Here is a 71,941-nt window from a genome sequence, read left to right on the forward strand (position 1 = left end):
ATGCACCATACACATCATTTTGCAATGTGTTATTATTTGCAATGCTTTTCCAAAAACAGAACGTATTTACAATTTATTATTATTATTTTACTATAAACATTACTAAACAGTTTGTTTCAGCTTAGTCCGATTTTGTAGTAAAAATGTATTTTCATTATATTTTAAGGTGACAATGTTTTATTGTGGTTGCATCAAATTAAGATTTATTTGCAACTATTATATACAGAATAACAATAATAATAGGAAACACTATTAATAACTGAGCACTAAATCTGCATATTAAATAATTTCTGAAGGATCATTTGACGCTGAAGACTGGATTAATGATGCAAAAATTTTGCTTTGGAATAAATTACATTTTATAATATATTCGAATAGAAAACAGTTATTTTAAATAGTAATAATATTTCACAATGTTTCATATTTTACTGTATTGTTTAATTGATTAAATGCAGTCTTAGTGATGATGACTTCTTTCAAAAACATCTTCTACAAATCAACTTCTGATTGATTGTCTCTTGTTTCAGTTTCTACTTTTAAAACATTACCTAACTGAAATCGAAATGCAACAGTGTAAAACCCGACAAAATTAAATTGTTTTTTTTTTTTTTGTTTTTTTTTTTTGAGTGTGTGTGTGTGTGTGTGTTACTTGCACCTGCTGTCACTCTGATACACAAAAGAAACAATCTCTCTATGAAAAACTGTCCCTTTCATCCGGAAACATCCCTTTATTGGCATCCTCTCCTCTCACCTTACAGACCTGTGACCCTTTTGTGTGCTGCGCTTAGGGACGATGTCATCACCATAGGCCTCAGAGATGGAAAAATGACAGGGCTATGCAGGGGGTCGAGAGTTCCTGGCTGTAACGTGACCCTGCTGATGCTTCAGTCATGCCTGCTATGAGAGGCCTCTGTTTGGGCCACAGCCCCCTCCTCCGGGGTCTGGATGGCCCGTCCACCACTGCCGGGGTTTTGCTGGAGGACGTGGGATGGCCGAACAACACAGAGGTGAGTTTTAACCTCTGGCAGACCATCACAGTGCTCTGTGTGTGTGTGTGTGTGTGTGTGTGTGTGTGTTTGTGTGTGTGTGTTTGTGTCGGGTAAAATTGGCCTGATCTCATATGTCATATGAAATGCTCTTGAGAGAGAAGATGGTGAAAGAGTACCAGAGAGGGACAGAAATAGGGGGAAAGAGAGAGAGGGAATGTGTATAGATGTCAGTGAGGTTACTGTCACACAGCAGCAGAAAACACATACTACAACTACGAGTAAACTTAGGGAGTCATAGCCTAATATTAAGAGCTTTTTTAAGAGTATTAGCTGTATGAACAAAACTATGTTTTCCATTAGAAAAATATTTAAACACCATAAATAGATTTGCTATTGTTTTAAGCATTAACTCACTTAATTTTGATCGATTTTCAGAAAACATAATGTTTAGTAATTTTCCTTCAAGAATGTATCTTGATTTAAGAATTTTAGATATTTGTAGACAAAAGTATTAAGAATATCTTTGTAGTGTAAAAAAGCTTATTTCTTTTACCTAGTGATATATATATATATATATTTTTTTTTAATTTTTAATTAATTTTATACATGTTTCAGAAAACATAGTTTATATCTTCAGTAAATTTCCTTCAAGATCTTGATTTAAGATTTTGTAGATATTTGTAATAAAAAACTGGACAAAAAAACTAAGTAAATCGTTTTTTGTAGTACACAGTCAATTATAGTAAATATAATTAAAATATAATTAAACATAATTATAGCTTGAAACTATGTATTCTTTGCTGTCAATCATGAGCTGTCAACCTCCCTCAGGTTATGAAAATTGGCAGGAACTGTTTGAGAAAATGAAAAGAGCCTGAACTAGTTTAAAATAAAAAATATAATCCTTAAAGATTTTTTTACTATCATTATCTGTCACTTTGCTTTGGCATTGCATGTGAGTTAGAGAAGAGAAATGACTTGTGCTCCTGTAAGTTGTGTTGTGAACGGGATGACATGTACATGCTTTCTGCATTGTTTTAGCACCCGACTCTAAATATATCACATAAATAGCATGTAAATCAGCTATTTAAAAATAAAAAATTGCACTTGAATAAACCTCATATCCCTATACAGTATTGTTCAAAATAATAGCAGTACAATGTGACTAACCAGAATAATCAAGGTTTTTAGGCCTGTGGCCCTTGGACCAAAAAGAACAATTTTACTCTCATCAGTCCACAAAATGTTCCTCCATTTCTCTTTAGGCCAGTTGATGTGTTCTTTGGCAAATTGTAACCTCTTCTGCACATGCCTTTTTTTAACAGAGGACTTTGCGGGGGATTCTTGAAAATAGATTAGCTTCACAAGACGTCTTCTAACTGTCACAGTACTTACAGGTAACTCCAGACTGTCTTTGATCATCCTGGAGGTGATCATGGCTGAGCCTTTGCCATTCTGGTTATTCTTCTATCCATTTTGATGGTTGTCTTCCGTTTTCTTCCACGTCTCTCTGGTTTTGCTTCTCCATTTTAAGGCATTGGAGATCATTTTAGCTGAACAGCCTATCATTTTTTGCACCTCTTTATAGGTTTCCCCTCTCTAATCAACTTTTTAATCAAAGTACGCTGTTCTCTGAACAATGTCTTGAACGACCCTTTTCCTCAGCTTTCAAATGCATGTTCAACAAGTGTGACTTCATCCTTAAATAGGGGCCACCTGATTCACACCTGTTTCTTCACAAAATTTATGACCTCAGTGATTGAATGCCACACTGCTATTTTTTGAACACACCCCTTTCAACTAATTCAACTAATTGCCCAATTGCACAGCCTTGAAGAGCGTGCATATCATGAATGCTGGGTCTCATTTGTTTTCTGAGAATCTACTGAACCTACTGGTAACTTGTTTGCCACGTAGCAATAAAAAATATACTAAAAACCTTGATTATTCTGGTTAGTCACATTGTACTGCTATTATTTTGAACAATACTGTATATGCCTTGTCCAGGTTTGTTACATGATGAAGCATAACTATGCCACTTTTATTCAGGCTCAAAGGGAAACTCACAAAAAATTCATCAACATTCATCCTGATCAAATTCAGCACATGCACCTTCCTTTATGTGTGCATTTACTATTAGATATTGTTACATTCAGTTTTTTTTTTTTTGGACAGCCTGCAGATTTTGTGTGAGCGATCAGTTGGACTCTGTGGAGGGACTCCCTCTCTCATTCTCTCATGGTTTCTCCATGGCCTTACAGACCTGATTGTCCATTTATAGCTACGGCGTCTCCACAAAGTGGAGTGTCAGTGTCCTTCTTGCAAATACTCTGACATTTAAACCCAACCACAGACCAACACTGACTTACAGCATTGTACATGCTGCTTCACGCACACTTGTCACTCTCGTTCACATTCAGTGTTTTCATCCTGAAATATTTTATATTTAATATTAAATATTTAACATGAGCTATTTGTTTCACTTTTGCTCAGACATAGAACTAACGATTTAAACAAACTCTAACCATAATAATTAAACTTTTGCATCCCAAGCACATTGGACAAATTAGTTTTTAAAATGATATTATGTTGCTTCTTGCACGTTTTGCAGCAATTTCAAAGTGAGATGTCCAGTGAATGGTGGTATAATCCTCTGAATCTGTTAATTGCCGTGATTGTGGCAATGGATTTTTATGTTGGGTATCATGGCAGTTTGGAAATGAAATATCTAAAAGGTAGCACTAAAAGTTCAAACGGATAGTGATAACAAAAGGAAACTTGAGATAAACTGCATTTTCTGAAACAACCATGCACTTTTAGCTTGCTTCTAATAAACTCTTGTATCATGCCAGGTGCATTACCAAGCAAGTTTATTATGATTGAAAAGCCATATATATGGAGCATTCCTTATGTGATGCTAACATCAAAATGTATTATTTTACAAATCACACACTATATTGTTTTAAGGTTATAACATATATAGTATTGTGCAAGAAAGCATGCAAAAAATAAATCTGTTAATTTATAATTCATAATTTTTGTGAAAAGTAATAAAAGTGGTTTTTTCTACTGCCAGTAGTGTTTATTTCAGCTGGAAACTACAGGTGAATTGTATGCTTTTGGAGATTTGCACCAGTTTTGGAGTCTATGAACCAGTAAGCAACCACCTTACTACCACATAGCTTCACCCTTTCAACCGAACAGCAGCTTTCTAATAATCATTCAGAAAACCCTGCGACACGGTAGTGGGTTGTGTCATGCAGTCCATCCAGAAGTAATTTTTTCAGTACATTTTTCAGTAAATTTCAAAATCTGAAAATGAATAATTCAAACTCTGAACTTGACTCCAAAAATGCTTCTCTGTATTGTTGCATCATCTTTGGTTTTGGCTTTGCCATCATGATGTAGCAAAGAGGGTGTGTGTGTGTGTGTGTGTGTGTGTAGACTTCAGGCCAAAGGTATCCAAAATCAGCAGTTTGCCCACTGACAGATAGAACAAAAAGACCAAATGAAGGCGTTCTTTGAAAAACTGCAATTTCCCTGGTTAGTTTAAAGGAGTTTGTGTTGTGTCTTCCTGAGGAAAAGCTTTCCCTATGCATACAAATGTCCTTTGCTGTCCCTAAATAGAAGTATATGTAATTGTAGCTGTCACAGAGATGAAATATTCTCCACTGTTCCAAAGGGTTCCTGAGAATCTATCATCTACTGACCAAGAGACTGTCTTTGAATATTTTTTCTACATGATAGATAAAGAATTATACTGTAATGCGTTGGCTTTTACAGAGCACTGAAGAAATTGAGATTGTAGAGGATTGTAAAGTGTTTTTGTTGGATGAGGTGCATTAAAAATCCCAAATAACTCAACGACCCTACATAAATCTACATTACGTTCATCCTTACCGATATAGACATTACATTTTTTTAGATGTCATGTGATTTAGATGAACACAGTTTGTTTAATTTTTTTTCTTTTTGTTTCATTACTGCACAAACCATTAACTAATTGCACAAATAGCCTTTTAGCAGTTTTGATGGACGAGAGCAAATGCAAGGTTTGACACAAACTGAGCCATTTAGCTTGAAAAAGACGCCAACTTAAATCTTAATGTTGTAAGTTTTCTGGATACTTAAAGGTGTTTGAAATGATATATCGTATTTTTCTTGGTCTCCCACTCAAGACCACAGCAGAGAATCATGTGAAGTGAGCGGCAATGCCTCCCTCAGAAACATCACTTCCAGAAAGCCTTGGGTCAAACGTCTAAAAAAATAATGAGTTGGTTTTGTAGGCCAAATATTAATTAGACAGAACCATTAATGGCTGTTTGTTGAAACCCAGAAAGCCAGGACAAAATCTGGAACATTTCCCGACTCTCCGATGCAACACATTGACATATTTGGAAGGGAAACTAAAGGGTAACTGCACATGTGTCAGGATGTCCCTGGTCACCATGAGGTTTCCACATGACGGAGATGATATACTGGTATTACTGTCTACAAGACTGTCTGAGCACTTGCTCAAGAGCTCACAGTTCACAATTGGCCCATTATTTGGAGTGAAACTTCAAATTAAATTGCATAAGTATGTCTGCCTCCACCATCCCAAATCTAGACTTCAATTTAACAGGTGCTAGAAACAGCATACCTGAGAATAGTTGGAGAGAAAGTCAGATCGCGTAGTTATTAGACTCGTGCACATCAAGGCCGTGTGTTCAGCATAATGGCAGTAATGGATCGCAAACATACCGCATTGTCCACGTTTGTAAGAAAAACACTGAGCCATTAAGGCCAGAGGGCCTGGCACAGTAAATATTTGGCCATGGATGAAGGCAGGGGTCATGTGATTGGTTTTATGGCACTCAGATTTTCCACAAGTAACAATTACTTCAGAGCAGCATGTCACGCGGACCTACTCCTCCAAATTAAGCACTCTGCAAAGGCCAAGCACGTTAATATCGAAACCTTTTGTGACTGTGCACATAATTAAAAGAGTGTGTTTCCCATATTTGCACGTGATGTGAAATTTGATAATGAAAATGAGCTGAGTTTAAATAGTCATTATTGCAGAATTCAGCAAACATTGCATAACCTAAAAATCTTTATGCTAATCTATGGCTAATCAAAAGCACAGTTATTATAGGCTTCTATCCAAACATATTAATGTCAAAGCTGTTGTATAAAACTATAATGAGAAAATTAAAGCTGGTTAGTGCACATGTTAAGAAATGTTTCTAAGTGCCTCTTATGAGGACATCACAAATTCAAACCTGGCTTGTAACATTTTCCCATCTGCAAACAAGAAAATAAACTTTAAAAATGTCTGCAGATTAGATCCAATAATTTGTAAAAAAATATCAAAAGTATGGGAATTTTGGTCCATCACCCAAAAGGCAATCCCAAGTTGTAATGCATAAAAAAAAAGAGGAAAAGAAAAAATATATATTTAAAAGCTGTAAATAAAACAAACATTATTGGAGTAAGTTTTTAATGATGAAAAAAAAAACTAATATTTGTTTTTCACTTTTAACTCAGTTTGTCACGAGTCATTTCCATGTAATTATTTGTGAAATGTATTAGCATTTTTTTTTCAGTGGTGCATGGCTGTCTTCTGTTTTTGTAATTTTTTATAAAAATAACAAAATTCCATTTATTTATTCCAAAATAAAAAACATTCCATTTTATTGTTTTTGAAAATATTGCTTTTGCGTTCTCAACATGTTAGACGAACATCCAGCAAAATGTATGCAATGTATAAATAATGCATTTGTGTTTACTTTTTTTTTTCATTATTAAAGACCAGATAACTCTGAAAGAATTATCAATTTCTGCAAGAATGTTTTACAATAACTTGGGGAGAACCTTGCCAGAACCAGTTCTGTCCAAAGCATAAACGTCTTGTAGTTTGAACAATAGTGATGCTGATGTTTGCCTTAGCAAATATTAATAAATGTTATGCTTCATATACACTGGCAATGATTGGACAGCATGGCATTCGACTCCCGATTGGCTGGGGTGTTTGGCAAGGGTAGCCAAGTATGATAACATATCTTCCTGATGTCACGTAAACGTATGTCCCATTTTAACAAACCCTCCCCCTACGGTTGATGACCTGTTGGAGCCTAAACATAGTAAGGATGATGGACAGAAGCACCCCTGAAATTTCTAGGAACCATGTGTTACTATCTTAAAATCAATAGAGTAATGTGATAATGTGGTAACACACTACTGAGTGGAAATCCTGCATAGATATAACTGCAGTTTGAGTTTGCATTTAGCGTTTAACGCTAAGAGACAACCCAACCGTGCTGATAAGACCTGGTCAGATGCAGTTGAGCAGTGGAAGTGACTCTTATCCTGCTCTGTTCACATCTGTTAAGCTGACTCATGCGGTTGTGCTCAACGCTCTGGCACAAAGACTAGGAAACATTCATCAAGGATTTGAGAAGGCATGTCCCGCTGTCTCTAGGGATGGGTCTCTGTCAAAGTAACATCGCCCTCCTGTGGCAAGTTGCCAAAAAATGGCCTCATAAAACCCCAAATTTGCACTTTTGCTTATTCTGATTTGCGGGTTTTCCGCGGAAACATCCTGGGAACTGGTTAGGAGAATGTTTGAGGTTTGCTTATACTGTAAAATAAACAGATGTCATTGAGTTTATCATAAAGATTAGTTTTGACTTGTCCCTTAGTTTGAAAGAAAATGTAACCTTTTTTCTTTGTAGAAAAGCATTTATAATGGAAGTCTAAAAGCCATGGATTTTCAGAGTCGGAATGTTTGGTTCGGAATGTTCTTTTAGATGTTTACGAAAGAAGCTTCTTATGATCAACAAGGCTGCATTTATTTGATCAAAAATACAGTAGAAAAAAATGGTAATAGTGTAATTGTAATATTTTTACAATTTAAAATAATTGTTTTAATATATTTGAAAATGTAATTTATTCCTGTGATGCAAAGCTGATTTTTTAACAGCCATTTATCCAGTCTTCTCCAGTGTCACATGATCGTTCAGGAATCATTCAAGTATGCTGATTTGCTGCTCAAGAAACATTTCTCATTCATGTTGAAAACAGTTGTCCTTCTTAATTTTTTGGTAAAAACGGTGAGACTTTAAGGTCTTGTCAAGATTTTTTGATGCACATAAAGTCAAAATGATTGGAAACTGAATCCTTGTAGCCTTATAAATGTATTTTCTGTCACTTTTGATCTATTCAATGCAATCTTAAAAAAAATCTTACTAACCTCAAACTTTTGAACAATGGATTTTTATTCAGGTAAAAAGCCACTGTACACATAATGCGACATTTGTATCATGTGACACACATGACAGGAGTTGAAAAACTGAATATAGGACTAACTTTATGATTGATTAGGGTTAGTAGGTTAGTAAACAATTTTATCACAAGTTAACACACATAATGTTTAGTTTGGCTGTACCTTCACAACAGTGTATATTTGAACATTTCTCCTAGTGCAATGTCATGCTTCATAGACTTCCATTATAAATCCATTACTAGAAACAGATTTTTACAAACTGACAGGAAGATTCAAAAGGGTTTTTTTTTTGTTGTTGTTTTTGCAGTAACTAACAGCTCACACGCTATAGATAGACCTGAGCTTGTATTAAACCTCAAAACACCCCCAACATTGACAAAAGTTGTTTTGGTAACACGAGTTCAAAACTGCTTTTTGCGCAGAAAGTTATTAATTCCTGAGGCCGTGTGGTCCCAGGTGCATCAGCCGGACCGGTCAGACAAAATTGTCCCCTGTGCAGATGTCCTCTATAAAGCAGGAAGGATGCTGGGTACACACTAATGTCACGGGACACACCGTCAGCAGAATTACATGGACTGCACACGTTGGAAATTTACACTAAACTCCACCTGGAAGTTATTTACCATTTCAAAAATATATTAGCTGTTAAATCTGACTTTGCCACACTAACTCTCGGGACAACTCATGTGGAATGAGACGGCCGATCGCCTTGCTCTCCCTGACAGAAACCAGATGTCCTACAGTCTGGATGTTCAATAGAAGAGAAGAGCGATGTGAAGCGAAATAGGTAATACATGAACCTCTGACTAGCTCAGTTACATGCACGTCCGTGTGTAACAGCTCTCTCTCTCGCTAGTTAATATTTAGCGTGTTTTCCCACTGCTGTTGTCCCTCCCTGAGGCTGAAGGTTGACATGGAGGATCTGTTCAATCTCCTGTGATTTTGGACCTCCACTGAGTCTAAACAATGTCTGGTTCAAAGTCACCTTGCTTATTCAAGTATGGACATGAAAATGGATTAGCGAGAAACGTCAAAGGATTTTTTTTAACCACAGAATTTACTATCAACAATCAGCCACCTGAAGGCTCGGCATGTGAGCATTTAAAACATGTTGAGAAACTGAAGCTTAAGCAAGCAGTCTCTCTCTTTCTCCAGTGTACACATTCACTTTTAGAGTTATGCATATATAATATGCAGATTGAATTTGTATGTAGGAAACAGCATGTGTGTGTTTACTTACCTCCACCAGAAGTTCTCTGGAACAACAGTGATAAATATAACGGATAGCGTTTTTTTTTTTTTGCCAAAGTAGCATTTCTAATTTTTGTTTATTTGAGTTTTCATCCAATATTTCTATTATATTTAATAGTGTCAGCTTTAACTAGAAGTTAATAATAACCTTGCTAGAGAAACACATATTTAAAACATAATTAACAGTCTCAATAATTTCATTTAGTTGATGAGGTACCATTTCTACTTTTTGTTTAGTTAAAGTTTTTCATCTGATATTTTAAGTTTTTTAAAACGTTACCATTTTTTTTTTAAACACTTTCGGTTTTAGTTATACGTTTACAATAACAGAAACACCTACTAGAAATGACGTAAAAATGGCCTTGGGAAAGTTACAACTTTTAGAACTTGACAGGTTTACACGTACAGAAACAGACGTGAAGAGTCGCACGCTGTCACTCTCTGCAACCTTGACCTGCACATCCCTGAGCGATTAGAGTGCAGAATACCTCTGCTGTAGACCGTGTGCTTGAGTTCGACAGGTGTGTGTCATCTGGTGAGGTCACAGCGACAAGTGAGAGTGCTGTGTCAAAAGACAAAATTGTGGAGGACATAGTGGACAGTGGGCTATTTAAAGAGCAGCCAGACCAGTCAGCAGATACTGGCCTTTATAGAACATCCTTTCACCTTCACAGTTCACATATTACAGGGGATAGAAATGATCACTGGCTGTCTGAGCGGCATTGAAATCTCAGATTTATAGGAGAAACACACCCTCACATCACCTCCCGGACTATTCTGGCTTAGCATCAGAGAAGATTTCTCTCCCTCTTTCTCACGTGGCCATGGTAGCCAACATTGGGCAAATACTTCATATTTACAATAGGTTTAGGCAAGACAGGGCCTGAAAGAGTTGAGTATAAACATTTATAAGATTAATGCAGTTAACCACTCCCTTCTGTGGCAGGTTTTCCTGGCACTAGGAGATCCTCGGCAGATTCTCCCATTTTCCAACATAAACGTTTATATTAAACAAGCAAACAAGCCTAAAGCTGTCATCCCAGCGTGGGTGTTGACACATGCACGTTTGCAGAAGAAAAAGAAGGCTGGGTTTCCTAGTTCTAAAACTTCTGAAGTCTAAGCGAAGGAGTGGTAGATCCACATTGTTCACTGTTATAAGCCTTAATATAGTGCAACTGTGATGACTTACAGTCTGACAGCGGCTATTAATCAAATGCCTGAGTCACACACATACACTCCGACTGCATGCATATAATGGAATTAGTATATTTGAGTAACAGATGTGGGATGATGGGATTTCCAAGGGATTCAGACAGAATATTTCAGAGTTAGTGGGTATAGGAAGTCTTTTAACCAGCTTCATTTCACCAGTGAAATCTCATCTTCACCCCTTTGTTGCAGGGTCTCCGTCTTGTTTAAGTGTATATTTTAGGGAAAAAAACATTTCCACAAACTGTTCCAAACCTGTATGGATTTCCTTGTGATGCTGAACATAAAAGAAGATAGTTTGAAGAATGTTGGTAACCAAACAGTTTCTGGTACCTATTGACCATGACACATTTGACCGTGTTTGAATCCAATAACTTCAACATAGAAATATGCTAAGCATTTCCAACCTTCCTATTTGAATGTCAGCTGTGCTGAAACTGTGAAAAAAGTGTGAATCGGCAAACTTATAGATATAGATAAAGGGTAGCTGATGCATAATGTGACTATGAACTCAAGATTTTAGGTTTATATATATTTATATATATATATTGCACATTGCACAGGACAGTCATTATGGTCCCACTGGATCTGCTAATGTTGAATAAAAATACTGTCATTCTGTGCATTGTATGAAATCTGACTCTCTCTTTCTCCACACCCTTTCAATGTCTCCCTCACAGTTTCTTTCTTTCAATTTAACTCCAATTCTTCTTTTTGGCCTCAGACTACATAACACGTCCTTACAAAGTCCTTCGTTCACTCTCTCTCTCTTTCCCACTCAGCCACTTTACAATCTCAGCCAGATCCTTTCATAGACTGACTCTCTCTCTCTCGCTCGCTCGCTCTAGTCAGCTGACAGTCTGGCCCTCTGCCTCAGTGGCTGGCTGAGATGAGCGCTGTGGCAACGTGCAGCTTGCCATGTCTGCAGTCGCTACAGGAACCGGCTGCAGCGAGAAACATAGCAAAGCTGGGTCAACACAGCCTGCAGATTCATTCAGAAAATCTTCTGTCTGTGAGAAATTTAATACTGAAGGTGTGTAGCTTACTGTAAACAGAGTTTCTCACAGTTTCTGTACGCAGGTGATAATTAAATCCTCAGAATTCAGTGACATGACCTCATATCAGGTTTATCAAACACTGGATGTGGTAAACAGTGGTTAGGGAATAAAGCTGCATGTTATATCTCAAATCAAAGTGCAATACTTAGGACAATTTGTTAATTTAATAAATGTTATGGGATTTTTTTTTTTTTAATTATAATTTTTTCACATTTATAAATATATTTTGAATATACTCTATAGGTCAAAAGTTAATAATTAAGATTATTATTATTTATTTTATTTTTTGTAGCTAAACTTAGGCTGCATATTTCGTAAAATAAAAAAAATAAAAAAACATTAAAAAAACGTAAAAATTTTAAATATTATTAAAAGCTAAAATAATTGGTCTCTGTGGGTCTCTGTTTTAATATAGTTTAAAATATCATTTATAAAAAAAATATCTTTAAAAAAAATTACCATTATATTTGAATTGTGGTGTATCATGGTATATATATATATATATATATATATATATATATATATATATATATATATATATATATGTATGAATTTTTGCATATTTGAAGTGGATCACAAAAGTTAATCAACGTTGTCCTAAGACAAGAACGCATTTTGGATTAAGGTTTTAGGACAACTTTGATGAAAGGTTTTGACTACTGTATATAATATCATATGACTCTGAAGGAGTAAATGCTGAAAATTCAGCTTTGCGTTTAAAGGAATTAATTGCATTTTAAAATATATTTACAAGGAAGCAGTTATTTTAGATTGTATTGTAATATTATTACACAAAATATATTCTTTATTCTTTTCTGGTTTTAGAAGAAACCCTAAAAAATCTTTTTTAAGGAGTGAAAGGTTCAGATTCATGATGTGTACAGTCAATTACAGGTGTATGAATGAATCATCTCTTCTCACAGAGACCGCTGATCTTTTGAGACAATGTGTAATCAGATGCCCTACTGTTGTAAGAGCCTATCAATGTCACAATCACCGGCTCCCAGACAGCCAGCTGGCATCACCAGCTGCCAGCATGATGTTAGACGGCTCTCCTTAGGAAACCTTGAAATTACGACCCATGCAAGCTAAAAATAGTCTTCTCGTTGAATCGGTGCATGCTTGCAAATATCAGAAGTTTCAGCTGCTGCTAAATTAGATTTTGTTTATCCAGTTAGCAGGTGTTCTAACAATGCTTGATCACTAGTGAGTGAGAACTTTCTCAGCCATCTTTGTGTTTTTTTTTTCCAGACTTCTGTGTATTAGATATATGGTGGCATTAGACTATTGCAGTGTGCTGATGGGTGATGACCTGTAAATTTAACCTGTTTATCATACACTGTAACAATGATTTTAAGTTTGAATTAAAGATTATTGGATCATTCTATCCTATAGCAAGTTTGTGAAAGAAAATTCTATGACAAATTATTTTTAAAGTGTCTGAACCGATTAAATATCTTCACAAGACTTGGATTGAACCGCTTGATTCATATGAACTCATCTTAATGGTGCCTTTATGTACTTTTTTGGATGTTCTAAGTTTGGTGACCTTGACTTTCAGTGGAGGGACAGAAACTTTTCAGGTTTTATAAAAAAAAAAATAAAAAAAATGTAAATCTTAATTTGGGTTTTGAAGATTAAACAATGGTGTTTGGAACAACATGAGTGAATAAATGACAAAATGTTCACTTTTTTGAGAACTATCCCTTTGACTCAAATCTTTGTTCATTCTGTGGCCAAATATTTTTGTATAATGACCCCTAAACCATATAAACGGACAGCTTTTATAAATTTATGTCTCTAATAATACTCTCATAATTTGTTTTATACATTACTTAATAGTTGAACAAATAAGCACTCTCGAGACGGGCTGATGCCATATAAGACACCGCTCTAAATGTATGTGTGTCATAGATGTCTATTCTCAGCTGGTGTGTATATTCACTCCACCATAAAAAGCAGCAGATGTCAGCCACACACACTTGCATATGTTGGTTGTAAAGTTAGTGTGGTGCCACCCAGACAATCGGCTAATTTAAACAGCTTTGCCTTCAAATAAAAGGCCACTTTCTCTCTCTCACACACGGAGTCATTTTGAACGCCGGGAGTGTGACAGAGGGGCGAAGGGAGGTACTGGGATCAGAAAGACTCTGCAGCTGTGGGTCTACGTGAGTTCTGGCAGGGACACACTCTCCCTCTCTCTATATCGCTCTCTGCTTCCACCCTCCCCGGCATCTATTGCTTTATTCTTCTCTAATTTTTCTGTTTCTTCCCACTTTCTCTTTCTAACACCTCCCCCCGATCCCCCATGAGACCTTGACAATGAGAAATGTTTCACTTTTAGCTCGATATCTGAGACGTGTGAAAGACAAGCAGAGGCATGGTAACCAAACTGAAAGAGCAGAATTTAATTAAGCACAAAAGGACTAAGCTCTAGACAGATCTCGCCACAGAAGGCCAGAATTGCCTCATTTGGGAAACATTTGTAATATTGGATGAAAATATGTAAAATAATAATGTAATAAAGCTGATGCTCCTGTTCATAATACATCCAGTCAAACGGTTTAGTCTTAGTGAATGTATGTTTGTGTGGAAATCTGCTTTTTTTTTTCAGCCGGATATACAGTGGCCATGAACCGGCCCAATCTATCCCACCCTCCACCTGCTAGACATACATCACCAAGACCATCTGCAGCAATTCTGCAACCTGCTTCCTCAACTGGACACAATAACACACTGGAGCTGTTAGTTTGTGTCCTCAGCTCATGTGAGCTAAATTTTAAGTTCCTGCCAAGGTCAGTTTAAAAGACTCAAAGCAGGGAGCAGAGAGTGAAAAAATAAGAAAGTAAAGCCCAAAAGAGCATCTGAATAAAATGATTCCAGTACATTGTGCAATGCTTTAGTAGTTTTAGGTCACGTGTTGTGTGACTTGCTTTGAGTGCAAACTTGGTCTGTGCTGCCACTTTGTGGTTATAGGTGTAATTTGTTAGAAATTTTCTGCTCTGACTCCAATGTGAAATGTTTTTAATTTTACATTTACTTTCTTTACCCTTATGAAACATTTCCATATACAGGAAACTAGTGCTTATATTTTTCAGTATGAGATGCATGTATTATTTTAGTGTATTGTAAAAAAATGCTTGAGCATTTATGAACAAATTAATGCTCTTTCCTGCAATTCTTCAATCAGTGCCGAGTTCTCCGGATCTACGGCAGAAACAAATTAGGTAAGTTTTGATTGCATGACCTGCTACATGAGATTGAAGAACTGGAACATTCAACAGATTTGGATTTTTTGCTGTGGAGATTCTGTGTTTGATTATGGTGGTGTATTAGGTTACTACTTAATTTTTTAGATTAAAGTGAGAGAAATTGCCATGAGACTGTACTGTTGTTACTGGTACCATAACATTTCAGAATTTTATGAGTTAGACTGAATTTTATTTTTGTTTGCTTCCAGGAACACAGTTGGTCAGCACTGCTCTTAACAAGCCTATTGACCCCATGGGTAAGAGACCATAATCCATCTGATAATGTCAGCCACATGACTGCTGCACTCCCATATATTTTTTATATGAGGCACCAAGTCTGGCAGACACCCTTGGTCTGTCAAGTAGGAACAAAAAAAAAAAAAAAAAAAAAACTCCATGTGCACACCATTGGACTTCTTCCAGTTAAGTATTACAAATCATGTTGACAAAACTCATTAACTACTTCACTATTGTCACTTTGCTGAACAAATAAAACTACAATGACACCCACAGAGCCCCCCCCCCCCCCCCCCAAAAAAAAATTAAGACCCTTGCAAGTGTACTGACCCCAAATCCCACTAATGGCTTTAATGTACTTTGACACGCATATACATTTGTGGTCTCAGACCAACTGAATTTTATTAAATAATTGGGCCAAAAATAGTGACACTTCAACCTTGTGTTTTTTTTTTCAGATTTGCATTTTGAGGGCATCTCCGGGAGTCTCAGCATTGTACAATACTGCAATACTTGTACTTCCAGCGCCGGTCTCTGAAAACATTAAAACAGACCTCAGTACTGAACTAAAAAAAATAAAGCCCCAGCCATTACTCCACTTACAGAATTACTGCTTAAATAATTTGGAGAACTGTACTTACTCTTTCTCGGAGTAGCTTTCAGCACCCACCAGGTACTTTTGGTCTGGTACATTGAAGAACTCAAATCCATTCACATTGGTAATCCACTCACACTTATCAGTACAGCGGCTGTTGCTTCTACAGCAGAAGAACTGCCAGCTGGGTGAAAAATATAAAAAGTAAAAACGCCCTGTATTCACTTCAGATGAACTTGCATCAAACAGTCCAAAGTCAGAGCTCACCGCCGGTCCTCAAGCTTGGTGCTGTAGTAGCTGCTCATTCCTGAGAGGACATGGTGTGGTGGACACTCGTAGGCAAATGTTTGGTTAGATTCATTGACTTGTGGTGACGAGACACAGTCTGCACCAGAAGCAAAGGTGTCTTTACAGCCAAACTCCCATGTCAGATCCTTATGATTGATATCCAGTTGGCTTGGTTTATGCAGAGAAACGGTAAGAAATTGAATCAATCTTGATGTTCTGAATGAATTCCATTAATATAGTAATATTTGAGAAAGACAAAAAAAAAAAAAAAAAAAAGGAATTCCTTTGAAAATGGAATATGGCCTCAACATGCATGTTTTATTGCCAATCACCTTTCATTTTATTGTAAACTGCATCCTTTTTGTATACAACGTTGACTTATGACATTTTAACAATAAATTTACAGAAGTAAACACTGCCTTTTACTCACATCTTTATGAGGGATATCGACTGTCCTGCATGGCACTTAAACTTTAGAGACTGGTTGTTTTCCCAGTGCAACTCTGTGGGATTTTATTCAGACTTAACAAGCACTTCCATCAATTGATAAACACAAATAGTTTTTCATGAAGTTTCCTACCTTGTCCGTTACACAAGATACCCGTCAGCAGCAGAAATAAAGCAATTCTCCTCATGGTGTTGTATAAAGATCCAAGGCAACCTGCGTTTTTATAAAGACCTCAGTCCTTATGGTCACATACTAAGGTAAGGTCAATCTGTTGCTTAACAACTGTGATCTAATCATGTATGAACAGGTGGAACTGATTTCTACCATCCAGTAGGGCTGCATGATTAATCGGACTTGATTGTCACATGCATGCCGTCATTGGTTCTGTGATTAGTAGTAAATCTCCAGCACATGTGTTCAGGAGGAAAAGCATTTATTTTTATAAACAATTACACGCAACATATTTCATATTAATCTAAGCAGTGATAAAGGCTGTATCGATTAGCATTGCATTTTTATTATTATTTAGTTTATTATAATAAAAATTATAAGATGACGAACTTAGATAAACCATATTTTGTCATAGTCCTGTGTTTATTAGTCACGTTTAATTAATAATTCAGTTAATGTTTATTAATCATTTCCTGGGTTTCTTCTCCGAGGCATATTTGGAGTTTCAGCGCGAGAGCGCCCTCTGGCCTTCGAATGGAGATTTACTGCTTCTAACAGAACCTTGCTTCACTGAAAGATGCGCATGATTCGCGATTTATAGCCTTTGCGATTTTAATTTTGTTTAATCGTGCAGCCCTACCCTCCAGGCGATTTCTCTGGAACAGACCTGTTCTAAAAAATGTTTTTAGTTGCCAACAGGGCCGTTTTATTGATATAAAGCACAAAGCTCGCTGCCATTTATAGTCAAAAAATATTTGATACCTATATATATATATATATATATATATATATATATATATATATATATATATATATATATATATATATATAAACATACTCTTAATTACTGCATTTCTTAAATCTGCAGTCTGTAACTTTTTTTGCAGTCAATTTGTTTATTTATTTATTTTGGTTAAAAATGATCTGAAATCAATATTTGAGCAAGAACATGCAGTCATTGTTCAAAATTATTATCTGAATTTAACCTGATTCACATTGTTATCTTATAATAGTGTTTTGTTGATAGTTTTTATTTTTATTTATTTTTTTGATTGGTACTGGTAGGAGTTTTTGATAAACCAATTCAAGCATGCCGATGCATTATTACATCAGGTCTGTAAACATACAGAAGTTGTCCAGGGTACTATGGCTAAGGAAGGCGGCAGATCGTTTGTAGCCTTTTTTTCACTGGAAAAACTGAATTTATCATTTTGATTGTAATCCAGAAAGGATTATGTGTTTATGTAACATGTGACTGAAATAAAATTTTATTCCAGTTTTAAATATGCATCTGATTACAGATAGCATACGTGGAATTACACAATATTTGTATTTTAAACAGAACCAGTTTGAAGGAAGAATAATTTTTCCCTTTGGGGTAAAATAATTTATTAATATGAAATCTGAATGGTATGACAATTAATAGATTAGACTGTACAGAAATTGAAATCTACACGCTAATACACACTTTACCAATAATTACACAATGCTGATGTTGTTGACATTAACAATTTGAGAAAAAAAGTATAATAATTTAATCACCATTGGTGGCAGGAGTTATTGCAATGCTTTTTTCTCAATTGGTCAGAGCAAAAGTGGTAGACTTGTTACTTGTTCAGATGACAATATCCGGTGAAAGTTATTTTTTGGGTCATATATTTCAAGACCTAAAATAGAATCTGTGATTCTGAAGTACAGTATCGACACCGGTGTGGTGACAGCCACACATTTACCTCAAAACATTAGATTCATCCGCGCTGGCGCTGTGCCGGTGCACAACCAATGCAAGGAACATAATGCGCAAATAACTGCAATTGCAGGTTTTCAAACAGAGATGGCGGCAAAGAGGCAAAACTTACGGTCTGCAGCTTTAAGGATGCCATTCTACATTAAGTGACCTGCTCATCTACACAGATTTATTTTTTGCTGTTTGTTTTTTCAGCCTTTATTTTGCATCTGTATCATCTTTGGAAAATAGTGCAACTAGTGCAACAGGTGCAACTTTAGCAGTAATTAAGCATGTTATTGTTTTATTTTTGTGTTGGGTGCTTGGTTTTTAAAGCTAATCTTATGCCAGGTGAGTTATGTAGTCTTACTCAGGAAAAGCTAATAGTTGTTGAAAAGTTATCAGATTACTTTAGGCAAAATCTCAAATAATTATAAACTTTTTTTTAAAGATAAGAAATAATAAAACAAATGCTATTTCAAAAAGAAAATGCTATTTCAGTGTTTTTCTTCAATATATTACATTTAAATCAATGTACTTGCTGTTTCTTTGAAATTATTTATTAAATTTACTAGCAATTTCTCATTAAGATGGTTTTATTCATTAATAAAAAAAAGAGGTGTGGTGTCAAATGTGCTAACCATGGCACATGCTGTATAACTATTGTGTTAATAAATTAAATAAGAACTCATCAGTAAAGTACATAAAACATAAGCCTACTGGCATGCTGAAATAAAGACTAGCATTCAAATAAAATGGTTTTGGTTGCAGTTAAAACATGGATTTTAAGTCATCTAGTTAAAGAGAATTCACATAACTGTACAATAATCGGTAAACTTATAACTGAACAACGTGACAATTTCTTACATTTACTTACAAAGTCATATAGTTTACATTCATTTCATTTTCTTTTCACATAAATTTATGCATATGACATGTATTTCTGCGTTCACTCAGAGGGATGTTTCTTTGGGGTCTCTGATTTCTGTAATGGGTGGCTGGAATGACAGGATCTCTGTAAAAGTGTGTCCTGCAAAGTAAGAGACAGAAATGACAATGAATCAGAACTATGGAATCTCCATGTGTTTCTCATCTCTCTCCAACATTATTCATTCTTTACCTCAAGCCATATAATAAAACCTAGCAATTCTCTTTATTTTATAATTTAACTACTGTATTTTTCGGACTATAAGTTGCACCTGAGTATAAGTCGCATCAGTCCAAAAATACGTATTTAAGTCGCACTGGACTATAAGTTGCATTTATTTAGAACCAACAATCAAGAGAAAACATTACCGTCTCCAGCCGCGAGAGGGCGCTCTATGTCTTCAGTGTAGACTACAGGAGCACAGAGCAGCATAGAGCGCCCTCTCTCGTTCATTTCTCTTGGTTCATGTCAAATTAATTTTGATAAATCAGTCGTACCTGACTATAAGTTGCAGGACCAGCCAAACTATGAAAAAAAAACTTATAGCCCGGAAAATACGGTATTAAGATGTTATCTCATACGTTTCCATTGATCGAGAGGCATTTCTGTGTTGTCCATAGAGTGATCATAAGGCAGGGCCTCCGTCTCTTCCTCAGGTTCTCTGAACTCTGTAAACAGCGGGAGCTCAAGCGCCTCTGCAGCACTCACGCGCTTTTCTGGATCCAGAACCAGCATCCTCTCCAGAGCACTCACAGCTGGAAAAAAAGACACTCTTTAGACACAAATAACTTTTACAATTGACTCTAGCAGTGTAGCAAAAGAAAAATGGCTTACCTTCAGGACTGGCTTTAAGGAAAATAGTGTTTAAGTCTTTTTTTGGGACTTTAGGTAGACCTCTGATGTAGTTTTTGGCCTGTTTGGGTGGATGAAGAAAACACACATGCATCAGTTATGCAATTGCATGTCTGTATGTGTGTGCATGCAATTAATTCATCTTCCCAATGTTTCTTATTATCTGTAATACACTCACATCTTGGCTCTGTAGCTTCATGATGAAATCTGGTGCTGGCGTTCCTGTGATTTTCATGATCTCTCTTAGCTGGTCCAAATCTATAAGTCTATGTCAAGGACTCAGTGATACAATAGAGGCAGTACAGTTAACACAGACGTCATCTGTTAAATCTCTACTCTGGATTGTAGTAAAGTCAGTACAGTTGATCGATTTTCAAATGTGCAGAGATAGCTAAAGTTAAATACTCAAGCAAAGAACAACATATTATTTTTCCATTCAATTAAATCAGTTAACTAATCATCATAGTCACCGGAACATGTCAAAGCAGGCCCCATGAAATTCAGTGTCATTGCACAAAAAGATACGGTCATTTCCTTTAAAAAGTGGCCTTCCAAGTAACATCTCTGCCATGATGCAGCCAACTGACCAGATATCAACTAAAACAGAAAATACAAATCACATAATAATTAGTATTCATTTCAGTTGTTGAACCATATGTTCTTTCTTAAATTGGAATGTAGGGAAGTTGGAAATTTCACACTAGAGGCTTAGTAACTATTACATAGTCTGTAGCTAACTTGGCAAATTTGGTTGCACCATTTGTTCTTAAGGCAGAATGTAGTAATGCATAGTTGCCTAATATGACATTAACCCTCAGTGATCCGATAGCAGCCTTAAAATTGGAAAGCAGAAGTTGTTGAAATGCTGTGAATTTCAGTTTTTCATTGATTGTAACTTCTTTTATCTCTCAAAACTAATGGTAAAAATACATTTCTGTTAAAAAAATAATACTCCTTAACCATGAATAACATGATAGGTATGTTAAAAGGATCAGTAAACATAGATGCATAATTTTTTTTTTATTTATTATGGTTGATTTTATTTGACATGCAAAACACAGACCGATGCATGTCAGGTAAAACAGACTTCAATGCTTGATATAAGTTTATTTATTTATTTATTTTTTAAGTTTATTGATGCAATTTATTCAATCTGCGATGGATTTTATTTAAAACCATACTTCTGGTAAGAGGCTTCCATAAATGTTTAGTTTATTTGTAGAGCTATGTTACAAATGCAAAAATATGGTGTGAAGCAAAAATATTTAGTAGTGTGTGTGTTGTAACTTGGTGTCCCTTTACGTCCTATGACCTAGAGGGACATCTAGTGGTTAGGCGATGTAACAGCTACATTTATTTGCACGCGTCTCTATTGGTAGTGTATCTCACCAGTTTGTGAGTAGTGCATCCAGTTGAGGATAACCTCCGGTGCTCTGTACCAGCGGGTCACAACGTAACCTGTCATCTCTGAATCTGCCTGACGTGCAAGTCCAAAATCCAAGATCTGCGCACAAAATTTATCATTTTTACACTTGTCAAGATTTTTGAAACTCCAGCTATTTAAGAAAGTTGATGTAGCCATTCATTTAAATTCCCCTACAGACCAAGTTGGTTTAATACCTTCAACTCACAGTCCTGGTTCACTGCCAGATTTCCTGGTTTGAGATCCTAAAGAAAGACAACCAAAGTAGACATTTAGTGTAAACACAACTAATACATAAAAATGCTCATACATATCATATATATAGCCTGTTTTTAAAGAAACATTAATGCACGCCTCCATGCATTTTCTCAGAAATTATAAAAGAGAAGAGATGGTCAGAGAATGAATGAACGTCGGGGCTGAATGAAGTGGTCACCCAACCCCCTCTGTGCATCTGTTTAAACTCTCCGAGGTCACTAACCCTGTGAATGATTCCGGATGAATGAATGTACTGTGGAAAAAGAGCAAGAGAGAGAGATTTATAGATACCACAAAGCTATAAAGAAGGACATAATGTTTCACAAATGTGATTGTTTGTTTATCTGTGCCTAACCTTCAGACCCCTCAGTATCTGATAGACCAAATACTGCACCCTGTCCTCCGATAATCTCTCCATCTTCATCAGCTTTCCAAGATCAGTGCCCATAAATGGCATCACCAGGTAACTGAGAGAAAAAAAAAGACATTAACTGATGTTTCATTGCTGATCTGACAGAACTTTGAACAATCGCTAATGATCTGAATTACATAATGATAGTTAAGTTAATATTTTTAATGGTAGTTTATGTGTCGACAACAAAATCTAGCTTTTTAGCTTTTTAATAGCATTAGAACTGAAAGAATTGACTCACAAATCCTGAAATCTGTCCAATAAGATTTCCGAGGTAAAGACGTCCAGCAGTCCAATAACCTGCACAGTTGGTTAGGATTAGATGTAAGGGTGCATGAAAAACATTAACAAAGTAGATACATGCCAGACTTCTTGAGGTGAACAAGGGGGGAAATAAACAACCTGATGAGATTATTAATTAATGACACACAGTTCTTTAATAATGTAAATGGTAAATGTAGATGTTGGTAACATACATTCTCGTGTTTCATGTGTTTGAGCAGTCGCAGCTCTCTGTAAGCGCGTTTGGCGAACAGTCTCGACTGGAACGGACGGTGGAGCTTCTTGATGGCCACCCGCACTCCTGTCTTATGGTCAATGGCTGAACTTTGGATATATTGAGAAGAGTAAGATCAATGCTCGACAATTGTCTTTATAACCACCTAAAAGACCATCACATGGTTGAAGTCCACCATCCTTGGAAACTGCATAGTCACTGCATGTTGATTGCATTTTTCTACCTCTACGTCTGGACATGAAGATGTGGTTAAGAAAGAGGTCATGGACGTAGCTTAATGTGCAATAGGTTCATTACTCAATCTGAAACTTCAGCATTTTGGACAAGTGAAAAATCTATTTAAGTGGAAAGCTTGCCGAAGACCAACATAATCTCTTTAATGTTAAATGTCTTCTGCTTGTTAAAAGCAGACAATGGCATCAGCAGGGAGGCTTTGTTGTGTGAGCGCTTGTCTTGCAAAGAAAGAAAAGTTTACAGAGGTTTCACAGTTTCACCCAGATAAGCTAGGATGGAAGTGAATGGTGCAATTTAAAAAAAGAAGGCCAATCTAAAACAGCGTTCACTGCGCATTGCACAGCTTCATTGAGAAATATCCTCCTGTATACTGACGTCACAGAGCCAGTAGAGTGATGCTTTGTCTCATCATGCAAACTTATTTTAACTGAATTCAGCTTATTTTAACAAAAGCTGAAGCAGTTGGAATGATTTGAATACAACGTTTCAGTAGCCACAAAAGTTAACTTTGCAAGTTAGCTGAAGTGCACTAAATAAACTTAGTGTTCAACTCTCTGCACTCAATTCCGAAAACTACAGAACAGAAACTGTTTTTTAAAATTAGATCCACTAAAAGTAGGCTAAGTAATTAATTGGGAAACGCTAAAGAGTTATGAACTTTAAAAACTAATAATGTACTTACCAGACCGTTCCGTATGCTCCGGTTCCTATCTGAATAAGGTCTCTGTATCTCTCCGGTACATCCCAAACGGTTCTGTTTATCTCCTGACGACAAAAACCTGCCCTGGTTCGGACTGACATCCTCAGAGGCTGTTGAAAGTAATGTCTCTCAAATGTGAAACTCTCCTTTTTACGTTCTCATTTTTCATCTGATATTTTGATAAAGAAACTCTCAGAGAACGAGCGCAGACGTAGCGCAACTTGGAGAGAGCGCCGGTAGAATTTGGGGGCGGTTCGAAGTTTCCAGTTACGCACGCGAGACTCGCTGGAATAAACATTTGATCATCCTAAAACAGACTTTTCAGAATGTTATCGGATCTGTAAATGGGGTTTAATTGACTCCTTCTAGTTTTAAAATACTTAACACGTTGATGGGTTTCAGGAAAAGGGTTGATTTTATTAAAAGATATATGGTGAGGGGGTCGTGGATATGCTAAGTGGACTGGCTGACTCACAAAAGGAGAAAGACCTATCCACTCCCACCGAAACAGCTGAAGGCAGTTTTTATCTTTGTTAAAAATGCATGCAAAAGCCCAGAAGGAGGGTGAAGATACTACATAAGGGCAAAGTGCTAAGGCAACATAACCAGTAGAACAACATCAGAGAAGTCACAGCTGGTTTGTAGCAAGTGGTCAGTAGGCTATATTTTTACATTTTACTGAACTGAAAGCAGTGCAGTTGTTGATAACGTTAATTTACATAAAGTGTAAATGTGAGAAACCAAACCCATTTACCCCATTCAACTTCAGAGGATGCGTACTAGTTTTGTGACATCAAAAGTTGTCATTCGGGATCTTCCAAAACTATTATACTGAGAAATAATTGAGACACTGCCACTTCCTGAAATGCAGTTTCACTCACTCACATTCATTCTGCTGCTGTTCCCCAAATACATTTTACATGTTGTGTAATTCATTTTACTAGACAGAAGAAACATTCAGAAGACTGAATTTATATTGCTTTCTCAAAAGACAACATATACATATATATACATAAATTCTTATTTTCTTATATTCCTAAAATCATACATACAGTATTTGGCACTTGTATAAATTAAAGGCAGCAGTACGACGAATATATAATTACTCAATCACTCACTTATTTATTATTATTGTTGTTATTTATTTATTTGCATTTTATCATAATGGAAATTGAGAGAAAGTATCTTAATTGTAATGAAAATTGAAAAATAATGTCACAATACAAACAATCATAATGGTCCTAAAAGTATATATTCTTTAATGCAAGATACATTTATTTACTTACTTACTTGAATTTTAGGGTGAATTGTGACCCAGATTTACTTAACATGTTTTGTGATAGATAAGGATACAGGTTTTGTGATAGATAAGGATATTAACAAATGAAAACTGACTTGTACTATAGAAATGGACTTTTATGTATTACAATATATGACATCAAACCACATACTGGTCCCTTAAATAACCTGAGAAAAGAAAAACATCCAGCATATGCTGAATTATACGGGCACTGTTGTAGTGCAGCGTAAACTAACAGTTAACCTTTATTTCAACGTTTTGTGAAGAAAAGACTATTTGTGGCTGGGATGAGTTCTTTCACCACCATCTGTTTTCTGTAACTAAACAACTATTAATCACTTCATTTTCATCTGAGGTGTTATTCCATGCAAACACACATGATGCATTTGAGGTATGTTATATTCAGACAGCCTTGCAGATGCAAAACAAGTAAAGACCGATTATGTAACTGATTCAGTTTTATGCAGACCTTTGTACATTGATGCATATATAAACGTTTTAAGAAACACATCCCACTCCATGTCCAACACTGTAAACATATTTTTCTCCTCCTCCTATTTAGTTTGTTTTGGTCTCGTATGAAAGACACCATACCCTGCTTCACCTGTCTCACATCAAATATAAAAAACCACTCAAAACACACAACTCTGCATACATACACACACAACATGCACCTGGTGATATTAATACATTGTGTCTATGTTCAAACAATACTGGTCGTGTTTTGCTCTTAATTAAGTGTGTATGAACAATGTTCATTGAACATACACCCACATACAGGAAGGGCATCATGCCTTGGAAATATATAGTCATTGTCTCTGGTTGGACTGCAAGCTGTTCATAAAGTGTCCACCAGTCCTGTAGTTTGAAAGACAGACAGGGGCGAGGGCGGCATCTTCCTGGATTGTAGTTATGCTCAGTTTTATTGTTCAGCCTGAAGACTTTCAGGCTTATTGGGAGGGTCTTTAAAATTGCTTACTTCCTCAAACACCAGCTCTGGAGAGGGAGAAAGAGAGAGTGAGTTTCCACAATCACTGTACAATTTCAAAATATTAGTTAATAAAGTTAAATATAAGTCAATAAAGACAGTACATTTTATAATACAGTTAATAAATTTGCCAGATTATGTTCATGATGATTTTCTGAATGAACAAAAATAGCTTTAGCATGGTGGTGTTTTAGGATAAGTAGTACTCTCTCTCACCCTTCCACTCCTCCAGTGTGCGATCCTTGCTCTCGGGGGTCTGATCATACGGAGGCGCCTCCGGTTCATCTTCAGGATCGTGGTATTGGGAAAAGTATGGATGGCACAGAGCTTCACTGGCTGAAATCCTCCCATCACAGTCTAATACTAGCATTTTTTTTAACAGATCAACCGCTAAAGTCAAAGAGGGAGTATGGGGTTAGGAACAAGTTGAAAAAAAGTTTTTTTTTTTTTTGACTACGTTTTTATTGTATATCATTTTTTTCCATATTATTTGATGTTGATAATCACTTGTAGAGCAAGGATGATAACAATAACGATAACTATAGAGATAAAGTTTTACAAATCATTCCACATCTAGAGCAATAACGATACATCGTTGGAACTTTTAGAACATTTTTTTTTTCTGCCGATGAACGTTAAAAACACTGACAGCCAATCAGAATACACCAGACTTTAAAGAGCTTGAGCATTCAAAGCGGCAGGTGGCATAAATGTAGCTTGCGTTAATATACCGTGTGGGTGCTAATATAATTATCGCTGTTAATGTGAGCAGGCCTTCTTACCCAGTGGATTTGCTCCTCTAAATATCTTTGCCAAGTCCTGCTGAGGCATGTGTGGAAGAGACTGTATGTACTTCTGAGCCTGGATGCATATTAAAAACAAACATAAACTATGGTTTGAATTTCAGCCAGTCTATCATCCATGAATCCATCATCCATCTAGCATCCATTAATGTTAGTATTTATTAGCATGCACTATTGTAGTATAGTAACATTGTTAGAATTAATATATTAAACCAATAACTAAACAGTTGGTATATTCTCACATGTTCAGAGGATATCTTCTTCAAAACATCAGGCGTGGGAGTGCCTACAACCTCCATGATTCTCTTTAGCTGATCTATATCTGAACAAATTATGTTAAAGATTATACAGATCCCCTCAAGAGAGCTCCGAGTATAAAGCTGAAGGTATAAGACGGTCTGGCGTATAGAGAGATAGCCATCTGATGCCTCCATCTTTGGAAACTGATTTCTAGTTCCTTACTTTCAGTAACTATAATTTAATTCAAACCATTTAGGCTGTGCTTTCATCACCTGTCTTACAGGAAGCAAGGCTCACTCAAAAACCACACATAAGCACACTAAGAGCAGGTGTAAGTGGCTTTTATGAAGAAAGGATACAATCGTTGCCAGGAAACAAAACCTTCCCCTTCAGAAGTTCACCCATGATGCATCCAACAGACCAGATATCCACTGTAAAACAGATTTAATTGTATTTGATCAACCAATTGCACAGAACATAAAGACTGCTGATCTATCTAAAAACACAAGAATTTTTGGTGCATGTTGAGATTGAAGGCTTTTTAGGTGAAGCTTGTTTTACCTGTCTGGTTGTAATGCATCCAGTTGAGCATGATCTCGGGGGCTCGGTACCAACGAGTTGCTACATATCCCGTCATCTCATCGTCTGTCTGCCTGGCTAATCCAAAATCCAGGATCCTGAGTTCACAATCTTCATTCACTGCAACATTGCTTGGCTTTAAATCCTGCATTTTATGATGTAGCAAAGTGTTAAAACTAGGTAAAAGCAACTTTTTTTCAATCAGAACGGTGTCATTCTTTTGTAAAGAGGGATGAGAGGAAAAAGACTCTTGTGGCCTGTGAACACTAAACAAAAACTGAGAAGGAGCACTCACTCTGTGGATCAGCCCAGCTGAATGGATGTACTGTTTGTAAAATAAAAAAAATTAAGCCATGAAAAAAATTGTAGGACAGAGTAAAAGAGACAGAGACACTAAATACAGCTTGCATCTGTTTGTGTCCATTTGTATGTGTCTGTAAAAAAAAAACAGAACTGAAAATGTACCTTAAGGCCCCGGAGAAGCTGATAAATGAGGAATTGCACATGCTCATCTGAAAGTCTCTGAAATTTGACAATGTTGTTGAGATCTGCTCCCATCAGGTTGGTCACAAGATATCTAGAGAGACAGACACAGTCTTAGCTTATATCCGATCTAGTGCTTTTAAATCATCACACACTTGCAAATAAAAACAAATACTGTTTGATAATTGGTCGAATGCAAGTGCAGATGGGTTTAATCAAACCAAAAGTGCCATTTTAGTTTGACAGACATCTGTAAAGCTATTTGAAGCACTCTCAAACGAAGATGCAGTCACTGGGCAGACACTCACACCTCATTGAATTCTTCAAGAGAAACCGCCGGAGTGAAAACGTCCAGCAGTCCGATAACCTGGATTACAGAAAAAATAACCCTAGTGACTTAAGTGGCTGTAGATTTTTTTGTTTGAGCAGATCTAACAATCTCAGTACAGATGATTGATGATTGTCTAACAGTTGTATGAGTTATTTAGGTGCAGGACTGGACATTTGGGATTTGTTTGCTCCCTTGCATCGATGTGTTTGCATGTGTTTTTGGGGGACTTACATTCTCATGTTTCATGTGTTTGAGGAGTCTCAGTTCTCTGTACGTTCTTCTGCTGTGGATGAGGGACTGGAAAGGCCTGGAGAGCTTCTTGACGGCCACTTTCTGACGAAGGCGCACATCATATGCTGAGCTAAAGAGGGAAACACAGAAACGCTTGGAATTTTTTTGATCCAACTCAAAACTGAAGTTTTTGCTGACATTGACACTACAGACATTTGCCATGATTACAGGACTGGTATGTTCCTGTTCAGTTTGACCTTCCGTTCAAAATGGTATCACTTCCTCACAGCAGTGGACCGTGTTTAACATTGGGGCAGCTGTGGCCTATTGGTTAGAGCGTTGGGCTTGTAACCCGAAGGTCGCAGGTTTGAGTCTAGTAGTTGTAGATGGAGGGGGAGTGAATGAACTGTCCTCTCTTCCACCATCAATACCTTTTAAAAACTTTATTCATTCTTTAATCAAGAAGCTGTCCTGGAGTTTTTTACACCTCATCATGCAATATCAGTCATGCAATAGGAAATGATGCATGCATTTTATTTTGCTATTTCATTTATATATATAATGATATATTAATAATTCATATAATATATTTTGCTCATAAAAATATAATATTTTTCAACACTGAAGTGTCGATTAAAGACGAGAGCACCCAGCCCCCATCTGGGATGCTCCCATTCCTTGTTTCAACCCCTCCACACCCCAGGTTTGCCCTGCCCCCTTCCTTTAAGCTAAATCAGCTCTGCTGTGAAGAAGTCAAATAATCACACAATAGAGAAGGGCTTAACTTGAACAATGCAAATTCACAGCTCATTTGAGTAAGAAAGTGTTTGTGGGAGTGTGTGTGAGAGAGAGATTCCTTGAGAATAAAATGACAGACATTAACAGGGTCTGAATAAAGATAGTTAATTCTTCTAGTTGTGGTTGTGCTTTAATTCTGAATAATTATGACGATCTGAATATCTAAATTAAAACTGTGATCACTCATAAGGCTTAATTTGAATTAGGACATTGTGACTAAATGACTATTGCCTTGTTTGGCATGCTTTATTAAAGCATTATGGGACCAGGCCTATTATTAAAACAAAAGATAACAATTGCTTAATCAGGTCTCTCGTGTCAGATGATACACAGCAATGTCTCTATAATCATATCCCCAGGCTGTTACAAATAGTTGAACCTATTCAACTCGACATGGGATCCAGTCAGTTGCAATTAAATCTCCAGTGTAAATCCATTGTTAGTGCTGTGCATCTTTTAATACAGATAATGAAATAATTAGGTCTCAGGTGGTCTCAAGATGTTGTGGGGCATCTGCATCACTGACAATGAAATGAGCTGCATCGCATTATTTTTCAGAGCTGGCAAGTACCCCAAACAAATATGAAGAAACACTGGTAATAACTTCCAAAACAGGACACTGATGCCCTCAATCAGTGCTGGTGGTTTAAAACTTTTTTTTTTACCCCAAATGCCTTTGGGTTTGTGATATTTGTTAGTTAGCTTTTATTTAGCATTGTCAGAGTAGGATTGTACAGTATTTAGTTTCTGAATCACTACTTTGGTTGGAGACAAATAATTTCATGCTCATTGCCTTCAATGAAAATTATGTATTTTGTTGTACTGATTATTATTAATATGTAAAATATTAATTATATTATAGAGAATTGAACTTCTGGCTGAAAATTTACTCACCCTCAGCCAGGACATCCAAGATATAGATAAGAAGTTTAGCATTACATCACTTGCTCACCGATGGATCATCTGCAGTGAATGGGTGCCGTCAGAATGAGAGTCTAAACAGCTGATAAAACATCACAATAATCCACAAGTAATCCACACCACTCCACTCCATCAACTTTTGTATTGTGTAGAGAAAAGCTGCATGTTTCAATGACATAAATCCTTAGAGACGTTTTTTACTTCAAACCGTTTCCTCCAACTAAAATGTGAGTCCTCTATCCATAATATTGGTTTATCTGAATTAGGAGAGGAGTATGCACGCATCAAGCTCCGTTTACATGCAAAAAACAGTTAAAAATAGTTCTAAACAAATATGTGGTTGGATTTTAATGTGAGATGAAAACAAGGGCTGGAAGAAATATTATAAATTATGGACACATATTTTAGTCAGAATAAATTATTTATTGTTAAACACCTTAATAATGTGATTTGTTTCTTATAAACACACAGCTTTTTGCTTCACAAGAAGTTAACTGATGGACTGAAGTGGTGTGGATTGTGAAGTTTTATCAGCTGTTTGGACCCTCATTCTGATGGCACCCATTCACTGCAGAGGATCCATTGGTGAACAAGTGATGTAATTCTACATTTCTTTAAATCCGTTCTAATGAAAAAAAAAACTCACGTTCTTCTTGGATGGCCTTACGTTGAATAAATGTTTGCAAATTTAAATTGTTGGGTGAACTATTTCTTTAAGGCATTGTATGTTTCCATTCGGTTAATAACTAATGGAGATTATATTTATACCATCATGAGTCAGACTGATTTTGACTGGGCTCTCTTAGACAAAGCTGTCAGAACAGTAGCTTGCAGTGCGCAAACAGTAATGCCTGATTACACAACAATTGTGAAACATGGTAAAAAAACAAAGTTGGGAAGAGGAAGAGAAATATGTTTACTTGCAAACTTAATTTAGCATATCATCTGGATAATTATGCAACTTCTCCTGGTCCATCAAAATGATGTGATGCAGTTATATATAAACTGATTGACATCTTCAGAATATTTGCAAATTAATATGGTGAAAATAGGAAGATGCTGAAGCCAGAAGCTCTGTCACCATGGCAACTGTTTCAGTCAGTCATAGCACAAGGGAGACTAGAGGCTTTCTAATGTTGTAGCTGAGATGCTACAGTGTGCAGTGCAATGTTACTCTCAGAATGAGAGTGCATTACAGCAGGATGAAATATCTGGACGATTTCCCATGCAGATGGACGTCAGTTGGGGGGTGTGGCACGGGTAAAACTGGAAGACTGTCTAACTGTAAGGCCGGAACTGAATAGGCCTAGCATGTTGTCCACTAGAGCAATATTGTGGTAGCAGATGGGCATGTTGGAAGGTTCTTTATACAACCCAACTAAACACATATATAGTATCAGAAGCCTTAGTATGTGGTAGTTCGGTATAAAAACATAAATGTCGTGACTACCTGTGATATACATGGAAATCCCTTTGTTTTCCTTTAAATACTGCCTTCGTGTTCTTGACAGATTGCCAAATGCATACAGTAAAGCTTTCAGTTCAGCATCATTCAGATGAAGGGGATCTTATTGAATTAACGGACATGCCAAATTAGGTCATACAGACATTGTTGCTAAAGGAATGATTGACACATGTCAGTAAACAAAAGAAGCAGCAGAATTTGTCACAATATAAACACATTTAAACAGCAAAGCCAACAACTATAATTTTCTGTGTGAAATGATAGTTCTATTTTGTTAATTAGATGATTTTCCTGCTAGTGGTTGATTATCTCTTTGGAAAAAGTAAGATAATTTTTTTTCTCGGGATGTTGTTTTGTCAGGCTTTATTCCTGCCTCACCCTCTCCTCCTTTTGCATGCTAAATTACGAATCTTACTACAGCGAAGGCTCAGCTAATGAATATTAATTTGTTCATGCTGATGTTGCTTAGTAACCTTCCTGGTACTTCCATTGTAATATTCATGAGCCACGCCTTCAGTTAAGAATTTGATAGCGGTCTGGAGCAGAGCGTCAGCGCTTTAGCCAATCATCGGTTACGTCGTTAATATTCATAAGCCAAACCTTCCTCATAGTAGTATTCGTAAACTCGCCTGCTAGACTCACCATACTGAGCCATATGCCCCCGATCCAACCGGTGTGAGATTCTGGTATCGTTCTGGCACCTCCCAGACAGTCTTGTTTAGTTCTTGCCGGTAGAATCCCGGTCTTGTCGACATCTCTTCCGTTTAAAAAGACGCTCTTTATTACTAAGCTGTCAGTAAATCATTAACGCATCCGCCAGAGAGATGTGCTTATGTGTGGAGGCAGCCGGCTTTAGTCCCTCTATATTTGCCAGAAATGGGAGGAACCGTCTCTGTGATGAGTGTGTGTGTGTGTGTGCGTGCGTAATAGAGAGAGAGAGAAATATGGGGGATGGGACATGCAAGTGATTCATGTTATAAAGATAAAAAATAATAACAACAACAATAATATCTGTTTTTATTATAATTATTATAATTATTATGTTAGTGTTGTTGTAATAACAATAATAATAGTAGAAGCTGTATATTACTATTACCATGAAAAATATAAAATAACCTATTATACTTCCACAAGATATATCACTTTAATAATAATAATAATAACAATATAAAAAATAACCTAGAATACAATACATAAAGCAAACTGTCAAACGTTTACTAGCTTTATTTGCTAATCATCTCGGTATAAACCCACATAGACAGAGTGCTGAAAAACACCATGAAATTGTATAAAAATATTAAACCATATTAAATGTGAAAAACGCTATATGAAACAAAAATATAATGTGGATTTAAAACAGCAACTGATGCAAATTACACTTTGTAATACATCTAATTTATCTATTTCAAGCAAAATGCTACCAATCTAAACGTTTAGAGAAGGTTTTCCATACTTGAATTAATTACTAGTTATGTATTATGCATGATACTCAAATGTGACTGCAGTTAAATACATTTGTAAAATAAATTGGCTATAAAAAAATAATGAAAATGATTAAACAAGAAAATCAATCATTATTTATAAGCCTCAAACCATTCACATAGAAGTACAGAAATAACATTTAATTTAAGTATTGGCCATATTGGACATCTCAGTATAAACTAAAAAAGAAAGAAAGAAGATTGACATTTTCATGTGAAATATAAAATGTATTTCATGTATAGACAGCGTTCAGCTGTACAATTCAAACAAGAAAATCTTGTATAAAACAATTGGATTTTGAAGATTTAAGAGCTGATATGTATATTTGCAATGCAAATAACAGCATCTGTATAAGGCCACACCACTAAACATATTACTTTAGAAACAAAGTGAAAAATGTTTATCATGGTATCTGGGCCGTTTCTAGCCCATTTGACGCCCCAGGCGAAATCCCTATTGGCGCTCCCCAGTGACAAGCAATTTGAATGTAACAAGAAACTGGTCTTTTCAGATACCAGTTTCTTGTCACATTGAAATTGTTTGAAATTGAGATTTAGCCCATTGTGAGTTCCACATATCTGAATGCATTATTTGTAATTTGACTCTTAATATAAACATTTTGCACAGTTTATTAGCTGTAATATCGTGGCGTTGCCACTAGATGCCTCAACAGCCCTTTGTAACAATCCTAGTAACTAAGACATTGCACATAATTTACACATAAGTCACACATCAATTAATTGTATTGCATTTGGATTTGGATACATGTCTAGATATTATCAATGGCTACTTTTTTGCTTTTATCTGTTTTTTTTTTCAATTTTTGTTGTTGTTTCTTGAAACATTGATTTAAACTTTAAACTCACACTTAAAATGTAAAAGTGTCAGTTATTGTATTATTATTTCAGTCAAACCTATGAAACCATTTGTTACCCCAAACTTCATATAAAAGCCTGGTCAGTCACAAATCTTGCAACATGACTTATCAACTGCCACAAATAATGCCTAATTTATTTACTGTACCAATATTTCAAATTGTCATTTGAACTTAGCTTTATTGCATGCAAACATCAGTCAGCAAATGACAGCAATTTGATCCAATGGAATACAGGCATCGTAAGACAGTAGCCTACTCTAGCCCAATAATGTTGGGGGATCCAATGTGGGGCGGCAGTCATATTTCAGGGTGACTGTGCACACTCTTTAACACAACCCTGCTAAATGTAGCAATGAATGTAGTGTCAGACACAGGCGCAATGCCTAGAAAGCGCACTTCATGGTATCATAACCCTTCTGTGAAGACCAGCAACCGACTCAAACTTGTATACAGCTCCATCTAGTGTTTTATCCATGATATGACATGGTAAAAGATAATTATTTTAGGCTCTATGATTTTTAAAGGCACTTGCAGACTTTAAACAGTATTGAACATTGAACGTCAAACATGCACAACAGCTCTTTTCATTAAACTAGGACAAGCAACTAACCTGACAGGTGAAAGGCAGGCGCTCATGGCAGTAAGTGTCCATCCATCCAAACCTGTTCTGTACTTCCTTAAAAAGTTTCAGACAAAGCATTCTTCCTGGTTCCTTTGAAATCTCTTGATGCCTGGTTGCATATACATACGGCCCACCGGTCCACAGCCGGGGTGGGCTGACGAAAGGAGGAGCATACTCTGTTAAAGGCAGATCCACACTCTATTACTTGTGCGCCATGGCATTTAAAATGTGTGCTAGTCTCTGGTGGCAGTATTCTATAGTGTAGTCCCAGCTTTGATTTGAATTGTTGATATAGGTATAGCTGTCTGAAATAAACATTACACAAAATTATGTTATTTTACTCTGATATTATTAATAGGTAATGATGAAAGTTACTTTAGTCCAAGGTATAAATCCATTGGATCTATCATTTTTGTATTCTATGGCACCTTTAACTTTGAAGCAGTTTTAAATTTGAAATAAGTAACATTTGAAACATACCACCTGTATTTTCAAGTCAACAAAAGTGCATCATGCAAATGTGCACAAGAAAACATTTATGATATATGCTAATGTTTTTAAGGTAATACCTGACTTAGATGGTTGTCTAGAAAATTGAAGAAGTCTTTAACTCTGGACGTGTGACAGTAATATATGTTTTCCTCTTGTGCATCCTTGACCACAGCCACTATACAGCCTGAACACTGTGCAAACTAATTTATATCAGTGTGAATTTACACGTAGGAGTTTTTATCTGTCAAGTAAATAACACTGACATCCGCATTTGATAAACAAAACATCATGTTTTGCTGGATTCTACTGCGCTGCACATAATCAAATGACTACTTCCCATTCTAAATCCCTTCAGGGAGATTCTGCATAATGTAATTTGTTTGCAGGGACATAAAATGAGCTTATAGGTGGTTAGTCACAACAAGCTTATCTCCACCTCATCAATGATTGATCATAAATATATGAGCTTTATGACTCTCTGTGTGAATGTTTTGTTAACCAAATATATTTAGACAAAGTACTGAACTGGAACTTTCCAAATGTGAAGGAACTGTTTTTATTGCATCTCATATGTATAAGCTTAACTTTGAGATGTAATAAAAACAGTTTTTTCACATTTTGGTTATGGAAAATTCCAATTCCTCACTCGCGTGTTGTGTTGGCAAGTGTGTCCATGTAAACACAAACAAATCTAGAGTTCTAGCGTTCATGAATGTTGACATTTTGTTTCCATGTAGTTTACATGCCTTTACACATTTGTAAAGTAAGTTTCATGAAACTGGCCCACTCAAAGTGATGCCATCAATATATTTTGATATTTGAATACTGACAGATCTCCTCTTCACAGCTATATGAGCATAGGGTATATGAAAGCATTCCCACAATTAATTTGTATGGATTTGCATTGAAATTGAATCACGTCATAAAAACATACATTGAATGACATTCAGACCTCCAGTGGTGTGTCCAACAATGTACTGCAGATGGAAAATTAATTCCTGGTTTCATGGCTGTTTTAGCAAGCACTTTCTGAGAATTTAATAGGTTTATATTCTGAAAGATGGACTACTTGATAGTAAGAGTTAATTTCTAATGTTGATCATTGTCTTGTCAGGAAATCGGAGGGGAGGAGCTAAGACCTCAACTGATTCTACAACTAAATGAAATCACCTTGAAACCTCCTTTACTTGATCTTACGTCCTCACAGAGACAAAGACGCTTCTGAAGGGACTGGCATATTAACAGGTTAAAGAAATCTAATAATGAATCATTTTCATTTTACAGATTTGTTATATACTGTATTTTATTAGAAACTGACAACATTAATGATTATTTCTGGTGCAGCTGATTTTGTTTGCTTATCCAAAATCGTGTATTTTCCCTTTTTCGCTCTTTCTGTTAATTAATTGTGTAATTTGTAGTTACCAAAGTATACACAATAATAATAGGGTTCCTGGTTGGAAAAAATTAATGTGGAGATATTTTGTGTCTGAAATGTGCAAAACCCTCTTTTAAACAATAAAAACATTAAAGTAGCATTTTTCTGATTTGTAACTTAAGTCAAAGTCAGAGAGTGAAAGTAATAATTTTGTTTTTCTTTCAGGGCACAATGTTTAATTCGTTGTGGCTCATTCTCATATTGGGTATGAAGAAGATTTTAAATGATTTTAGTATTTTATTGAAGTTTAAGATGTATATTATAGATGCCCATATTGTGTTTTATAATTCATTCAGATTTTGGAAATGTACCTCCAGTCGAATCGTTTCTGAGGTTGATGAATGGTATTGGTTTTTGTTCTGGGCGAGTGGAGGTTCTTTATAATGGAACATGGGGAACAGTGTGTGGTGATTACTGAAATCAATCACATGCTGCAGTGGTGTGTAGAGAGATGGGCTGTGGGGATGTGATAGAGGCAATGCCTGAAGCTTATTTTGGAGAAGGTTCAGGACAAATATGGATGGATGATGTAAATTGCACTGGCACAGAGTCTTCACTGATGGACTGTGAGACACTTGGATGGGGAATACATGATTGTGAGCATTCAGAAGACGCTGGAGTCATATGTGAAGGTGGATGAAAGCTATGTAAATATTGAATACACTAAATATAACCAAGCTTTTCTAATCCCTTACTTTTTATGTCAGACTTTATTAGGTTGATAAATGGTCCTGACTCTTGTTCTGGACGAGTGGAGGTTCTTCATGATGGTCAGTGGGGAACAGTGTGTGATGATGGATGGGATCAAACCGATGCTGCAGTGGTGTGTAAAGAACTTAATTGTGGGAATGTGATTGAGGCAAAGAGTGCTGCTTATTTTGGACCAGGTGTAGGACCAGTATGGATGGGTGATGTACAGTGTACTGGGACTGAGGCTTCACTTGTGAACTGTACATCAACAACATGGGGAATACAGAACTGTGAACATTTAAAAGATGCTGGAGTCACCTGTAACAGTGAGTTAAAATATCTGGCATTTTGCATGTTTTGTTTTTTTTATTATGTCACTTATTATTTACTCATGCCATTCCAAACCATATGAGGTTTCTTCTGTATGTAAATTATAAACAAATATTTTCTAACCACAGATCAAAATCAGAGAGGGGCCAAAAAGTTTGGCAGACGCTTTTTGTCTAAAGCAATTATTGATAACACAAAATGATAAGGTTACATTAACGACCACTGCTGTAGTGCTGTCTGCCAACACAAGAAGCTCCCTAGAGCACGCTGAACTTGTCACACACAAAGCAGTTTGGTAGGAGCAGAACAATGTTGTCTCTCGGCTCCAAAGCGAAAACCTGGTATGCTTTGCACCTGCTGCCTTTTAATGCTCATGCTCTGATCAGCAGCAGCTGTATATTGTATATTGGTTCACTTAGTTTACACTTGAAGTAGATTGGTCTCTCTAAGCTAAATCCCAATTCGTTGTCACCAACGTGCTTTAGCATAACTGCCTAAAAACCCTTTTGGGATGTTTATTTGTAAGAGTGTTGCATTTCAACTTACTTTTTCATAATAATTATTAATTCATGATTAATAAATATGAATTTTTTTTTTACATTTAATTTATATTTGTCAACACACTAACTAACGTCATATAATGGGATCTTATGATGCTTTTCCACTGCAATGTGCGGTACGGTACAGTTAGGTACGGTTCACTTTTCAAGGGTTTTCCACTGGGTACAGTACCTCGTACCTAGTACTTTTTTAGTACCACTTTGGTTGAGATTCCAAGTGAACCATACTGTTACCAAAACATGGCATGTAAACTCTGCTGATCGCTGATTGCCCGAAGAGAAACGGTTAATCACGAGTCGCGGCAGTACAGGCAGCACAACTATAACGACATATGAATAATCCCGCCCACTCTAAAGTGGTACTAAATTGCAGTGGAAACACAAACCAAGCCGAGTCGAGCAGTGCCGTACCGTACTGAAGCCAAGCCAAGTCATACTATGCAGTGGAAAAGTGCCATTACTGTTACCATTGCATTCAAGATGTAGCTTAAACTAGCTAAATTTGCATTTTGCTGAACTATTGCTTTAAGTCAGTAAACTTTGGTTTAGCCAAAAACACTAAAATTTACATGTATACAAATCCAAAATTGATAATTGTGGTGGGTTTTGATATTGCTGTGTACCAAATAATAATAAAGCCCATGCATCAAGATGGTCCTCACTGCAGAACACACGATCCAGGGGGTGTGGTTGGATCCAGATCCAATACCTCCCACATTACATATACCTAAACCTACCCATCTCCACCTCCTGATCCCTAAATCCACCCATTTCCACCCCTAAACCTACCAAGCCCTAGATGTGGATCCAACAATGCCCCCTGGATCTTGTGTTCTGCAGTGAGGGGCTACTGCATGCATCACTTATTATGGGTGTGGGTATCAGATTGCACTTCCCTCCATTCTTTGGGACAACAGCCAAGGACTTTCACCTTGACAATAAAGATTTAGAATTATAATAATTCGGAGGGAGTTTACCATCTGACTAATCTGATGAGTAAGTGATATACTGGTGAGCTTGTAGAGCATCTAATTAATCAATACAAGAATGACACAGTTGCAATAAATATGAATTTATTAAAAAGATATACAAGAGTAAAATATCAATACTACAAAGAAACTGACTAAATTACAAAGGGAATATGACTAAACTACTAAGGGAATTTAATCGATTTCAAACAGAAGCTACAGACTATTACACAAATGGGTGTTAATTGAATTAATCCCAAGTAAATGAGCAACAGATTGGATGACGCATTGAATGGGTAGTTAGCAGTTTATGGGTAATTCAGTTGTGTTCACTGTGGATGCTGGTATGAAATAGTAAATAAGCATAATGTATCTATCTGTATAAACTGACCCTGGAAAAACAGTGTCTACACAAATAGCAATCCCATATAGCAACAACCTAATGCAAAGGGAAAGGTTTGGTTAGCTTATAATTACATTCCACACTCTGATTCTTAGAAAATCAATTGCATTCATGAGGTTTTGTCTGGTCTCCCTTTCAACCATCTGATGGTCACAGATGAGTCTCGAAGAGTGAAAATGTTAACATGTAAAACTCTTTCCACAGACGTGAAGCTGGTCGATGGTTCCAGTGAGTGTGATGGAAGAGTTCAGATTCGGTATAATGAGCAGTGGGGCGCAGTGTGTCACTCAGGCTGGGATCTAGCAGATGCTACAGTGTTGTGTCAAGAGCTTTACTGTGGAGACATTGCAGAGCCAAAAGCATATGTGCAACCTTCAGGGCAAATATGGATGGATCAAGTGGCTTGTACAGGAAATGAGTTGACAGTGCGGGACTGTCCTTTTACTGGTTGGGGTGTGAGCAGTTGTTTGGATGGACTTCATGCTGGAGTTTCATGTCAACGTAAGATCAACTTACATATGAGTCTCTCAAATTACGTATAGCTTAACCCTCCGTTTGTGTTGGGGTCAGTATGACCCACACTTAATTTTGCAGCTTGAAATACTGGTTAAACTATTTATTTCTTGAAAATTTGTTTAAGATTTATCATTTAGGGTCATGAATGTGCATGAAAAGGTTCAACACATAGATGTATTTTGGAATCTTTTGTGTTGGGGTCATATGGCCTCCCTGATTGACCCTTATTGGTTTTCATGCAGTTTACCAAAATTAGCAACTTGTGGGTGGGGGGGTTCTCAATTACTAGACTGTTGCTGAGAAACCTTTTTTCCCATCAAAAGGGTTAGAGAAAAAGAAAAAAACTTAGATGTAACAATAACTGTGGCTCAGTGGTAGAGCATTGTGTCAGCAGTGCAAAAGGCTGTGGGTTCAATTCCCAGGATACACACATACTGAAAAGAATATTGTAGCCTGAATGCACTTTAAGTTGCTTTGGATAAAAGTGTCTGTCTTGTACATGTACTGCTTACACAAGTTCAAATCATGTTAGATGCTATTTATTCTTGTAGTTATTTGGACTTAAGATAATATTGATCATTAAAAAATAACACAAAAACATATATGAATCATTACATTTCTTACATATTTAGTATTTCCAGTCTCAGATAATCCAAATAAAAGGTTTCTGTTTTCTATTAAGCATTTCCACAGTGTATTTTTATCAAATTGCATGAAAACTAATGTGTGTTATTTTGACCGAATTTGTACCGTTTTTAAACACGGGGAGGGTTAATAATTATATCATTCACATCCCAGTTTTCCTGACAAATGCAATGACTAGATTCCATAATGACAAATCATTCTTCCTGGTCAATGTTTCACTTCACAGCAATAATGAGAAAAGTTGTGTTGAGGATTGTGGTGAAGGCCGAGAGTGGATTCAATGTCAATGATCCAGATATCAAGAACAAGCTTCTGGATATGGTACGGTTCATGCTAACTTTCATCAAGCAATCTTTGCAATAGAAAAAGCTAATTCAAAGTTTCAAACTTTTGATAAAGTGTAATGCCAAAATGAGAGCTCAGTAAGTGAAATAACTCTGGCTTGACTGTTTTCTTACTAAAATTGCAACAAATTTCACAGATTGGGAATGTGGTTGGCGATAGAGGAAAGTATAAAGAATATTGGAGAATACAGCCTGATGATGAGCAAGTTTTTCACAAACAGAGAACAGCCACAGGTTAGCAAACAGAGAGATGATGGGCTATCTTTTCAAAATACTGGATATGAAAATATTTTTGTATTATTGTTTTAAATGGTAAAACTATTATATTCACAGGTCTTTTCTGAATGACAGAAAAGGGAGAAAACAGATTCTAATCCTAATTATAATCATAATCAGAATGAGCTTTATTCACCAAGTGTGCACAAACAAACAAGGATTTTCTGTGGTTTCCAAGAGCTGTACATACATACAACACAAGAAAATATGAAGAACTTTTAAATAAAACAATAAAAATAAATAAACAAATGAAATACAATGAAGCACATCAAGATCAATAAGATGTGGGTATTCATGTACTGTGTATATATAAACTGTCTAAGTGGAAAAAGTATGTATTTACATAATGACATATAATGACATTACACTTAAATTACACTTTACAATAAATGTGTATGTAATTTACTGGTGCACACTCACGCAGAGAGAAAGACCCAGGTAGTTTGATTTATTGAAGAAAAAAAAAAAGATTAATCTTCATTACCCAGGGTAGGTTTGATTATAAATTATCACTTATTTTAGGAGATTGATTTGTAAATATATTAAATATATTAAATCAAAAAGCAAATAAAGATTTAACATGTAAAGAAAATCACAGTTTTACTTTTATTTATTTTTATTTGTGCTCAAAATGATAACATACCATTCATATCTGTGGCCAAAAAAGCCTGACTTCAGTTAAAAATGTATGTTTTGTGTGCCATAGATTTGTTTCTTCATACAATGAACATGGAAAGCAGGGTCCACTGTAAAACTTTGTGTTTTATTATTTACTTAGAAAATGTTTTGCCTAAAATCTCTATAGTAAATCAGATTATGTAAACACAGCAAACAGGACAAACAAGCATATTCATATTTAAAACATATTTTGTAATATATTCGAAATGCATACCACTATAAATGTAGATGATGTCACCATCTGAATTTATCAAGTTATTTTGTAAAATGTGGTTGTCATACTATAATCTTCTTTAAATGATAATCTGTATTGAAATCAATCACTTTATACAATTAATGGTACGGTCAGATGTACTTGTAGTCAAACATGGAAGCTATGATTTCTGCATCAATACATTCACGTATTATCAAATCACACATTAATCAAAATATATTACAGTAAACAAAGGGTTTATACATATTTCTTACAATCTAGAAGATTTGTATTATTTTTAATAGCTTTCTGAAACACTACATTAGATTGTGTCTTCCATCACAGGGTAAAAGTTACTGAATCTTTAAATTTCTTCCTTATCTGTGAAAATAATGAGTGAAAATATATTAAATAACAGTTGATATTATGTTTCTATTAATTATGGATTCATGAAACCATTTTTGTTCAGAAACCGTTTTCTTTTCCTTGTACATTTTCATTTGGCAAAGTTATTTTATAGAGTAGATGTTGCATATGTGTGACTGAAATTAAAATGTTATGCATTCCAGCTGAAGTCACGCTGATCTGCTGCCACTCCTTGTGTAAATGTGCTGAAAGTTCAAATTTGGTAGATGCTCAGGAAGACAAATCTTTTGACTTAACGTTTACAGAGGACTCAAGCATCGTATATTCCCCATCCATTTTATAAACAGGTTTTCAGTGTAGATTCATTCACAGCACATTGTACATAATCCATCCACATCATTCCTGATCCCTTGCTGAAACAAACACACACTCTTCATACCACTGCTGCATCTGATAGATCCCAGCCATCATCACACAATGTTCCCCACAAAGAACCTCTAGTCGTTTCTCAACTGGCAGATGACTTTAGCATCTTGTTAATGGTTACAGTTGTATATTATCCATCCATTTGAAGAACAGCTTTTCGGCATAAATTCCTTCCCGTTTCATCCATGCATACCATTCCTGATCCTTGGCCAAAAGAAGCAGCACTCCGTGTGTCAATCATATTGCCACAACCCATCTCTCTATACACCACTGTAGCGTTTGTTAGATCCCAGCCATCACACACTGTTCCCCACTGAAACCCACACTCTTCCAGAACAGAACTGCCATTAACCAATCTTAAAAAAAATAATTTTAATTTTAATTTAATTTTAACCAATCTGAATTCACTTCCACTAGTGACTGCTATGGAGCCTGTGGATGTTTTAGCGGGATATCACAGATGCACATTATGTCAGCAAACAGAAAGAAACCACACAGGTAATTGATAGTCTCACAGAGGTTTATTTAAGGCTTATCAGTGGATGAAGCTGAAGGATCTGGTGTGACTGATGACACATTAATTTTATAGTATTTAATTTATATATAATTATATATAATTCAAAAGATATTATCGGTTCAACGATAGGTACGCAATTAAGTTTTGTGTCAATACATCGGTCTCCTTACCCAGAAGCAGAAAGAGATGCATCCACAACATATTGGCTGCAAATATAGGCTATTCCATAAGATATTAGACATGAAATACCTACTCGTTGGTGTCATAGACTGTCACATATTTTGTGTGTTTATTAATGTTTTTCCAGTTTTTCCCCTTTTGTATTAATTTGATTCCAGGTGTTTTTTATATGTTTCATTGATCCCATGTGTGCCAAGCGCTAGCACTGATTGAGGGCATCACTTGGGTATCAAGTTTTGGAAGTTATTACCAGTGTTTCTTCATTTGTTTGGGGTACTGAAAAATAATGCGATGCAGCTCATTTCATTGTCAGTGATGCAGATGCCCCACAACATCTTGAGACCACCTGAGACCTAATTATTTCATTATCTGTATTAAAAGATGCACAGCACTAACAATGGATTTACACTGGAGATTTAATTGCAACTGACTGGATCCCATGTCGAGTTGAATAGGTTCAACTATTTCTAACAGCCTGGGGATATGATTATAGAGACATTGCTGTGTATCATCTGACACGGGAGGCCTGATTAAGCAATTGTTATCTTTTGTTTTAATAATAGGCCTGGTCCCATAATGCTTTAATAAAGCATGCAAAACAAGGCAATTGTCATTTAATCACAATGTCCTAATTCAAATTAAGCCTTATAAGTGATCACAATTTGAATTTAGATATTCAGATCGTCATATTTATTCAGAATTAAAGCACAACTACAACTAGAAGAATTAACTATCTTTATTCAGACCCTGTTAATGTCTGTCATTTTATTCTCAAGGAATCTCTCTCTCTCTCACACACTCCCACAAACACTTTCTTACTCAAATGAGCTGTGAATTTGCATTGTTCAAGTTAAGCCCTTTTCTATTGTGTGATTATTTGACTTCTTCACAGCAGAGCTGATTTAGCTTAAAGGAAGGGGGCAGGGCGAACCTGGGGTGTGGAGGGGTTGAAACAAGGAATGGGAGCATCCCAGATGGGGGTTGGGTGCTCTTGTCTTTAAACGAGACTTCTGTTTTTTTTTAAAAATAATTAAAATTAAACATTTTATAAGCAAAATATATAATATAAATAAAATAACAACAATTAAATAACAAAACAAAAGTGTGTGTATCATTTCATATTGCATGATTAATTTCTAGAAAACTCCAGGACAGCATCTTGCATCTTGATTAAAGAATAAATATGAAACAATAATATAATGTGGATTTATTAAAACAGCAAATTACACTTTGTAATGCAACTAATTTATCTATTACAAGTGGAAATGCAGAAATACCAGAAAAGCATGATACTCAAATGTGACTGCAGTCAAATACATTTTTAAAATAAATTGGCTATAAAAAAGATGAAACAAGATAAATCATTAGTAATAAGCCTCAAACCATTCAAAGATGCACAGAAATAACATTTACTTTAATTATTTGCCATATTGTACATCTCTGTATAAACTAAAATTTTCACATTTTCATGTGAAATCTAAAATGTGTTTCATATAAGCAGTGTTCAGATGTACAATTAAAAAATAGAAACACTTGTTTCGAAACAATTGGATTTTGAAGATTTAAGAGCTGATATGAAAAAGATAACTTATTTTATAATGCAAACAGCGTTTGTACAAGTCCACACCACCAAACATACAGTATAACTTTAGAAACTAAGTGAAAAATGTTTGTTATAGTAGCTACCATAACTCTTCAGTGAACACCAGCAACCGACTCAAACTTGTATAAGGCTCCATCTAGTGTTTCATCCCTGATAGGACATGATAAAAAATAATTATTTTAGGCTCCATGATTTTTTATGGCACTTGCAGACTTTAAACAGTATTGAACATTGAACATCAAACATGCACAAGAGCATACTCTGTTAAAGGTTTATTGTATAGTCGTTTGGCATTTCATTTATTGTATATCCTATTAATTTACTTATTGAAAGAACTACAGCAGCAGTATGGTGTAACGCTTATTTGAAACATATTCGGTACTTGCCAGGTGCAGACCGGCCATCTAGGCGTTCTGGAGAAGTCCATCCAACGGCTGTTGGCCTGCTGGTTCATCATCAAAGAAAAAGTGTCAGATAAAGTGACATTTACAGCCAAGATTCAAGATTTTTATTTATCACAAACATGGTATATGGACAGCATATGACCAGCAGTGAAATGGAAGTCAAGTCCGTTGCATGGACAGTGCAATTGTTAAAGAATACAAACACAAGACAATTTACAAGATAAAAACATATGGAAAACGTAAGATAAAAAAAAGAACAAAATAAAAAGTTTATACAATAAAATGTGCAGGACAATACTGTAGACTTAATAAATGTTAAGATGAGCAGGAATTAAGATAAGCAACAGAGAAAAGGGGGCACTAATGAAATAAAAAAATTGTCTTATGTCTTTAGTACGTCCCGCTGGATCATTTTAGATTTAGGTGATCAATTTTAAAATATTAAAAATGTAAGTCACGTAAAGACTGCTTTCAGTTTATAATGTTAATACTATCTCCATCCAGGAGAGGTCGCTAGTTTCCAGTGTAGTAGGACGTGCACTCTGAACATTAAAACAGCATTTTCCAGTCAATATGGTAAACAGATTAACTTTTTTTTTTAACAGGTTCAAGGGGATACTTATATGTTTGGATTGTTTGGAGATATGTTATTTAAATCACCATCACATCACTTGCACTTGCCTCAAATTTCAAAGGTAAAATGCATTGTCAACAAAAGCTTTTTGCTACAGTAAATGCATGACAGAACTGCTTGCACTGAACTATGTTCTTAGGGTTTCAGTGGGTCCTTAAAAACACTTAATCATTAGTTTCAATTAAAGGCCATGCAAACTCCTAAACAATACAGCAAGTCTTAATTATTAGAGGTCTTAAATTTGGGCACAGAAAGACAAGAATTGCAATATAGATTAGTATGTAGAATTAAAATTCAAAAGGCTATGATTTCACTGAATAAACTTTTCCCTCTTTTCATGGCTTTGGAAAACTTGTCTCTGATGTTTCTCTGCATCGGTTTTTGCATAACTCTGGGTCGTCGAGACCAAGCGTCGTTTTAATTTATTTCTATGAATTAAATACTTTCCCTGAATCTTTAAAGTGTCCATGAGCGATCGCACAGGTGTGGATATATTTGCGCAGCTCAGCTATTCGATGCTCCAGTGTATTCAGGAGATGTTGCTGTAGTGTAGGACCTCAGCAGAATGAGGAACAAACCGAGAAAACACATCCACCGATTGCGTAATCACCACGGACCAATGGAATCTCAAAGGTGTTTAGGAGCCCAAGTGAACTCCCCCAGAAAGTTTGCTTTGGTGAGCTGTTTCAAGCTGCTGAAACAAACTCAAAACGAACTTTGTTTCGGCCTGATTTTGTTCTAAATGATGTCATATCAGTTCATTCTTCAATTTCGTTTTGAAATGACTTTCTTCTTGTCTATAATAATTAAAGACGTTTTGGGAAATGAACGTGATCAAACATATTGGGGAGTGGAAGATGGGTTGAGGCAGACTATAAATTCTTACAGTCCCCTCTTCGACACTCTTGGTCCAAAAGAAGCATCGCATCCACTGCCTTACACAGATTACACCCACCTTCCTGGGTAGGTGCCCAGTGGCGGTGAAGCCCTGGCTTAGGTTGTCCCCCTCAGGCCAAAGGAAAATCTTACCCTTCATTGGGTCATCACCTCATGTACATAGGTTATCGCTCCATCCAATTAAGCAAAATGAATATACTTTCATTTTTGATGATTTATACTTGACTTTTTTCATCAAAGCTATAGAAAGTTAATCGCAGAATGTAATTAAAGAATTTCTCATAAATTATCTGAGGAATAATTGACGATGAGCCATTAAATTATTAGAAAAATAATGCACACCCGAGGTGGTAATAGGGCCAGAGTTATTCCTTACATAATTTACTATGATTACCACACCTCAAGACAACGATCAGATGATATATTTAAAGGGATTCATCTGGTTTTTGTACCTTAATCGCTATTGTGAGTAGGATTATTTCTTCCGCATCTCATCCAGTGCCTCTTTTGCTAGTACCAAAACATCATTTTAAAGCCAGTAATGGAGGCTTGAGCTGTTGACAGCTTTCTAATGCAGTTATTAATGGGGTTATTAGAAATAGAGCGAGAGAGACAGAGACCCACACACACAGAGAGAGAGAGAGAGAGATAGCTGCATCTCTAAACTTCGTGGTCTCCTTGAAGGTGGGAAATGTCAAGTGTAGCCTTTAAGTTGCTACATTATATAGGCAAACTGATACAATCGTCAGGTCAGCGCTGACAACACTTTTATATGCAAACTGCGTGACCGTTATTACAGTTAATTGTGCGAAGTGAAGTGATGGGGCAGCAGATCCTTTTCCTATTTGGCGCCTAAACTCTGGAATAACCTACCTAACATTGTTCGGGAGGCAGACACATTCTTGCAGTTTCTCTTTGACCTGGCATACACATAACATACTGATATGCTTTTAATATCCAAATCCGTTAAAGGATTTTTAGGCTGCATTAATTAGGTAAACCGGAACCGGAAACACTTCACAGAACACCCTATGTACTTGCTACATCATTAGAAGAATGGCATCTACGCTAATATTTGTCTGTTTCTCTCTTGTTCCGAGGTCACCATGGCCTCCAGATCAGAGGGTCACTGCAGTCGCTCGGATCCAGTACGTATCCAGACCAGATGGTGGATCAGCACCTAGAAAGGACCTCTACTGCCCAGAAAGACAGCGGAGACCAGGACAACTAGAGCCCCAAATACAGATCCCCTGTAAAGACCTTGTCTCAGAGGAGCACCAGGACAAGACCACAGGAAACAGATGATTCTTCTGCACAATCTGTCTTTGCTGCAGCCTGGAATTGAACTACTGGTTTCGTCTGGTCAGAGGAGAACTGGCCCCTCAACTGAGCCTGGTTTCTCCCAAGGTTTTTTTTCCATTCTGTAACCGATGGAGTTTCGGTTCCTTGCTGCTGTCGCCTCTGGCTTGCTTAGTTGGGGTCACTTCATATACAGCGATATCATTGACTTGATTGCAAATAAATGCACAGACACTATTTAAACTGAACAGAGATGACATAACTGAATTCAATGATGAACTGCCTTTAACTATCATTTTGCATTATTGAGACACTGTTTTCCAAATTAATGTTGTTCAGTGCTTTGACGCAATGTATTTTGTTTAAAGCACTATATAAATAAAGGTGATTGATTGATTGATTGAAAAAGAGCTTGAAGTGCATTAGCAACTTTTACCTCTATGTTTTTGGGTATTTTGGGAGAATTTTTTAACTGAGACACAGGCCACTCGTATGGGTCATCTGCCTTCTCTATCCTATCAAACATTCCTACTGTGCTGTGCTTAGCGATGCATTTAACTATCAGCTCTTCCATATTCAAAATCTTATTAAATTGTCTTCAGCAATTCAATAGGCTTTATTACTTCACTGACTGAAAATGTATAGTTTCTTTAAGATACCTGTTAGTCTAATTATTCACAGCTCCTGTGCTTTGGACGCAAATGAATAAAACAATTTTCACTGCTTTGGACGTGGCCACACTCCATCATGCCTTTAATGTCACTACACTAAACTGTTAAAAATGTAACACACTCACAATACGTTGGACAAAACAACACTACTTTGGGTTTTAAACTTCACAAAGTCACAATGCGTCTGACTTACTACACTATAACACACAACAGTTCTGAAATAATTCTGTGACCACACTGCTTCGGGTCAGTTCAGTTTCTTTAGAATTTCAACAGAATTATCACAGCAACTAACTCTGTTTCAATTACGTTGGAAGCTTACAACTCTGTTTCAGTGACTTTAGAAACAATGTGTCTAATACAACTCTGCTACCACATTACGTCGGTCTGATTCAATTACTTTAAAATCTTAACAGAATTATAACAGACCAGCACATTTAAGTTACTTTAGAAACTTTAAACTTAATCACTTTGCTTCACTTTAGAAACAATAGCCCCTTTCAATAACAATAACCCCTAATGATTCCAATCCAACTCTGATAACAAAGTGTGTCAGGCTGATTCACTTCTATTGGAATCTTAACCAGAATTTTTACGGAATAACTTCTCCTGCCAATACTGTCTAAACCAAATTCTCATCTGTCCTTAAATTTTATTTTTTAGAAATGTATTATTATAATTTTTTTTTCTTAACTAAGGGGTTTCCTGGTGAACAACATAGAAGAAATAAACCGCTCTTCTTACCATTGCCTGCTTTTTGGGGGGATTCCCTTATTGGGTGGCTCGCCAATGTAAGAAAAAGTCATGAGGATGTGGAAGATCTCGATGAAGATGTTTTTTGCAGCATAGAATTGACTAAGTACATGTAGTACCTTGGGTTCAACGGAGTTGGATTGGACCCAGAACATCCTAAGCTCAAACCTTTTATGCATTTTCAGTTTACTACCCTTCTTGTGTATGAAGTTGCTCCTGTTGTAACAGCTGAAGTCTGTATGATAATTAAGTTCTAACACCCCTTTGTCTGAGGTGGTTCTTGGTGTCCCACACCTTTCCCATTCTTCAATTGGTCAGCATTGGCTCAGGATGTGATTATCCCAAATAGTCTACAAACAACATAAGTTTTGACTTTCTTCTTCTCTATAATAATTAAACCATTTTGGGAAATGAGCATGATCAAACACAAGCTGGGTCGAGGCAGACTATACATTCTTACATATATTCATTTGAAACAGCACCTGTATTCTAAAGTCAAGTCAAAAGTACATCATGCTAATGTGCATAAGAAAACATTTATGATATATATAACTCTCATGATATATGCTGATGTTTTTAAGGTAATACCAGGCTAGATGGTTGTCTAGATGATTGAGGTAATCTTTAAACAGTGGATTTTTGACAGTAATATACTTGTTCATCTTTGACACCAGCCACCATACAGCCTAAACATCATCAAAACTGACTAATATCAGTGTGAATAATAAATAACACTGACATCCACAGGCACATTTGATAAAAAAACATCTTGGAGTTTAAACATGTTTTGCTGGAATCTACTCCACTGCACATAATCAAATGAACAATAGCCTATGCAAACTTCCCATTCTAATTCTCTTCAGGGAGATTCTGCAGAATGTAATTTGTTTGCAGGGACATAAAATTAGCTTATAGGAGGTTACTGACAGAAAGCTTATCTCGACCTCATCAATGTTTGACCATAAATATCTGAGCTTTATGACTTGCTGTGTGAATGTGGTGTTAAAAAAACACACAGTGTATAGAGAATTTTTCATTCCCGAAATGTGAAGGAACTGATTTTATTGCATCTAATATGGATAAGTTAAATGTATGGAAAATTCCAATTAAATTCTTTGTCTCTTGCATAAGATCCTCACTGGCGTGATTTGTTGGTCCGTGTGTCCAAGTAAACACAAACAAATCTAGAGTTCTAGCGTTCATGAATATTGACATTTTGTTTCCATGTAGTTTACATGTCTTTGCAAATTTGTAAAGTAAGTTTCATGAATATATGCCATCAATATATTTTGATGATAAATATGTGTAAATATTTTGATTTAAATGGTGACAAATCTCCTCTTCACAGCTATATGAGCATATGGTATATAAAAGCATTCTCATAATTCGAGTGGATTTGCATTGAAATCGAATTACATCATAATAACATACATTGAATGACATTCAGACCTCCAGTGATGTGTCCAACAATGTACTGCAGATGGAAAAATCATTCCTGGTTTCATGGCTATTAGTTTCAGCAAGCACTTCCTATGGAATATAGGTATATAGGAATATAGGAATATAGGTTCACATTCTGCTTGATAATAAGAGTTTTTTTCTGATGTTGATCATTGTCTTATAAGGAAATCAGAGGGGAGGAGCCAAGACCTCAACTGATTCTACAACTAAATGAAATCACCTGAAACCTCTTTTACTTGATCTTACGTCCTCACAGAGACAAAGACTCTTCTGAAGGAGACTGGCATATTAACAGGTTAAAGAAATACTTTTTTTGCTAATTTATTTTATTTCATACTAACAATATTTGTAAATAATTCTAGTTATCTAACTCTTGCACTTTCCCTTACTTTCAATTTTTTTTTTAATTGTGTAATTAGAAGTTACTGAATTATGAAAAAACTTGAAATTGAACTCTACTGAAGTAGTATGCACTTCATTAGTAACCAAAGTACAGTTAAGTAAGGTTTCTGGTTGCAAAACAAAAACAAAAAACAAAAAAAGACAAAGTACTTTTGAACAATAAAAACAGGCATTGAAGTTGTTTTTTTTTTTCTGATTTCTGACTTTAAACGGTCAAATTAAAAATTCTGTATTTCTTTCAGAGCACAATGTTAAGTACCTTCTGGCTCCTACTTATATTGGGTATGATGAAGTATCTCTACATTCCCATGTCATGCTCTTAAAATATTTTAAATGAATGAAGTATATTACTGAAAGTATAAGTATGTTATTGGCATCCATAACATGTTTTATAATTCATACAGTTTTAGGAAATGGACCTCCAGTCAAAGCTTTTCTGAGGTTGATGAATGGTATCGGATTTTGTTCTGGGCGAGTGGAGGTTCTTTATAATGGAACGTGGGGAACAGTGTGTGATGATCTCTGGGATCAATCACATGCTGCAGTGGTGTGTAGAGAGATGGGCTGTGGGGATGTGATAGAGGCAATGCCTGAAGCTTATTTTGGAGAAGGTTCAGGACAAATATGGATGGATGAAGTAAAGTGCAATGGCATGGAGTCTTCACTGATGGACTGTGAGACACTTGGATGGGGAATACATGATTGTGAGCATTCAGAAGACGCTGGAGTCATCTGTAAAGGTGGATGAAAGCTATGTAAATATTGAATACACTAAATAGAACCAAGCTTTTCGAATCCCTTACTCTCTGTTTTTATGTTAGAGTTTATTAGGTTGATAAATGGTCCTGACTCTTGTTCTGGACGAGTGGAGGTTCTTCATGATGGTCAGTGGGGAACAGTGTGTGATGACGGATGGGATCAAACCGATGCTGCAGTGGTGTGTAAAGAACTGAATTGTGGGAATGTGATTGAGGCAAAGAGTGCTGCTTTTTTTGGACCAGGTGCAGGACCAGTATGGATGGGTGATGTACAGTGTACTGGGACTGAGGCTTCACTTGCGAGCTGTAAATCAACAACATGGGGAATACAGAACTGTGAACATTTGAAAGATGCTGGAGTCACCTGTAACAGTGAGTTAATATTTCTTGGATGCATTTTGTATGTTGTTTTAAAAAAGTTCAGAGAAAAATTTTGTCTGTAAAATATTAAAGGGTTAGTTTAGCCAAAAATTAATGTTCTACTCACCCTTGAAGCATATTTTCCTTGCTCTTCCAAGCCTTGGGGTAAGGAGGTGTTTGTTGTCAACCATTCAGAAGACGTGAAATAAAGTGTGTGTATCTATAATAAAATGTCCCTCACATGGCTCTGAGGGGTGAATAAAGCCCTAACAGTGAACAGTTAACTCTTTAAAATAAAGGTTCTTTATTGGCATTGATGGTTTCATGAAGAACCTTTAATATATATTCCATTGCACAAAAGAATCTCTACAGCAGAAGAAGGTTCTTAAGATTATTAAAATTTTCTTCACACTGAGAAAAGTGGTTAGTAAGGGACCCAAAATGGTTCTTCTTTAGCATAACTGCCAAAATACCCCTTTTGGGACGTTTAATTTAAGAGTGTTGCATTTCAACTAACTTTTTAATTATGATGTCTTTTTAATTCCTGATTATAAATACTATAAAAATGCATGTTTAAATTTAATTTATATCTGTCAACACATTAACTAACATCGTATAATGGGATCTTAGTGTTACCATTTTATTCAAGATGTTGCTTATATTAGCAAAATTTTTATTTTGGTGAACTTCTCCGTAGTAAACTTCTGATTAGCCAAAAACTTACATTTACATGTATACAAATAGTTTTGGTTTGTTTGGGTATTGCTGTGTACCAAATAATAATGAAGCCCACACATTGAGATGGTCCTCCCTGCAGAACACACGATCCAGGGGGTGTGGTTGGATCCAGATCCAACTCCTCCCACATTACATATACCTAAACCTACCCGTCTCCACCCCCTGATCCCTAAACCCTCTCATCTCCACCACTAAACCTAGCAATCTTCATAGATGTGGATTCAACAATGCCCCCTGGATCTTGTGTTCTGCAGTGAGGGGCTACTGCATGCTTCACGTATTGTGGGTGTGGGTATCAGATTGCACCTCCCTCCATTCTTTGGGACAAGAGCCAAGGACTTTCACCTTGACAATAAAGAATTAGAATTCTAAAAATTTGAGTTTTTAGAGTCAAGGTATGCATTTACCTTGAGAATTTCATCTTTGTTTCTTTGACTTCAGGTTTTTCTTTGTATAACTGAATAAAACTCTGGAACATCCAACTGTCATTTGGAGATAAGGCTAGGTAAATCTGGGTATCATCAGCATAGCTGTAATGGGCTGTGTTTGGTTCTTTCTCATTATCTGCCTTAGTGGGAGCATATACAGGTTAAACAAGAGCGGTGCAAGAATTGAGCCTTGTAGGACTCCGCATGTCATGGACTTCCACTTAGACTTTTGCTCTTCTATACTCACATAATAACTTCTCCCTTCTAAGTATGACCTGAACCATTTGAGTACCATCCCAGAAAGCCTGGCCCAGTTTTCCATTCTCTCTAGTAGTATCGTATGATTGATAGTGTCAAACGCAGCACTGAGTACTAATCCTTTACACCTTTCCAACTGTGGTAACGTGATTGGGTCAAACGTCCCACCTTTCCATCCTGTGGACCTTGTTACCTAGTCCCAAAATATACAGTTAAGTAAAACAGTGTCTTCAGAGTCCCAAGATTCCAAACTTGATGTGAATTGGTTGAGGTATTTCCCAGATCAGTAGCAGCTCCTATAATATAATATAATATACTTGACTGAACTGTTTGCTGTGGTCTATATTCTTAAGCCTCTTATACTTTGTACTTATAATTTCTTAATGGCTATTATTAATCAATTAACAAAAAGAGGCAGAGGCAGGTTCATCGTTGATCGCTACTATCAGGCATACACCACTCCTACAAAGTAATAAAGGTACCCTAGGCAGTGAAAACGCAAGCCTGATCAGGGTTACTCATACCAAATCGTACTGAACTGAACTGTACTGTACCGCTCAGTGGAAACGAGCCATAAGCCGTTGTTGAGGGTTCAATGACACCTTCCTGACTTAACCACAGTGGGACAAAGGGGTTCCTGTTGTAACATTTTTACTACTGGTGCCACCATGTAATCGATAACTAAAGTACAGTTCTTTCAAAAATTGTCACATCAGTTTCTGTAAAAAGTACAGACATCACACAAACATTATTATTGCCACTTTTATTACCCATATTCCGCACTATAAGGCGCACTTAAAAGCCTTTAATTTTCTCAAAAAATTACTTTGAGCGCCTTATAATCCGGAGCGCCTTATATATGGATCAAGGCGCTCTATCAAAATGTTGACATTCCCTTTAGCACAGCTCCATCTAGTGGATGCATAATGCAAACCCAGTGAAACGTTTGACTGCAGTATCTTCTATTCTATTCACTTTATAATCCGCTGTGCCCTATATATGAAAACAGTTCTAAAATAGGCCATTCATTGAAGGTGTGCCTTATAATCCAGTGCGCATTTTAGTGCGGAAAACAGGGTATGTGTGTATGAAGTATTATTTAAAATATAATTTTAAAGAGATCTTTAATTCTTAGAAAATTGTGTTCATGAAATTTTGTGTCATTTTTAAACATCTGGTGGCCACAGATGGGTCTTGAAGAGTGAAAATGTTAACATGTAAAACTCTTTCAACAGATGTGAAGCTGGTCAATGGTTCCAGTGAGTGTGATGGCAGAGTGCAGATTCGGTATAATCGGCAGTGGGGCGCAGTGTGTTACTCAGGCTGGGATCTAGCAGATGTTACAGTGTTGTGTCAAGAGCTTTACTGTGGAGACATTGCTGAGCCAAAAGCATATGTGCAACCTTCAGAGCAAATATGGATGGATCAAGTGGCTTGTACAGGAAATGAGTTGACAGTGCAGGACTGTCCTTTTATTGGTTGGGGTGTGAGCAGTTGTTTGGATGGACTTCATGCGGGAGTTTTTTGCCAAAGTAAGATCAACGTACATATGAGCATCTCAAATGATGCATAGCTTAACCCTGCTTTTGTGTTTTGGAATCTTTTGTGTTGGAGTCTTATAGACCCAATTGACCCAATTGACCCTTACTGGTTTTCATGCAGTTTGGAACAAATCAAGTACAAATCATGTTAGTTGCTATTTATGCTTGTGGTTATTATACACTCATATAAAAATATATGAGGGATTAAACATTTTTTTACATAATTTTTTTAGTCTCAGATAATCCAAAATAGCAGTTTTCTGTTCAGTCGCTCAGATGTCGGGAGTAAATGACTACTACTTTTATTACATCCAACAATGAAACCCCTCAATCACTTAGGAGTCATGCTTGTCTGCATCTCGGACTGATGACAGCTCACTCAGGGCGGGTCTGAGGTAAGACACAAGTCCAGTCTGTGCTGAAACACTGTTGTCAATCAAATAATCATGGGAGGGGGCTCCGAACGTGTGACGCCGGACATATCGATTTGAGAAAAGGGAAAACATTTAACGACATTACAAAAAAAAAAAAAAAAAAAAAACACTTGGTGGATTTTTATCAGTATAGGATGGTTGTGTACACACACTGCCAACATACATTTTAATTCAAACAACTTGTAAAAGTGCATGTAGCATTATATGACCCATACAGTATATTTTTGTCAAATTGCATGAAAACTAATTTGAGTCAGTTTGACAGTTGTACCGTTTTTGAACATAAAGAGGGCTAAGAATTATATAATTCCCATCCCAGTTTTCCTGACAAATGCAATGACTAGATTCCTTGTCAATGTTTCACTTCACAGAAACTATAAGAAAAGTTTTGGTCAGGGTTGTGGTGAAGGCCGAGAGTGGAGTCAATGTCAATGATCCAGATATCAAGAACAAGCTTTTGGATATGGTATGGTTCATGTTGACTAATCAAACAATCTTTGCAATAAAAACAGATAATTCAAAGTAAAAAAAAAAAAAAATTTGATAAAGTGAAATGTCAAAATGAGTGCTCACTAAGTGTAATCACTCTGGCATGACTTATTTCTTACTAAAATTGCACCTAATTTCACAGGTTGGGAAGGTGATTGGAAGTAAAGGAAAGTATACACAATATTGGAGAATACAGCCTGATGGGCAAGTTTTTCACAAACAGAGAACAGCCACAGGTTTGTAAACAGAGAAATAGTGGGCTATCTTTTCAAAATACTGGATATGAAAATATTTTTGTATTATTGTTTTAAATTATAAACCTATTATATTCACAGGTCTTTTCTGAATGACCAAAAAGGCAGAAAACCGACTCTAATCCTAATTATAATCAGAATCAGAATGAGCTTTATTCACCAAGTGTGCACAAACAAACAATAATTTTTTTGTAGTTTCCAAGAGCTCTACATACATACAACACAAGAAAATAGGAGGAACGTTTAAATAAAATTAAGAAAATTAAATGCAATGATGCACATCAAGATCAATAAGTTTATGTAAAGATGTGGGTATATATAAACTGTATACGTGTATATCTTTGTTGCTTTTATAAAAAAAAATTTATGTATTAATCTTCATTAATCGGTGTAGGTTTGATAATGTACTTTATAGAAATGTACATTTGGTAATGTTTACAAATTTAACAAATCAACACATGGTTAAAATAAATTATAACTTATTTCAGGAGATAAATGTGAAAATGCATGAAATATTAAATCAGAAAGCAAATAAACATCTAACATGTAAAGAAAATCAGTTGTACATTTATTTTTCTTAGACAGAGGATCAGTGGATCACTGTACACAATATAACAAATCTTCATATTTGTGGCCAAAACAAGCATGACTTCATTTGAAACTGTTTTGTGTGCCATAGATTTATTTCATCACACAATGTACATGGAAAGCTGGGTCCACTATAAAGATTCTTTGTGTTTGATTATTTATTCAGGAAATGTTTTGCCTAAAGCTTTGAAATCTCTGTAGTTGTTCAAATTATTAAATCATTATTTTCTCTTTAATACAGATGATGCCAGTTTATTTTTCTATAGATCCGCCATGTTAGCAATATTAACGTTACCTGATTGAAAGAAAGGGTTGCAAGGTTTTAACAAAACCCGCGCAATTGCTACTCAATACTAGCCCAAACTATCCATGTTGGAGTTTGGTTCATGCAGTGTTTTCTTGTACAATTTTATTTGACAAAGTTATTTTATAGAGTAGATGTTGCATGAGTGTGACTGAAATTAAAATGTAATGCATTCCAGCTGAAATCACGCTGTTCTGTTGCCACTAAATTGTGCAAGCGTGCTGAAAGTTCAAGTTTGGTAGTTTCTCAGGAAGACAAAGCTTTTGACTTGCGTTTACAGCTGACTCGAGCATCGTGTTGCTTAGACTTGTGTATTCCATCTATTTGAGGAACAGTGTAGATTCATTCCCAGCACATTGTAGCCTACACAATCGATATCGTTTCTGATCCCTGGCTGAAATAAGCACCACATTTTGCTTATATAGCATCCCCACAACCCATCTTCCTAAACACCACTGCAGCGTCTGTTAGATCCCAGCCATCATCAAACATGGTTCCCCACTTTTCCAGAACAGAACTTGCCATTAACCAATCTGAATTCACTTCCACTAGTGACAGCTATGAAGCCTGTGGATGTTAGAGAGATGTCACAGATGCACATTATGTCAGCAAACAGAAGGAAACTATAAAGGTAACTCACAGAGCTTTATTTAAGGCTTCAGAAAAGGAGCAAGCAGTAGAGGTGTGATGAGACCCTTATCCCACGAGACGAGACAGGAGACTGGGTTCAGGAGACAAGATGAGATTTTTAGAAATTTTAAAAGAAAATAATATTTTATTTAACTGAAAAACAGAAAAGGCAAAAACATGTAGGTGCATTTTGAAATCAACTTGTGCTTTATGAAATGAAACTTATTTTTTTATTAAATTATATGCAGCAATAAACAACAAGTAAGAGCTGCACTATTCTGGATAAATTGAGAATCATTATATATATATATAATGTGTGTGTGTGTGTGTGTGTGTGTATATATATATATATATATATATATATATATATATATATATATATATATACACTGAAAATAATGACTTTGTGGTGTGGTAAAATCTATTACATTAATTAATGTAATTAATACATTGTAAAATCAAGATTAAGTTGGAACTATAATATCTTAAGTAAAAATTACACTATTTATTCATGTAATAACATAACTGAGAAGAAAGAGTAAATTGTATTATATATTTACAAGTACTATTTAATGTTTTATGGTCACAGCACATTCACCTAAAAATACTAAGTAAATGTTAATCTGAAAAGCTAAGTGCGTTTGAATCCGCGCGCTTTTTTTTTTTTTTTTAAACAAGATCCTTCTGGCAGTGGCAGAGACGGTTGGTTTGGTTTGGGCGGTCACTTTTGGCATACTTATCTTCGGTAAGTTTGACTTTTCTATTTAAGATTTGTGATAACAACTATGTGTTCATTTTCATGGTTTGATTATTGCATAGAGGTTACGGTTCAAAATTATCTGAACGTAAGTTTTAATCACAATAAGGTTAACGTTAGCTAAGCGCCGCCATTATCCACTTCTATAAAGTTGAGACTGATGGTTAGTCAAAACTAAATGTAGTTAGCCGCGTTCTTGTAGAAAAAGTCACCAAGTCTGGTTGGTTAACTTCAGAGTTTAATTTAATGTTAGCTGGCCGTGATTAAATTCAAACGTCATGCTTTATGTAAGGAAATCGATGTAACGTAACATTAACGTGCTGACTGCCTGTGTGTGTCCTATCTAATGTTAGCCTTATTTAAAAGTGTCTAACGTTAACGTTAGTCGTTTTAAATCCACTGAAAATTTCGCAGCAAGTAACGTAAGTTTGCTTATCAAAGTCTGTATCAAAGAAGGAACGTTTGGAAAAATTCAGTAACGTTACCAGATGGCAGGTGAACTTGGCTACTAATTACGTTAAACATTGATGTGTAGCAGCAAGTGCTTGTATGAATTCAGTCATTTTATTTTAATAAGCTAGCGGTATAAAGGTACGGTCATCAAATCCTAACGTTAGACCACAGCCTTTCACGGCTTAAGTGAGGGAGGTTAGCATCAGTAGCTTCATCCATGCGAATCTCAGTCTAGGAGATGAAGCAAGAGAACCGTTATCTTTGAACGCAATGGGCGGCAAGCGTCTCCGCCTCGTTGCCATGCCAATTCATTTTCAGGCACAAACTCGTAACAAGTTCATTGCTGTATTAAAAGTAATTAAAACAAAATGTAAATGAGATCTCAATGACACAATTAGTTTCTCTCAACAGGTAAAAGAACAGTACAGGAGTGCGTTGCGATATCTATCTGGTCTGACACGGCAACATTCTCATACAGGCAAGTAGAAATATTTGTAATAATACCATAATATTGCTGCTCTTATTTCTCAAAATTAGACACCGGGGAATCTTTTCAAAAAAATGTCTAACAAATATATAAAAATGTGACAAATAGATAAGTAAATGCATGTTTTTGACAGGTCATAAAACTTTTATTTTAAAAATTTTTTATTTTTTTAAACTTAAATTGAACTTGTTAAAATCTGCAGAATACTGCACACAAGACAAACTGCATATATGCAGAACAGCTCCTCCTGCTTGTAATTCACACAGTATTGACACATTATCAATCTGTTCACAGTACCAAAGCAGACGTGAAACTGTCATCCGCAGCCTTATCCTGTACCTCAGTGAGAAAGAAGAAGAGCTTTTTGAAGATTGCCTGGTAAAGCATGATTTTTTTTTTTGTCATAAAAATCATTTTTAAGCGCAAGTGAAAAAGTAAGACACAAACATGAAGATTTTCCACTCAGCGATGGTCCAAATTATGTGCAGTCACAACTTAAACGTAGTCTGGATATTAAAAAGGGTTTCCTGGCACTGTAAAGGTGCAGAGCCACACAATGTATGGTTTCGCACAACATTCATTTTATGGGTACAATCTGTGAATTGCATCTGTCTTGCACAATGTTCTACTAACTTTTTTACTTATGTTGACTCAAGGTAAAACACATTATACTGAATTTAACAATGTGAGTTATGTTAAGTAATTTTTAGCGAGCATGTTCGTTCTGCATTGATAATGAATTTCTTTTGTATTTGTGTCTCAATAGAATTGTGTTCTTTCTTTTTTATAAACTGTATGCAGGAGGACACTTGTAGTGATGCCGCTGAACATATCCTTAAGATACTGGTCATCCATGGTGCTGATCAAGAGGATCCAGTCGATGTGTCCATCATGCGGCAGTACTGCTAAAGCTTGCACACTGCTGATGGGGCTTATTTATGCCCTCAACCTGGCATACACCCCAACACTGCTACACCTTTGAGGTGTTCCAGAAACATTTCCTGGACCTGGATGGTGTTAAGATGTGCCCAAAAGTGCAATCTTTATAGTTGAAGTTGCTCTCTTAAATGCTATCAACATGGTACATGCTGTACAATCGAAGCTGTTGGTAGACTCCAAGTTACATCTCCAGCTCAAATATTTTTTACAAAATCTTGACTAATTTTTACTTCTTGAAATGTTTTAATGTGTTAAGGCTTTAAGACCATAAAGAGCACTTAGTGTCGGTTTGAATGTTGTTATTGCATTAAAGGGTTAGTTCACCCAAAAATCTAATTAGGTCATTAATAACTTACCCTCATGTTGTTCCAAACTTGTAAGAGCTCCATTTTTTTTTCATAACACAGTTTAAAATATTTTAGATTTAGTCCGCTTTCAGACTACGTCTTTATTCATCATTGTCTTCTCTTCCATGTCTGTTGTGAGAGAGTTCAAAACAAAGCAGTTTTTTTTTTTCATAACCGGTTCGCGAACGAATCAATTCGATGTAACTGGATCTTTTTGAACCAGTTCACCAAATCGAACTGAATCGTTTGAAATGGTTCGCATCTCCAATACACATTAATCCAAATTAAATCAAATGACTTAAGCTGTTAACTGATGAGTCAGTCTTCTGTTTGTTATCTGGCTCGGCTCCATGTTCATCTTCAGTTCTCTCTTTACATCAGTTCAGTCAGTGTACTGTTTGAGTAAATGAATTACTCCGGGATATTGGTTTGTTTTAACTCAGAGGGAGTGTCAGACACATTAAACAAGTTAACAGCTTAATTCATCTGTGGATTAATGCATTTTGGAGACGCAAACCGTTTAAAATGATTCAGTTCGATTTGGTGAACTGGTTCAAAAAGATCCAGTTACATCGAATGATTCTTTCACGAACCGGATATCACAAACTGCTTTGTTTTGAACTCTCTCTCTCACCACAGACACAGAAGAGAAGACAATGCTGAATAAAGTCGTAGTTTTCACTATTTTTGGACCAAAATCTATTTTCGATGCTTCAAAATATTCTAACGGACCCTCTGATGTCACATGGACTACTTTGATGATGTTTTTCTTACCTTTCTGGACATGGACAGTATACAATGGAGGGACTGAGACTGAGAGCTCTCGGACTAAATCTAAAATATCTTAAACTGTGTTCCCAAGATAAACGGTTTGGACTTTTTTGGAACGACATGAGGGTGAGTTATTAATTACATAAATTTAGATTTTTGTGTGAACTATCCCTTCACCTATTTGAGAAAATATAATCCCAGATATATGTTGGATGAAGTAAAATGGATTTTCCTTTTCTTTAGGGGAAATTGCTGGTTAATTCTTATTGTAAATGATCCGAGAGGTTACTGAATGTACCTTAACTACTTATCAGTTGATGTGAATATGTGAATGTTGACATAATAAACTGTTAAACTTTATTGAATTTATTTGTGATTTGTGAGAAAAGTATTTGATGCAGAGAAAATAACTACATTTATTTGGTAACACTGAAACAAAGTATGTAACAGTTACATAATAATAGTGAGTAATAAAAAATTCATTAAACTAAGTAATTCAAAATGTTAAATCGACAGTCTAAAATCTACTTAATTAATTCATAACAGTAAATATAACAGATTTATAAAATTTACTTGATATTTTCACATTTTAAAATTAAATTTACTTAATTACTTTTAATAAATAGAACCTGCTAAGTTAAATATAATTAAGTAACATTTACTTAATGTCTTCACAAATGTTACATTTAGAGTTAAGTAAATTTCACTTGATACTGGCAAGTAAGTTGTACTTGATATTACAGCAGTAAAATTTACTAAGAAAAATTGAGTGCAAATTGTTACAATGATTTTATCAAGTAAATCCTACAAGTTGTTTTTATCAGTGTATTGGATATCACGATATTCTCATGATTGTGAAGGAATTTTTTTTGACTAGTGGTTCTCACAAAATGGTCATTTTTTTAATTATATTAAAAAAAGAGATACATATCTACAAAGTTAATTTTAAAAAAAAAAAGAAATCAACGAAGGAGTCATTGTCCCAATTCATAAAGACATTTTTCACTACTGCAATCTCCTGAATGAACTTCAACGACAAATATTTTTTTAAACGGGCAGTTGTCGCCACCTGGTGGAAGATGATACACTTTACACTTACACGTGTTAAGATACTTTTGTTTTGATCGCTACTGTAGAGAAGTGTTTATACCCAAACTGTACCTTTATCCCAGTACTTGTTGCTTAAGTCATAATAGACATAACCGAATCGTTGTAATTCAGGAATAAGATCGTATGTGTGTGTTTGAACTGAGATCGTGATCTTAATGTAAACACTGCAAAATGTTTTACAAGGTTATCGCGAGACCTCGTCACATCCCTAGCAAGCAGTGATCACAGGTGAGATAATGAGCTGATAATCTTTTATCTGAACAGTCACTGAGGCTTTCCTTTCCAGGTTGTGGCTGGTCCCTTGTGCTTCGTTAAGACAGAAGATGATGGCTGATGACTGGAATGGGTTGGTGAACAGGTAAGGAGCCAGGTAAGTTAATACACTTGTGTAAACAACAAAACCAGAGTCTGAGGTGGCGAAGCAGTGGCTTTATACTTGATTGGTGCTGACAGGTGAAGTGCATCAGAATTCTGCTGATTGTGAATGAGTGGATGAAAGCTGAAGTATCTGGTGGGACTGATGACTCTGTGACACTTTAATTTTATATGAGTCCTTATCAGTACGACGACAGATACACGTTGAAGTTTTGTGTCAGTAGACATCGGTCTCCTTTATCCAGAAGCAGAAAGTGTTGCATGGACCACAACATATACTGGCTGCAAATATATGATATTAGATATGAAATACTCGTTGGTTTATAGTCTTATAAGAATTTTAGCTTCATCCTGTGGCGTTTGCTCTTATTTAAGAAGAGAAGTAGTCTACATACATTTTAAAGCAAATCAATGTGAGTTCTAGATATTAGCAATTATGAATGAAAGCATGAAAGAAATGTATTTAAGCATCTTCAATACTACTACTATTACTACTACTAATAATAACAATAATAATATTGTATCATTCAAATGTAATGTTTAGTTGAATCTAGTGTTGAATTTCCAATGATAGGCAGTAAGCATATAAAATGAAAAAATAAATGTAATAAAAATAAAACACAAGTATGGACTGTCAGTGTAGAGTAAACAATATTACTAAAAGTAGATTAAAAAAGTTTGTCAAGATAAGTTTTATTTTGGCATGAGAACATCTTGACAGAAAGTGTGTAGTAGTTTAAAAGCTTTAAAGTTTGAAAGTTTTGATTAGTTTTGCCTTTGAAGCCGTTTTAAGTTTTAAATAATATTTGAAACAAACCCCCCTTAATCTCAACTGAACAAAAGTACTTATGCTAAATGTATATGAAAACATTCATTATGTCTATATGCTAATGTTTTTAGGGTAATACCTGGCTAGATGGTTATCTGACTACTTCTTATAGGATTGAGGTAGTCTATTAAACAGTGGACGTGTGACTGTCATACAGACTGTTTTCCTCTTGTTCATCTTTGACTACAGCCACTATAGAGTGGGAACATCTTCCAAACTGATTCATATCAGTGTGGATTTACACACAGGTGCATTCTTATCTACCAAGTAAATAACACTGACATCCACATTTGATAAACAAAACATCTTGAAATTCAAACATGTTGTGCTGGATTTGTGTGCTGCATATAATCAAATTACTATTTCAACCTGAACAATATGCAAACTTCCCATTCTAATTCTCTTCAGGGAGATTCAGCAGAATGTAATTTGTTTGCAGGGACATAAAATGAGCTTATAGGAGGTTACTAAGCTTATCTCCACCTCATCAATGTTTGATCATAACTATCTGAACTTTATGTCTTGCTGTATGAATGTGGTCTCAAACAAAACATATAGTGTATAGAGAATTTTTCATACCTGAAATGTGAAGGAAACGTTTTTATTGCATCTCTTAGGTATAAGTAAAAGGTATGGAAATTTCCAATTCAATTCTTTGTCACGTGAGAACCTCACTAGCGTGATTTGTTGGTCGGTGTGTCCATGTAAACACAAACAAATCTAGAGTTCTAGCATTCATGAATATTGATATTTTGTTTTCATGTAATTTGCATCTCTTTGCAAATTTATAAAGTAAGTTTCATGAAACTGACCCACTTAAATATTCAAGTGATGCCATAAATATTTAATGTTTGAAAACTGACAGATATCCTCTTCACAGCTATATGATAATGTAGTATATGAGAGCATTCACTTCATGAAAATATGCGTTTATTGTGGTACATCCAACAATGTAAAGAAGATGAGAAATTAATTCCTGGTTTTAATATAACCAAGCTCTTTCTGAGTATTTAATAGGTTTACGTTCTGAAAGATGGACTGCATGATAATAAGAGTTTTTTTTCTGATGTTGATCATTGTCTTATAAGGAAATCAGAGGGGAGGAGCCAAGACTTCAACTGATTCTACAACTAAATGAAATCACCTTGAAACCTCTTTTACTTGATCTTACGTCCTCACAGAGACAAAGACGCTTCTGAAGGGACTGGCATATTAACAGGGTAAAGAAATCTATTAATTAATCATTTTCTGTAATTTACAGATTTTATTAGATACTGTATTTTATTAGATACTGACAACATTTATGATTTTTGGGTGTAGCTGATATTATTTGCTTATTATAACAAATTTTTTCTTTTTGTTAATTATTTGTAGTTACTGAATTATGAAAATGACTATGAAATTGTACTCTACTGAAATAGTATGCACAATAAAAAATAGGGTTCCTGTTTGGAAAGAATAAATGTGCAGATATCTTGTGTCAGAAATGTACAAAACAAAGTTAAAGTCAGAGAGTCAAAGTAATAATTTAGTTTTTCTTTCAGGGCACAATGTTTAATTCGTTGTGGCTCATTCTCATATTGGGTATGAAGAAGATCTTACAGGATTTTAGTATGTTATTGAAGTTTAAGAAGTATGTTATAGATGTCCATAACGTGTTTTATAATTCATACAGATTTTGGAAATGTACCTCCAGTCAAATTGTTTCTGAGGTTGATGAATGGTATCGGTTTTTGTTCTGGACGAGTGGAGGTTCTTCATGATGGTCAGTGGGGAACAGTGTGTGATGACGGATGGGATCAAACCGATGCTGCAGTGGTGTGTAAAGAAGTGAATTGTGGGAATGTGATTGAGGCAAAGAGTGCTGCTTATTTTGGACCAGGTGCAGGACCAGTATGGATGGGTGATGTACAGTGTACTGGGACTGAGGCTTCACTTGTGAACTGTACATCAACAACATGGGGAATACAGAACTGTGAGCATTTAAAAGATGCTGGAGTCACCTGTAACAGTGAGTTATGCAAAATCCACTAGCCAATTTTCTATTGCCATTTTCTCAAACTCAGATGATTGGCCTCCCAAGTGAGACCCCATATGTCGTTCGACGTAACTCGTGGTTACCGACAGATAGGTACGGAAGTTCTAAGTGGCCATGCATTATTTATTTTTTTTCTAGTTATTACGGCTTAATTTTCTCATCTCGACATAACGAAAGTTGTTTTCATGACATGACAGTTATCATGACATGACAGTTTTTACTGTTGCTAGAGTAACAAACTCAGCTTCGACAGGATCAGCACTCTTACTGTAGCCTATATTTCAGCAATTTTTGCTTCGCCTAGGTAATAACGTCTACAATAGATAAAGGCTGATCCCAGTTGATTTTTCCAGAGACAGTACACCAAGCGTTTTGTTTTTGTAATTGACATTTCAAAACAACACCACAAACACTTCAGAAGGATGCAGAACTATTCTTAGATCTTTTAGAGCTGCTTGGATTAAACTCACTTTTAATTTTCCCTTTATTTGAAATAAAATTATAATTTGTAATTTTTAGTAGTCATTATTTTCTGTGACTGATATCATGTGCTTTACAAGCTTCTGTTTGAAAAGAGCGTTCATGTGTAAGTGTACTGTAGGCTATGTGTAGTACAACATTATATAACATTACTGAATTAAAGTAGCCTATGCACTTTACATATACATCACATTTCTCATCAATATGATTAACAAAGATTAATAATAGAAAAAAGATGCACATCACAAATTGTTGAGATAACGAGAAAATGAAATTGTTATAACGAGAAAACAAAGGGAAAAAATGATAATGCATGGCCGCTTAGAACTTCCGTAGATAGGGGACCATTTTACCCTCACAAAAGGTTTTAGAAATAGACATTACAAAAAGGCAGGATAAGTACCAAGTACAAATTATGGCTGTATTGTTAAAGCTGCAGTAGGTAACTTTTGTAAAAATGTAATTTTTTTTTTTACATATTTGTTTAACCTGTCATTATGTCCTGACAGTAGAATACGAGACAGATAATCTGTGAAAAAAATCAAGCTCCTCTGGCTCCTCCCAGTGATCCTATTGCCATTTGCAGAAATACATCGCTCCCGTTAAGAAACAACCAATCAGGTACATCACTAGGGTACATCTATAATAAGTGTTTATATTCAGACTATTTTAGATTGCTTCAGGGGTACCGCGGCGGAGTAACCCAGTACCTTTGTGATTCTTCATAGACATAAACAGAGAGAAGTAGTTCCGGCTACGATGTTCTTCCGCAAGACGCAAGCAGTTCTGTTTATTAACCGCTAGAGCGTCAAAAGTTCCCTACCGCAGCTTTAAACAATGTATTATATGCAAAATAACTAGTGCAATTATATTTTTATAGAAATAGTTTACTGTGCTAAGTACAGTAACAATGTTAGTTAGTTTACAGTGTAATAGCTAGAATAGTGTGTAGTCTGTGCAAAATATGAGTAGTGCAAATATACAGTACAGACCAAAAGTTTGGACACACATTCTCATTCAAAGAGTTTTCTTTATTTTCATGACTATGAAAATTGTAGATTCACACTGAAGGCATCAAGGGCTATTTGAGCAAGAAGGAGAGTGATGGGGTGCTGCTCCAGATGACCTGGCCTCCACAGTCACCGGACCTGAACCCAATCCAGATGGTTTAGGGGTGAGCTGGACCGCAGACAGAAGGCAAAAGGGCCAACAAGTGCTCAGCATCTCTCGGGGAACTCCTTCAAGACTGTTGGAAGACCATTTCAGGTGACTACCTCTTGAAGCTCATCAAGAGAAGGCCAAGAGTGTGCAAAGCAGTAATCAAAGCAAAAGGTGGCTACTTTGAAGAACCTAGAATATGACAGATTTTCACACTTTTTTTGTTATGTATATAACTCCATATATAATTCCACATGTGTTAATTCATAGTTCTGATGCCTTCAGTGTGAATCTACAATTTTCATAGTCATGAAAATAAAGAAAACTCTTTGAATGAGAAGGTGTGTCCAAACTTTTGGCCAGTGCAGTAAAAGAGGAGGTGCAGGTTAGATTGGTGGTGTGGAGTTTAGAAGTGTCACAGCTTGGGGGAAGAAGCTCTTCCTGAGGCTCCTGTACAGCGATAGAATTCAACAATGATCCTGGGATTCAGTTGGACCCCATCACAGAAGTTGTACCCGGTTTTAAACACAACAGGACTGTTAAGAATGATCTCAATTACATCCCATTTACATTTATGTTTTCCTGACAAAATGCAATGACTAGATTCCATTATGACAAATCATTCTTCCTTATCAATGTTTGACTACAAAGCAATTGTCAGAAATATTGTGGTGAAGGCCAATATTGGAGTAAATGTCAATAATCCAGATATCAAGAATAAGCTTCCGGACATGGAAAGGTTCATGTTAACTTTTATCAAACAATATTTGCAATCACAATAGGTAATCGATAAATGAATAAATATAAAGATAACGTTTAAACCTTTTGATAAAGTGAAAGGACAGTCTGATGAGCAGGTATTTCACGAGCAGAGAGCAGCCACAGGTTTGTACACTAGGAGGTGTTGGGAGTCTCTTGCATGTAAGATGTATGTAAATATTAATGCATTGCTGATTTTAATTATAAACCTGTTATATTCACAGGCAGGGCTGATGCATGCCTTGAGAACCAGAAAGTCATACAGTAAGGGTGGCAAGAAGGAGTGAGATTTATTTATTTATTTAATTTTATTTTGGACATTCGTTTAGACTTATTATTACACTAATATTACCACGTTATGACATAGTTAGTTATTCTAAATCTAAACCGCCACACCCCGCCTGCACCTTAGAGCAGCATCAGCAGTCTACATGCAAAACACCCTGAAGTACATGTAAAAGTGCCTTCAAAATCTGAATACGATTTTGGCTGTTGGTAATGACAAATGAGTTTTAAAGCCCAAGAGGTGCTTCTGAAAGATAGGCTAATATTAAGTTTTAAAGCATGTGGCTCACCTTAGTGCATGCATAGATTTATTAATTAATGTTTATAATATTTATAACTGGTATGAAGAGCTGTGCACCTCTTGCACACTGTCCAAAATCTAATTAAAACTAATGCTAATCTTTCTGTTGCTTCACTCTATACAATACTGAAAACTCTATAAATGGAAAATAAATATAATGTCCTGGAACAACGTGGAATAACTTAGAATTGTATTTATTAATTCATTTTTATTCATTCATTAATTTATTTACTAGAATTGTCAAGAAATTTGATTAATCAGCTTTACTCTGGAAACATTTGTTTATGTAATGAAATGTAACACCATACAAATTAATACACAATTAAGCAAGTTATGTAACTTTATTTTAGGAGGGTGGTTTATAAATATATTAAATCCGAAGCAAAGAAACATTTAACATGTAAATAAAATCATTTTTACATTTTTATTTTCCTTTCACTTCCAACCAATGAACATAATTAAACAATGGTCAGCGACAAAGAAGCATCAACGCATGTGAAATGATTACAGACTTTCATGGTCACTGTCCTGCTGCAACCTAAACAAATATTCTAAATAGTATGTTTTATTTCATATGCTGTAAAATATATTAAACCTTTTTATTATATCATTTTATACTACATACTAAATCTCTAGTATATAATATAAAATGTAAGACCATTTTAGTATATAATTCTTAGTATTAAATTTGGATAAAAGCGTCTGCTAAATGTCTAAATGTAAATATAAACACTTCTTCATCATCAGGATGATTCTGCAAGAGCAGTTGAGTTGTTCTGTTGGATTTGTCATGAAAGGTCATTTCTTCTATGGCTCCTGTCGAAATAACAGACCTGCAACAATTTGAATGAAGATCTGACGTTCTATATTCAAGTTGTATCTTTAAAATAAGCCCATTCAGAAAGAGTTTACAAACCTGTCAGGGATCAAATAAGTTTTTCTTTTCCTGAAACACTTGCTCATTCAACTGCGTTCTCCACTTGACAGAGAAATTTCCATGATTTTTGAGCTCTTCTTTGATCTGTGCAATTCAGATGAATAATACAACAGGCACTCAATGACAACAATAGACAAATGAATAAAAATGTCATTGATTTATAAATATGTGTTACTTTGTCCAGTAGTTGTGCCATGTATGAAGGGTCATTGGGGTTTACATCAGAGTCAGCGTTCACCTTAATCCTGAGCACATTTTTAATCTCTGTAAAAGAGAGATATTGTTTAAAGCAAATCTTCATATGGTGATAATATCCCATGTATTGTAACATTATTACAGCGAAGTTGCCTATTTGATTATGTGATATTGTTTTTGTACCTATATTATTTTATGTTTGCATAGAAATATATTTGGTTAATATTTGCAAATGCAAAGAACTATGGAAGCCTGTTTCAGGCACGGAGTTTCGGAATCGAATTTAGAAATGTAAACTCAGACCCGAGGGGGGAAAAACCAGAATTGCAAAATATAGACTCAGAATTCTGCCTTTTTATCGCAGTTCTGAGTTTGTATCTAGCAATTCTAAAAATTTTCGACAGAATTTTGAGTTTACATGTAGCTTCTTCTTTTTTTTACTTGCAATGTTTTTTCAGTTCCTACTTTTTTCTCAGAAACTAAGAGTGAAGCGCAGCACTGTGTTAAATTACACATGAACAGCTCATGATTCAGAGTTTATATCTAGTAATTCAGACTAGAATTTTGTATTTATTTTGTGGGTGGAAAAAAAATCTGAAATGTGAGATATAAACGGTAAGAATTGTAAAAGACAAAATAAAAACAAGCATGCTTCCATAGAGGACTGATGTACTGTATGGGTTTGGACATGGACGCACCTTTGCAGATGATTCCTGCATCATATGCATGAATGCATTGATGGTTTCCCCACCCACCAAACTGGCATTTCCTTAGGTTTGACTCGTCACCTTTGCATCTGAGTGAATCCATCCATATTGGCCCATCACCAGCCCCAAAATATGCACTTCCCAAGGGCTC

General features: G+C 35.8%; 5 protein-coding genes and 1 long non-coding RNA gene across 9 annotated transcripts in view; 2 read left to right on the plus strand and 4 right to left on the minus strand.

Annotated features, from left to right (window-relative positions):
* Positions 1 to 982: 982 nt before the first annotated feature.
* On the plus strand, positions 983 to 15,532 carry LOC113047967 (uncharacterized). Its single transcript, XR_003276379.1, has 4 exons — positions 983 to 1,007; positions 14,389 to 14,569; positions 14,965 to 15,001; positions 15,235 to 15,532. It is a non-coding gene; the product is annotated as an uncharacterized LOC113047967 (long non-coding RNA).
* A 102-nt stretch (positions 15,533 to 15,634) lies between these two features.
* On the minus strand, positions 15,635 to 16,984 carry LOC113047965 (dermatopontin). Its single transcript, XM_026209426.1, has 5 exons — positions 16,726 to 16,984; positions 16,576 to 16,648; positions 16,125 to 16,313; positions 15,904 to 16,041; positions 15,635 to 15,796 (listed from the first exon to the last, which is right to left on the minus strand). The coding sequence occupies exons 1-5, from the start codon at positions 16,778 to 16,780 to the stop codon at positions 15,751 to 15,753; spliced, it is 501 nt and encodes a 166-aa protein (XP_026065211.1). The 5' UTR covers positions 16,781 to 16,984; the 3' UTR covers positions 15,635 to 15,750.
* A 1,141-nt stretch (positions 16,985 to 18,125) lies between these two features.
* LOC113047963 (mitogen-activated protein kinase 12-like) lies at positions 18,126 to 24,260 on the minus strand. The gene is made up of 12 exons (XM_026209422.1): positions 23,797 to 24,260; positions 22,840 to 22,969; positions 22,605 to 22,663; positions 22,307 to 22,418; positions 22,175 to 22,204; positions 21,891 to 21,938; positions 21,660 to 21,774; positions 20,796 to 20,867; positions 20,449 to 20,528; positions 20,253 to 20,331; positions 20,000 to 20,173; positions 18,126 to 19,520 (listed from the first exon to the last, which is right to left on the minus strand). Exons 1-12 carry the CDS (start codon positions 23,913 to 23,915, stop codon positions 19,444 to 19,446), a joined length of 1,095 nt encoding a protein of 364 aa, XP_026065207.1. The 5' UTR covers positions 23,916 to 24,260; the 3' UTR covers positions 18,126 to 19,443.
* Positions 24,261 to 25,047: 787 nt separating this feature from the next.
* LOC113047964 (mitogen-activated protein kinase 11-like) lies at positions 25,048 to 35,027 on the minus strand. Of its 3 annotated transcripts, none has more exons than XM_026209425.1 (11): positions 34,923 to 35,027; positions 28,770 to 28,899; positions 28,516 to 28,574; positions 28,190 to 28,301; positions 28,020 to 28,049; positions 27,707 to 27,869; positions 27,505 to 27,576; positions 27,148 to 27,227; positions 26,885 to 26,963; positions 26,319 to 26,492; positions 25,048 to 26,110 (listed from the first exon to the last, which is right to left on the minus strand). In XM_026209425.1, exons 1-11 carry the CDS (start codon positions 34,946 to 34,948, stop codon positions 26,037 to 26,039), a joined length of 999 nt encoding a protein of 332 aa, XP_026065210.1. In that variant the 5' UTR covers positions 34,949 to 35,027; the 3' UTR covers positions 25,048 to 26,036. The 3 variants fall into 3 exon arrangements, with proteins under 3 accessions (XP_026065210.1, XP_026065208.1, XP_026065209.1); XM_026209423.1 differs by lacking the exon at positions 34,923 to 35,027 and adding an exon at positions 32,596 to 32,837; XM_026209424.1 differs by lacking the exon at positions 34,923 to 35,027 and adding an exon at positions 32,583 to 32,757.
* A 16,840-nt stretch (positions 35,028 to 51,867) lies between these two features.
* LOC113047968 (scavenger receptor cysteine-rich type 1 protein M130) lies at positions 51,868 to 57,860 on the plus strand. Of its 2 annotated transcripts, XM_026209428.1 has the most exons (9): positions 51,868 to 51,973; positions 52,323 to 52,362; positions 52,485 to 52,820; positions 52,902 to 52,964; positions 53,082 to 53,210; positions 55,858 to 56,154; positions 56,969 to 57,063; positions 57,229 to 57,322; positions 57,422 to 57,860. In XM_026209428.1, exons 2-9 carry the CDS (start codon positions 52,329 to 52,331, stop codon positions 57,430 to 57,432), a joined length of 1,059 nt encoding a protein of 352 aa, XP_026065213.1. In that variant the 5' UTR covers positions 51,868 to 51,973; positions 52,323 to 52,328; the 3' UTR covers positions 57,433 to 57,860. The 2 variants fall into 2 exon arrangements, with proteins under 2 accessions (XP_026065213.1, XP_026065212.1); XM_026209427.1 differs by having other exon boundaries at positions 52,902 to 53,210.
* A 12,459-nt stretch (positions 57,861 to 70,319) lies between these two features.
* The window catches only part of LOC113047969 (deleted in malignant brain tumors 1 protein), an 8,553-nt gene continuing 6,931 nt past the window's right edge, over positions 70,320 to 71,941 (minus strand). Inside the window, exons 8-11 of the mRNA XM_026209429.1 lie at positions 71,782 to 71,941; positions 71,064 to 71,152; positions 70,868 to 70,972; positions 70,320 to 70,784 (exon numbers count right to left, since the gene is read on the minus strand). The exon at positions 71,782 to 71,941 is cut by the window's right edge and continues 146 nt beyond it. Of these exons, the coding sequence (XP_026065214.1) occupies positions 70,871 to 70,972; positions 71,064 to 71,152; positions 71,782 to 71,941 (351 nt within the window). The 3' untranslated portion in view covers positions 70,320 to 70,784; positions 70,868 to 70,870. The remainder of the gene's footprint in view (positions 70,785 to 70,867; positions 70,973 to 71,063; positions 71,153 to 71,781) is intronic.

This window comes from Carassius auratus, chromosome 29 (genome assembly GCF_003368295.1).
Source record: "Carassius auratus strain Wakin chromosome 29, ASM336829v1, whole genome shotgun sequence".
NCBI lineage: Eukaryota > Metazoa > Chordata > Actinopteri > Cypriniformes > Cyprinidae > Carassius > Carassius auratus.

Bases quoted from the DNA above. Each gene is read 5' to 3' on its own strand.
- LOC113047965 (XM_026209426.1), bottom strand. From the start codon at position 16,780: ATGAGGAGAATTGCTTTATTTCTGCTGCTGACGGGTATCTTGTGTAAC. The intron at 16,314-16,575 runs GTGAGTAAAAGG...GCATAAACCAAG, and splicing joins TCGATATCCCTCATAAAGAT to CCAACTGGATATCAATCATA. The intron at 16,042-16,124 runs GTGAGCTCTGAC...TTTTTCACCCAG, and splicing joins ACCAAGCTTGAGGACCGGCG to CTGGCAGTTCTTCTGCTGTA.
- LOC113047963 (XM_026209422.1), bottom strand. From the start codon at position 23,915: ATGTCAGTCCGAACCAGGGCAGGTTTTTGTCGTCAGGAGATAAACAGA. The intron at 20,868-21,659 runs GTGAGATACACT...TTTCTGTTTTAG, and splicing joins GATGCACTACTCACAAACTG to TTGATATCTGGTCAGTTGGC. The intron at 20,174-20,252 runs GTAAGCCATTTT...CTTTTTTTCCAG, and splicing joins CCTTAAAGCCAGTCCTGAAG to CTGTGAGTGCTCTGGAGAGG.
- LOC113047964 (XM_026209423.1), bottom strand. From the start codon at position 32,708: ATGTCGACAAGACCGGGATTCTACCGGCAAGAACTAAACAAGACTGTC. The intron at 28,302-28,515 runs GTGAGTGTCTGC...CTGTCTCTCTAG, and splicing joins CTTGAAGAATTCAATGAGGT to ATATCTTGTGACCAACCTGA. The intron at 27,228-27,504 runs GTATCCTTTCTT...TAATTTGTTCAG, and splicing joins TTTGTTTCCTGGCAACGATT to ATATAGATCAGCTAAAGAGA.
- LOC113047968 (XM_026209427.1), top strand. From the start codon at position 52,329: ATGTTAAGTACCTTCTGGCTCCTACTTATATTGG. The intron at 52,363-52,484 runs GTATGATGAAGT...TAATTCATACAG, and splicing joins CTGGCTCCTACTTATATTGG to TTTTAGGAAATGGACCTCCA. The intron at 52,821-52,901 runs GTGGATGAAAGC...TTTTTATGTTAG, and splicing joins CGCTGGAGTCATCTGTAAAG to AGTTTATTAGGTTGATAAAT.